The sequence below is a fragment of the Polypterus senegalus genome, chromosome 1 (genome assembly GCF_016835505.1).
Source record: "Polypterus senegalus isolate Bchr_013 chromosome 1, ASM1683550v1, whole genome shotgun sequence".
In the NCBI taxonomy this organism is placed as follows: Eukaryota; Metazoa; Chordata; class Cladistia; order Polypteriformes; family Polypteridae; genus Polypterus; species Polypterus senegalus.
In genome coordinates this window covers 90,627,196-90,699,284 of record NC_053154.1, presented here as the reverse complement: position 1 = coordinate 90,699,284, position 72,089 = coordinate 90,627,196, and the positions used below count along the sequence as shown (strand labels likewise).

Genomic DNA, 72,089 nt, shown 5'->3' with positions numbered 1-72,089 from the left:
TCAAGACCATGAAAACCTGATGTTTGTCACGCTCCTTGAGCACCAGAAGTTTCGGGAATACAAGAAAAATTTCACGCATGCAGCCTTCTCCAGTTTAACACAAGAGCCATGGAGCGGTTTTTGATCTGTCTCGGCTAAAAACAGAACTGACTGCAACGTATGCCATGGATGATTTTGCAGGAAAATCTCCCACTGATCTCCTTGACTTCCTTCATCAGAAAAATCTGAATGAGAGCATGTGGCAGCTGTTCACATTGGTATATTTGCCGGTGACCATTCCCGTGTACACTGCTTCTGTCGAGCGGACATTTTCAGCCCTAAAGCGAATTAAAACTTATGCCAGAAATACGACAGGGCAGGTTTGACTTTCAGCATTAGCTTCGATGGCAATAGAAAGGGACTTTTTGATGGAACTGAAGCACACAGATAATCCGTACGACAGAGTAATTGAACTGTTTTTGAGGAAAGAGAGGAGGATGGATTTTGTTTACAAATAATTTAAAATTTTTGGTGAGTAAAATGTTGCGATTTTCCTAAATAATATTGCAAGTTTATGAGTTATTATTGATGTTTTTTATGTGTGTTTCTACAGCTGACGTCCGAGGTTCAATTCCCGAGAGGGGGTGTAGTGAGTGTGTACGCCTCATGAGCCCAGAATTAGGGCGAAACACGTGCCGCGTACTCTTTCCATTATTTGACAGTAAAACTATTTCAATATATATATATATATATATACCCATATATTATATATACACACACATACATATATATCAGCGCTTCCCGATTCATTTTACCCTCACACCCCCTGTGACGGACGATCCCGATTTCGCACCCCCTTGGTTTGAGAAGAAGTATGAAAAAATATGAGGTTAACGCAGAAAAACAGATCACCAATTGAAGCTTTATGAATAATGGATAATTTATTCACCATCAATAATTGTTTTGGTAAAGCCATACTCAGTGTAATCCTCCTTCCATTATCTAATTTTTTCGCGACTAGCCATGATTAAATGAACGGTAAAAAAGTAAGAGCAAAGCGATGGTGACTTATTGAGGCAGGCAGGCGAGAGCACAATAGCACACGGGCTCGATGTAGTGCGTGTCAAGTCGATCTAAAATGCGCGATCAGGTTCGAAAAAATATATGTTTTCAAGTTCTATTTGGATGTAAGTAGGTTCTATTTAGTCGACAGAAATATCTTTGGTAGGAATGTAAGTTAAATTTAGTCTTTAAATTTCTATGGTGAAGAAAAATGTATGCAATGATGACTAAATTTAACTTACATTCCTACCAAACATATTTCTGTCGACTAAATAAAAATTACTTATATTTAAAATTTAAATAGAACTTGAACAGATACGATAACAACAACAACAATATTTATTTATACAGCACATTTTCATACAAGAAAAAATGTAGCTCAAAGTGCTTTACAAAATGAAGAATAGAAAAATAGACGACACAATAAAAAATAAAAATAAGTCAACATTACCATGCAGCACTAAGTGCATGTAAGAGCGGGAGTCATCCGTTTTAACAAGCAGCATATTGCACTGATACGAAATAGCCTTTCATTTAATTATTTAGGAATGGACAGATAAATTAAGATTTTTTACAAATAATGTTTTTCATTTTTCTTCCTCGATGGATTCTGGCACCCCCAGCAACAGCTGCTCGCACCCCGAAGGGTATATATGTGTGCATATGTATGTGTATATATATGTAGATATACAGTATATATATTGTGACGGACAGCCGGGTCTCATGCCCGGCCGGGACGCCTCTGCTGCATACGTCCCGGGGGAGCCACCATGGACAGTGCAATGCCTCCCCCGGGGCGCCTGGGGGCAGCTTCCCTGGCCGTGGGTTCTTCCTCAGTCTCCCCCGTGGCTCCATGGGACATGGAGTCCACCATAGCCCGGTTGGGAGATGGGGTGGCCGCTAGGGGGTGCTGGGGAGAGCCAGCCGCCAAATTGGACGACTTACCAGCCCCACCCGGAGGTGCAATTAAGACCAGCAGGTCAGGCACCTGGAGCACTTCCGGGTGGGCTATAAAACAGGCCAAGCTCCCTTCATTCTTGGCCAGAATCGGGAGGAAGAGGACGAGGTTGCCTGGGAGGAGTGGTGGTGCCAGAAAGGCTTGTTTATAGTTTGTGTTTTGTGCTTGGGGCTGTGTATTGCCTGTGTGTCACGGGGAAGACGTGCGCCCACGGGGAAAGAAAAGAATAAAGCCTGTGTGTTTTATGCACGTGCCTCTGCGTGGTCTGTGCCGGGTTGGGCGCTATATAGCGCCTTTTACTATATATATATATATCTATACTAATAAAAGGCAAAGCCCTCACTGACTCACTCACTCACTCACTGACTCATCACTAATTCTCCAAGTTCCCATGTGGGTAGAAGGCTGAAATTTGGCAGGCTCATTCCTTACAGCTTACTTACAAAAGTTTCACTTCGAAATTCTACGCATAATGGTCATAACTGGAAGCAATTTTTCTCCATTTACTGTAATGGAGTTGAGCTCGAAAGCCATGGGGGCTTAGTTTCGTGTGACATCATCAAGCCTCACACGTAATCACGTGAACTGACAGTCAACGCAGTGCGTAGAAAACCAGGAAGAGCTCCAAAAAGCGCTGAAGAAAACATGCATTATATAATTGAGAAGGCAGCGAAACAATAAGAAGCGAGCGAGTGACATATACAACCATATTCATGAGTGCTGCTACTTCGGAAACAAAGCACGGTATAAACCTAAAGTTTAAATTAAGTTCATAGAGAGGCTGCCGCTGGCGTTTGTCATGCCCACGGGTAATGCGGCATACAAGTTTAATGAGAGGATGCAGGATATAAACGAGAGTTTTGATCACTTTGTAACTAAGTTAAAATTGCAGCTGAAGGGCTGTGCTTATGCAAATTCCGAGAGACTGTGTTTGTGGGGGATTGACAGTTAAGGCGGGTGGGGGAGTCACGTCATCATCTCCCCTTCCATTCACCTCATTTCGTTCTGAGCTGAGCTCCGCAGCTAACACAAACGCAGTGTTACGGAAGCAACTTTGTGACGCTGCCACCAAATACTCACAGAAAAATCCACAAGTTAATACACACACTGTCTCTACAGTTTCTCCACACTGAATCCTCCAGGCACTACTTACAAAAGGTTACATTGACAATCGTGTTAAGTTATTTTTAAAATGTTTCCTTTTCTTAGCACAAGCACAGCTGAGAAGCTTCGATGCATGTGCTCCATAACGCGTTAAAAAATCACGCATTTAATCACACTTTGCAATACAAGCAAAGGGGAACTTCTGCCAATGCATGATTTCCTGGTACACTGATTACATTGATCAGCGCTTCCCGATTCATTTTACCGTCTTGGTTTGAGAAGAAGTATGAAAAAATATGAGGTTAACACAGAAAAACAGATCATCAGTTGAAGCTTTATGAATAATCAATTCGCCATCAATAATTGTTTTGTTAAAGCCTTACTCAGTGTAATCCTCCTTCCATTTTATAATTTTTCCACCACTAGCCATGATTAAATGAATGGTAAAAAAGTAAGAGCGAAGTGAGGGTGACTTATTCAGGCAGGCAGGCGACAGCTCAATAGCTCGAATTTGGATATAAGTGGGTTCTATTTAGTCGCCAGAAATATCTTTGTTAGGAATGGAAGTTGAATTTAGTCTTTAAATTTCTATCCATCCATCCATTTTCTAACCCGCTGAATCCGAATACAGGGTCACGGGGGTCTGCTGGAGCCAATCCCAGCCAACACTGGGTGCAAGGCAGGAACCAATCCTGGGCAGGGCACATGCATCATTTTCAAAACATTAAACTGTGTTTTTTTAAGTTATTTTTCTGAATACGTTTTTGTTACCTTAGTTCAGTCCAGAGTCGTTTCAATCAATAGATTTTAACTTTCACTTTATATATTCAGGAGTGAATTTATATACTCCGATGTTGACTTTATATAATCAGGAATGACTTTATATATACCGACGCTGACTTTATATATTCAAGTTTTGACTTTATATATTCCAGCACTGACTTTATGTATACCGACGCTGACTTTATATATGCAAGTTTTGACTTTATATATTCCAACAGTGACTTTATATATTCAAGTTTTGACTTTATATATTCGGGAATGACTTTATATATTCAAGTTTTGGCTTTATATATATTCTGATGCCGACTTTAGATATTCACAAAATCAATGTATTTGCCTGTTTGGCACCCCATACTATATGTGTGTGTCTATATATGTACATATATATATATATATATATATATATATATATGACAGCAACACTCATAACAGTGACAAAACAATTACATTGACAATCATGTTACGTTATTATTAAAATGTTTCCTTTTCTTTTTACTTCTCTGCTGCCAAGCGCGGGTATTTTGCTATATATATATATATATATATATATAGATATATATACAGTATATAGATATAGATATATATATATATATAGATATGAGAACAAAACTCATATCAATGACAAAACAATTACATTAACAATCATGTTACGTTATTTTTAAAATTTTTCCTTTTCTTTTTTATAACTTCTTTAACACACTACTTCTCCGCTGTGAAGCGCGGGTATTCTGCTAGTATATATATATATATATATATATATATATATATATATATATGTGGATGTATGTGTGTGTATATATATATAGATATGTATATATATATATGTATATGTATGTGTATATATATGTATATGTATATATGTATATGTGTATATGTATATGTTTATATATGTGTATATATATATATATATATATATATATATATATATATATATATATATGACAGCAACACTCATAACAGTGACAAAACAATTACATTGACAATCATGTTACGTTATTTTCAAAATGTTTCCTTTTCTTTTTCATTACTTCTTTAACACACTACTTCTCCGCAGCGAAGCGCAGGTATTTTGCTAGTCTATACTAATAAAAGGCAAAGCCCTGACTGACTGACTCACTGAGCACTAATTTTCCAACTTCCCGTGTAGGTAGAAGTCTGAAATTTGTCAGGCTCATTCCTTACAGCTTACTTACAAAAGTTAAGCAGGTTTCATTTCGAAATTCTACGTGTAATGGTCATAATGGTCGACAACGTCCGGCATGTTGAACTTTCTTATTTATAGCCCAATCTTCATAAAATTTGGTAGGCGGTTTCCCTGCGCTAACCGAAACTGATGTACGTACTTATTTCAGTGGCATGACGCCATTATCGGCCACCATATTGAACTTTCCAACAGTCTTTGTTACTTATGGGCCCATCTCCAACGCTAACTGAATCCTACTTACGTACATATATACGTCCATAGCCTGCAGCTCGGTCGCCGTGTGAGGCAGTGTTGGGTTCCTCATGCCCACACCTCCCACATTGTTGTCTGTCTGCCTAAATAAGGCCATCCGTTACTCCAGTCTCTTCATTCCCTTCCTTGCTTCGCCATGGGATTCACGTCTCCCTGCTGATAACTGAAGCCTTTTTATTTAATCCGCGAGCTTCTCCACTGTTTTATTGTTTGTTTATTACGATTATAGTTATTGTGTAGGTATTTTAGCCTTACTTTACATTGTTCAGGTACCCATTTCCTTTATCATTCCAACCGTACCCCCATTAACATGTCTATCGAGGTGATCACCATCGATTAAAAAACTGTCACTTACCGAGTGGTTTCCATGCCCGGAGATGGCGCCTGCCTTTTCCATTCTCTGTGTTACATATTGCACAGCCATATCAGGCTCATTCTTGATATCCGGATGAACATTGTGTCTTATGTATTGAATGACTGGGACAGAACGGTACAGGAGATAATTATACTACACAGGAGCACTATAAGAATGAAATGCTTCACCTATGGTTCTGCATGTGAGTTGATGGCTGCCGCTGAATTGTTTGGCCGTTGCTTTCAAGTGCACCGAAATGGCCAAATATTTTACACCTTTGGACAACTGCCAATGCCTCTTAAACATCTTAGATTCACAGGTGACGATTTCAGTAGTGGACACTTTGATGTTTATGAATGTTTAAACTCTCAAAAGGTGGATGCAAAGTTATCGATGAAACCGGTTGTATGCTTACAATGCTTGACAGATGCCGAATGTCACTTCAACACAACAAGTCCTGCAAATACTGTCGTCATTGAAACAAATCATGAAACTCAAACCAATTATGACAGCAGCAATCCAAGCTGTGAGATTTGAAGCAAGATTGCTTTTCAGATGGCCAACTGTACGTTACATGCTCAAGAGTATGCTCAGCACACAGCTTGGTCATATTACAACCAGATGGACGAACGGACAACGTGGTATACAGAGAGATCCTTAACAAATAATTATTGGAATATTTTCATTCCGTTTAAAAAGGTTTACTTTTCTTCTTAATAAAATTTTTAAGGCAGTACTTCACCACTGCGAACCGCGGGTATTGTGCTATCATGTAATAATTATAAGTAGACAACTGAGTTGAGATATTATAAAAGCAAAACTACAAAATCAAACATTATATATATCAGTGTAAAAGCCAATCTTAGAAAGTTAACGTTTTGAGTTAAACTCATATTAATGTTTGCTTAATTTGATTAGAATATACTGTACATTTCCTTCATAGTCATAACTTATGGTATAGTCCTTTCCCCCTATAAGTTAGCAAGAGATAGAACCTTCTTACTGTAACTGAGAAACAGTGTGATAATAAGCTCAGTTGTTGTCTAGAACAGGTCCCAGTAAAGAAGGACTTGATAGACCCATTTTAATTTTAGAAATGGGATAAGCATACAGTTTTCTGACCGTTTTGAAATGGTTCAGAAATGTTAAGTAAATAGTAACGATTTGAGATGTAACAAGATTAAGCTTAGAATTGAACTTTTCTTAACATTAATTTTTCCTTTTTTGCTATTTTACTTTTCCTTTTTTTGTGTGAACTGTTTTACTTTAAAACTTAACTAAACTTTTAAAAAGGCTTTTGTTGAATCCCATTTTTTGAGTTGAAGCTGCAGAACTTTGGTAATTTTGGGAAAACGCAGCTACAATCAGCATGACGCACTGCTACAAGTCACCTGTAGCTCTTTTCTTTCAACTCATAATAAGCTCACAATGTCCAAGCATCTACTTTTGTTTATTAATTTACTGTACTGATTTTTATTCTGCCTAGGTGGTTTCTTCATCATTCCTGTTTAAATAGTGTGTTTCTGCACCAAGTCATGAAATTTTAATATTCAGATGTACAGAGCACATTATTAACATATTTCCGCATTAGTGGGTGTTAGGAATTCATTAAGATCATTTGACTGATTTTATACACATAATTAATTGTTATTTCTTGAAATATTTCATATTGCCATTTTGTTTTTTTTTCCATTAGCTCTGCCATTTTGCAGGTTGTGTGCATTTTTCCTACTTTATTGTTTATTATAATAACCTCCATTGCCAGTTAAGTTATCCTGACAGGTTGTAAAAGCTGGTGACACACATCAGGTAGTCTTCAAAGGAAGACATTGAAATAAATAAGCAAGTGTTTGGAAAAGGAATATTGGGGCTTGGAAGCTCATTCACATATGACTTTGGCTTCTGCATTTTGGTTTTGTGATTTGGCTTAACAATTCTTTATGTACCATCCTTGGTTAAGTCTGACTTTCCTCTTTCTAAAACCTTTAGGACTAGGTAGCACTTCCACAGCTCAAAATAAAATAATTAACAGTTGAACACAGTTTTATGAAAAAAATAATACTGTAAAAGGCTGATAAGTAGTTTTGCATGATTCTTTAATAGACTTATGAAACCAGACACGAATGAGCCCTTCAATAAAAAGATGCCTAGAAATAAAACCCTACAGATACAGTAGCTTGGTGAAAACTGGGCTTGACTGTTTTACTGTACGTGATTTGAAAATATTTATTGAGCAATGACAGATAAACAAGAAATGTATTATGTGCCAAATTAGTACCACCTTTTAAATAACTCTAAAGTAGTACATTTCGGCATAATCTGAAAATCAAATGAACCTATGTGTACGTACCACATTTCTTCACGCAGATGTCAGAATTTGGACTGAACAAAGTGGTTCCATTTGGGCAGAAACATCCTTCTGTCTTCAGTTTGCTAACTTCCGTTGACCTGTAGACAAAATAAACTACTTAAAAGTTGTTTTTATTTTATTTTATTTTTGAATGTCCCTCAAGACTAGACTTTCAGATCTCACCAGTGATGCCTTATGTGATAGTTAAAAATGAATGAGGCTTGTGTTTGCAGTGAATAACTGACCTTTTAATTTTTTGAGACACTTGACAAATTACAAGTGATTTTGTCTTTTCTCTTCCTATATATTAAGACATGTTAGTAAGTAAAAACACACTTATTAGATTCACTCATCAATTTATCAATTTTCTTGCTAACAAATATGAGAATGCATGGGAGACCACACATATAATGGTAGAAATGTATTGAGGTACTATTATAGAACCTACCAACTAGACTAAATATTAAATTTAATTGCAATTACACCATTACTGTTGTTCAAGTGAGAGGAAAAAGATGTGCCATGCTGAGGTATCAGCTGAGACAGAACAGCAAGCCTGGAGAGCAATAGTTCACCCAGTGGAGGTTGGTTTTTGGTGTTTAATAGCAACTTCCACTACTAGACTGCCAAGGGTTCTGGTAATCCACGGCCAAGCCCTATGCCAGACTATTAACAGGCAGCAGATGGAAATAGATGACTTGGACAACGGCACCTACACTGTGAAAGCCACTGTTTTGCTAGTGTGCCATTCAAGAATAGTCTTATTTCTGTAGAAATACAGAAATTGCAGAAAATGACACAATTCCATTCTGTAGCAGTCTGGGCTGCTTGAGCTCAACAACAATCTTGAGGTAATACTGTAGCTACCTCTCAAGGGCTGATATTGTAACAGATGCTGTGAATGGAGCCACACCAATGCTATATAGGGTACCATGTAGGAAAGTGCTGATATCTACTCACTAGTGGTATGTTACCTCCAGTGGTTTTATTTCCCTGAGCTTCATAGATCCTTTTTGATTGGCAAAAAAACCTTCTAGCAACCAACATCACCATTGATGACTTGAGAAAGATGAATAATTTGTCTCCTATCACACTAGCATAAGTACTGGCCTACTGAAGACTGTATTGTAGTGATATTCTTGCTGTGCTGTAGCAGCACTAGAAGTGTCCCAACTTCACTCTGGTTTCATCTAACCTGGTCAGCATCTTTTTAGGTGTGGTATTCTTCTGTAATCATGAACAGACATATAAATATAATGGTTTGGATGTATGATTATTCTGATTTCACTTGTCTGCTGGTTTTCATGGAAATTTAATGACTGCTTCTGAGTGAACCTATTTTTGCCACATATCAAAGACATTTATGGTAAACTAAATGATTACTCCAAACTGTCCTGGGGCCTCATGCATAACGCCGTGCGTTGAATTCGCACTATAACATGACGTAAGCACAAAAGCCGAAATGTGCTTATGCACAGAAAAATCTAGATGCAGGAATCTGTGCGTACTCCAACTTCCACGTTCGTCCGCTACATAAATCTCGGTCAGTGTGAAAAGTAACGCACGTGCACGCGCCTGCTGTCCCGCCCCAATTCCTCCCAGAATTATGTCTCTTTGAATATGCAAATCAATATAAATAGCCCTTATACTCAGCATTCTGTGAAAAGACAATGGGAAAAGCACAGGGGAAAATATAAGAATTTCAGCGAATATCAAGTGGAGGCAAAGGAAAAACATACTATTTGTTGGTTTAAACAGTGGTATAATCAACAAAAGGAAGTTGATCGAATGACATAGCGTGTTGGAGAAACTTGAAAGCTCACATTCACAAATTCGCACAGTGCCTGAAATAAAAAAGAAGTCACATATCAAAGTTGCCTTGAAAAAGGGAGTTTTAGCCCACCGTCTGAGTGTCATATGAAAGTGTATTAGGGTACAGACAAAAAAAAAAAATTGGCACACAATGGGAAAAAAGCACGAACTTTAATCTCGAAATTTCCACTTTAATCACGTAGTTTATTTTGTCATTAAAGTAGAACATCATAAACTTCATCTTAAAATCATTTAATTTACTCATTTCTCAAATCCTATCGTAACTAAAGTAGCTTGTTAAATGCTTTGTTTTGTATTTGATCTTCTATGTGCTCTATGTGTGTGAATCACTACATGCTTCCGTTCTTTCTCTTCCTCCAACAGGACACAGAATCCATTACATTCATGATATTAAAGCTCTCTGAATAATTAAAATGCTGATATGTATACGTGATATAATTTTCAGGATGATTGGAATGAAAGCATGTTATTAAACATGGGAACACAGTGGCGCAGTGATTGTTCATGTCTCACACAAGATGCTGCTGCGCTATTCGCGACCTTCAATAAAATAATTTATTGTAGCAGTACTGCTCTTTCAAATGTACTAACCTTCAATTCCTGTCCTTACTTTTCTTTCCCCAAATACCCAATCACGACACAATCAGCTCTGTAATAGACGTTAAGCCATCTGTAAGCTTACAACGACGATTCTTCAAAACTTTTAAGGAACACTGAAATATGTTCATAGTACGTGTTTAATTATTCTATCCATCTATCTTTCCAAAGTCGCGCCAGCCTCAGCAAATATACAGCGCCAGGCAGGAACAATACGTGAACTTGCTAGCACTGCAGCACTGTGTCCTCACATGTTTAATTATTAACAATACAGATTATTTAAATGAAGTTAAAGTTTTATCTGTATAATATAATCAACATAATTTGCTGCATTTCATCATAAAAATGATATTGTCATCATATGTAAATATGCGCTGTATAAAGTGGCACAGGTTGTGCAATATTATAACTGTAGTTCAAGTTAACAGTGAGGTAATTGTACTTATAAGTACAAACAGTTCTACAAGGAGCAATATATTGAGTGCGTTTATAGTTCTTGGGATGAAACTGTTTCTGAACCGTGAGGTCTGTACAGGAAAGGCTTTGAAACGTTTTGCTGTGGCTGAGGCAGCGCGTGCTTGATGCTGTATACCGATAATTCTCTTTCCGATCAGCTGCCGCTGTGATTCCCCACTCAGATACAGTGATAAAAATACTCTGAGTGGTACAGTGAGAATAATATGGAAAAAGATAATCTGCTGTGGCAACTTTTAAAGGGAGCAGCTGTAAGAAGAAAAAGAAGTTGCAGTGAGAGTAACAACGCTAAAGCAGCTATGGTATTTAGAATAGTTTGGCCATTCCGTGGACCATTACAGTATATTGTTACAGGTTAATTACAATCAGATGCATTAAACTAATAAGCAATATGCGATTAATTTCAGTGTATTTAAAAAAGCCGCATCACTAATGTGGATCTGAAAAAGAAAGATAAACCACACAGCAACAGTTGCACTGCTTTGATGCTGGGTGCCACCAGTCTGCAAAAACGAGAGGAGAACTTGCATACGACAGGGTATAAGGTACCGTGGAAATGTGCATAGCTTTACGCCAAGTTTAGGTTTTATACATCGCGTTTGAACATGGAAACGTTCATATGCAAAATTTCTGTGCGTACACACTTTTTATTCATGAGGCCCCTGATCTGCAAAAGTGTGAGTGCTTCTAAAAGTATGATTTCATAGGTGGTCCCTGTCTTTTGCCTGATGCTGCTGAGATAGATCCCAATTGTGACATTGGATTAAGCAAGTTTATATACGTATGTTACATGTAGACATTCTGCACGTACCATAAATAGTTTCCTTCAAGTAAATTACAAGATTTGAAGAAAAGGCCTATGTGATTTTTTGTTTATTTATTGTTTGCTATTCAGACATTACTCGTTAGGCGTTGCTGCAAAAATGTAAAATATTTAAAAAGGCAAAATTCTATTGACAAAGTAACCTTGCTTTTTCTAAAAAGTGCCAAAAAATCATTCTTGAGACAACACTGTTCAAAATAACAACACTAACCGTTGTGTACAAGTGTCTTGTTCCACTGGTCCACAGGGCTTATATATTTTCGTTTTTGGACAGGTGGATGCTGAAAAGGAAAAAGATATTACATAAGAAATAGCAAAAGTTTACAGGATTATACTGCTGTTGTACCCTGTCTCGTCTTATTTAAAAAAAAAATCTTCATGTTTGTTGAATTTAAAAGCTGTTAACATTATGAAGGATATATTAAGTAATAAAAGAAAATTTGATTGTTAAAAAATACAAATTAAAAGTAATTTACCTGTGAATTTTTAATATATTCTTGCACCTCCAAATACCTTTCCTTTAGATGCTGCGGGTTAAATCAACTTATGACACAAAACACACCACTGGGCGTTTAATCGATTTAGTCCTCAATTTAAATAATTTAACATGTGAGATTACCTACTGTAATTGTATAGTTAAGAGAGTGATGCCACCTCAAAAACATTATGATTTTAGTAAAATATTATACATACGACATCTGTTGTTGGTGAAATTTCTCCAGTACAAACAAACACCCACGCTGGAACACATGGAAGCATAGTTTTGTAGACTGGAACACTCAATATCTGTGTCTGGCATTTGACAGCCATCAAAAATACAAGCGTTATAGTAAGGATCTGGAGACAGTAATTTGTGACAGTCTTCAAACACACTGTAAAGAAAACAGAATGTCATGCGGCCTTCTTTAAAATTATTTGAACTTTCATAGTTGCCCTAACTGTAGTGCTGCTAGTAAAGCAGATGTACAACTTTAAATTCACAGTTAAGATAGAAGGTGTTTTACTAATACTAAAGATTTTACAAATCAGTAGACTTGGATATAACACAAACCACACATAGACTAGAAATGTTACATAATTTTGCATAATTGATTATAAGAGACCTTTTTAGCCACATTATATCAGAGAATTAGCCACATTATAAGTCTTTGATTGATTAGGTAAAAGGTATAATCTAGAAGAGCTAAATATATCAAAGAATAAGATTATAACAGATAACCTATACATATCAAAGATTTCATTTAAAGGGGATATCTAGAGAAGATACCGCAAAATGTGTTAAAAAAGTCATATAACACTGGTATGCCAGAAGATATAGAAATTGTCAAGAAATGAGTTATGAGCATGATAATGTATCTCAAATCATGAGATTAAATCAGAATTAATGAATAATGTGCAGGAAACACTAAGCTAAACCAGAAACCCGGAGCCTAACCAAATAAGATGTACAGGAGTGGGCCGATGGTGTCAACTTGGCTACTGTATGTCAATCATTAAAGGCAGATGACACAGATATCCCAAATTACAGAATGGTATGGAGCAGAATATTGCTAAAAAGAAACAATACAAAGAAAATCTAAATTACAACAGCGTGTTTAGGGTAAGCTAGCATTCTTCATGGTATGCTCTGTTAGCAAAGACTGAAGGACTGAAAGGAGGTTTAAAGTCTAAGTGTGCAAGGAGGTCTGCCCAGGATTCCATATTCTAGGCCACAGGTTCCCACACGTTTGTAAGGCATGGACCCCCATATTATTGTATCACAAGGTCAGGGTCTCCCACTAATGTAAACATAATTCTATGAAGTGGAGCATGATCATGGATCTTGATTAGTGCTAACAGTACAGTAATCACATTGTGTGATTTTGAATAATGGTAGAACTTTTCGATCAAAGCAAATCAAATCCTTAACTAAAGGAGGTGGCTGAAGGATATGTGATGAAATGCCAGGTGATATTTCTAGGCTATAGCTACGTTGATATAACCCTGAACATTATTTTTTAAGTTGTGTTTATTTAAAAGTGATTTAAAACAATTTAAAAAGTTTGAATAATATATGATTTTAAGAATGTCAACCTATCTAGCAGTGCCACAGCACCATGTATGAAATCCATTGATCTAAGGTGTTCAGATGAGACAAGAAATGAATTCTTAGAAAAAGAAAAGTCAAGTGTATGGCACTTAAATCTTTCTGGTCTGCATTTCTTAATTTTTTCCTTAATCAGTACATTGAAAGTGGCATTTGTTTTGTACTTGGCTCCATTTATTGATTCAAAAAATGAAAATTAATTAAATAAATGCGTAGACAGAGAGCTTAACTAAAGAAAGGACAGATGGCACCCTGAGTTGTGAGGTGTAAAAGTTTTAAATAATCAGCAACTTGTAATAATCTAAACAATCCAATGTCTCCATAATAAAACCTTATTTTCTAGATCTATTGTTTGTTTTTCTTGAATAATCTTTTAACCCTAAGATTCAATACAGTACATCTATAGAAGAAAAATGCCCAAAGTACCTGCTTTTGATAATCTGACAGAGGGAGTTGGCAGTGCATGGTACACCAGTGGGTTTCACAGTAGGTTTTGATGGAGGGACAGTTGGTAGCAGCGTTGGAGGGGTGCAATGAGCCTTATTGGGGTCGTTCACAAGCCAGTAATCCGCCATCACCTCACAACTGTCCACAAGCTGTCCACCTGGCAGTAGGCAGTCATCAGCTCTGTTGTTGTTGCAGGTTCCTGAGACACCACAGAATATCAGGTTAATTACTTTTCTATCAAACGATTAGTTGTCTTCCAAAAAGAATAATTTATTTGTAAGGATTATATGAACTCCTCTCTGCTAAACTATTCTATCAAATCCAAAAAATATATATACTCACACAGGACGCCCTCCAAAATGTTTGGGTCAAAGACACTTTTTTCCATGACCATGTAATTTCTACATTTTGTGACTGAAATGCATACAAATACCCTTAAAGTCTGTAATGTGCACTTTGATCACCTCTGAGTTGTTTGATTTACAATTTTAAGCTGTGGAGCAGAGGGGTAAATCAAGGAAAAATATATTTGTGTCCCAAACATTATAAAGGGTGCTGTCTATACCTGTGTGTATCAGGGTTGTGTGGTGTACTGGTACTGAAAAAGTTTTTTTTTTAAATGGTACGTTTCATGCATTTCATTAATTTTGGCACCAGAAATAAATGGAAATTTTCAGTGCAGTTATTTCTCTTTAGCATGACTGAAACTCCAAGGGGAACCACATGCTGTTTGATTTTATCAAAGCAGCAAAGGGCCCAGACCGCTTTTCAAGTTTATTTATTTGTAAACAAGCCAAATCATTTAAAAGGGAGGCTCCTCTTATTAATTTATGGAGTGCGGTACACAAGGGAGGTGTAAAATTGTGCAGCAGGACAGGGAGGCGTGCGTGCATGCAGGTTGGAGGAATGAAATAAAAGAAAATAATAATTTTTAAGCACCTCACTGTCACTTACAAACGTGATTAGAACTCCAAGGGGTAACTCAATTCAGACCCACGAAAAACTCCTCTTTTCAAATTTATATTAATGTAAACCTGCTGAATAGTCCAATGACAAGGATCCTCTTATTGATGTTCGGGGTGCAACGTACAATTAAGATGTCTGATTGTGTGGTGGAGGAGTGAGGAGAGTCTGCATGCGGACTCGTGGAACAAAGCAGCTATGAGACAGAGGGAGTCAGGGGTTAGTCATCCGTTATTTGCTTTGGAATTTGTTTTGGTACCAGTATTGAGGTCCAATCGCTGGTGTTGATACCAAAATCAAAATTTTAATACTGATCCATCACAAGCAAACTGTAAAAGTGGTCTGTTTCCTTAAGCAGCTTATTTATCAAAGATTGCAAAACTAAAACAAAAATAATGTATTATGCAAATTTAAGTTATCAAGAAACAAAAAAAAGACAATACCGCATTGTCCTTGAGTATTGTTTCCAAATTTCTGGTAAGGCAACTTAATTGTAAAGGCCACTCCATTGAAGGTCACTTCTATTTCTGCTTCTGGGATTTCAAGAATGAGGTTGAGACCTGAGCTGTAAACCTTCATTCCAAATCTCTTGAATGGCAGGTGCTCTTCTTTACTGTTCACAAATACCTGACAAAAAAGAAGTAATTGCAAGAATGTAGGGAAGGTCAAACAATGCAAGTCAACCAGTTTGCTCACAGTAACAGGTCTAATCGGAATGAATATTGGTTGTGTAAGTGGTGAACTCATAGAATTTATTTTTGATGAAAACAGGCTATCAAGCTCAACCAACTGTAGCTACTTTAATCAAAATTTACCATATTTTATTATTTGTTGTTCAGGAACCTTTAATTTTCTTCATCTCATTGAGATTAAGTTCACATTACAATATGTAAAACACAATCTATTCAAAAATATAATAATTAGAACATTTGAACATTAAAGGAGATTCAAGATGTGTTAAATCATAATCAATAATTACAGCACCACCCACCAACTAAGACGACTGTGTTTACAAATGTTCCAGTTTAAAATATACTGTCTTTGATACTTTGACTTGCACTCTTCTTTGCTTTGTAAAGCACTTTGTGATATTAAGCAGTATGAATGGTGCTACATAAAGCAAAAAAATTACTGATTGGCCTTGCTTTTACTATTACTACTACTATATATCTGGAGTTAAAGACAGTAAAACAAAATGCTGTTCTCCTTCATTTAGATCTGTCACAATGTAGGGAATGCTGTAAGTTACAGCTTTGAGAACATGAATAGTAACATTAAAATTTAAAATTAAAAACAGCAGTAAAAGCCAAGTAAAGGCAACAACAAATATAAATCACATACTTGAAGGCACCAATGGAAGCTATGGAGATGTGAAAGACTGAAACCAGGAAGCACTTCTTTACACAAATAGTCACAGGAATTTCTGGCAAACTTTGTATTGTTGAAGCAGATGCAACTTTTATTAAGTATCTGGATGACATATTGGGACAACTTAGCTATTTTGAAACCCAGGGAGCCTGAATGACTGAATGGTCTCCTCTCATTTGTGAATGTTGTGTATATTCTTATGTTCTAAAACAATCTGAATGACTTTTACCCATGTCCTAAAAGTTGGAAAAGATTGGATATTGCATTGTTCTCAAGATGCACAGGATGCTCCTTGGTTGAAAGAGCTGAGCTATGAATTGTAAGGTGAAAGAAGTGACAAAAGAAACAGTGATGAAATATAAGGTGCCTCATCTGACTGGACAGAAAACAATACAGGATGCACAGAAGGCAGGTTACTGCAGGCCAAAATACCTAAGGAAGCTGCAGTCTATACAGGCATGTTGCACACTTACCTTCAGTTTTACACGCCCATTTGTTTCCATGTTCTTCAATTCAATGACCTGGGATTCAAAGGATACAATGATGGAGCGTGGGCAAGACACTCGGTCACGAATATCACAATGAACGTTATCAATGTAAATCTTGAAATTGTCATAATTGGGACGAATCTCTTCTACTAGCAGATAGGTGCAGTTCCCTTGATGACTGTAGTATTCTCCATCAAATGTAATGTAATGTGGGTCTCCAAAGCCAGTGCAGTAACCTGAAAGCAGCAGATATTCAATATTATTCTGTTTCATTTAAAAGTATAAAATGAATTATTGATTTTTGTTGTGTAAAACTTTCAACTGCAAAAGAAAAAGCTTGAATGGTTGGCTTTGCCTTAGATGGCAGTGGAACTCAAGGCTTTCTTAAACAACAAGCATGAAGTATGTACAATGGGCTGTCATGGAAGCATGCTCTGTCATCTGTGCCTTATTCCCATCTGTAGACTAGAGTATTCAAAATATGGAGGAGTCTTAGAAATTAATGGATTCATTTATTTCTAAAAGGACTGACTACTGCAATGTTTTATTCACGGACTGTTTCAAATTGTTCTATATGTAGCTTTCAGGTAATTCAAAATGCTGCATCAGGAACACTTACAAGATTTAGAAAGTATAACCACATAACGTTAGTTCCTATGTCTTTACAACAGCTTCCAGTTAAGTTTAGGGCTGATTTTAAAATCCTCCTTCTTACATATAAAACTTTAATGGCCAAGGTTCTGCTTAACTTAACTTATCATTAATTACAAACCAGAGCATATGTTACAATCTGAAGATGATGGTGGCTTGTCTTCTTTAGATTCCAAACATTAGTAAAAGAAATGTGGGATTTCAAAAATGGGACCAGATTTATTAGATGATCTGTCTGCTTGTATAAGAGATTCCCATTCAATTTGAACTTTTAAATTCAGACCATACATTCACTACTTTAGCCTATCATGTTGTGAGTAGAATGGCTGATTAGCTATTCCTTTTACACCTCTCTTTAATGGCCATCTGTTCAAAAATATAACTATTACAATGACTGTGAATAGTTAATGACACCTCTCTATTCTGTTTCTCTTCTTGGAGTCCTGCTTTGAATGTTGCACCCCTTTGAAATCCTTTTAAAAGTTTACTTTGAAACATAATTAATCAATATGTTTGTTAGGTGCAGTTTAGAATTTTTGCCAGCTTAAAATGTAAATCACACATGTGATTTCTCTTATGGTAACATTTGGTAACACTAACTCTGCATTAGTACTACAGGGATTAATAACAGAGCTGTATTTTGACTAAAAACACAAACAAAAGCATCAAGAGAAAGGAGCAGATCTCACTAATAAAATCAAATGGAAGCTAAATCTGGAAAACTAGAAAGCTAAAGCAGAATGCTTAGTCTGTTACTTATTTTTTGTATGGTTTTGCACTCTTTTGTGTTTAGATATAAAGAACCATGCTTATAGAAATACATATTTTTCCCTCTCTAATTTATATCGTTTTTCTTTACAGTGACGTTAGTTTTATAGCAAAAGCCACATGAGAACAAAACAAACAGTATTCTGTCACTCTTATGGAAAGTCTTATTAATGACTTACAGAAATTGACACTAGTAATCAATTCAATAAATAAACACTTCCTAAAAATGAGTAATATTTGTTTAGAATAGACATGCAGGAAAAGATCATATAAACAGAGGACAAGAGAATAGTTTATGATACTCTGTGACTCTGCAGTCAATGATTTGAAAACTAGTTTACCTAATTTTTTATTAGTATTTTCTGTTTTGACAACTTTAATCCAACTTAAGTATCACTGCCTTTAAACAGTAGAAGGTTTAACAGATACTCACAATCACAAACCTCTACTTTGCAGCAGAATTTTTCATCCATTACAGTGTTAGAGGGCCGTCCACTTGCACAAGTGAATTTCTCAGGTGGGGTACAATTATAAGGAATATACTGCAGGGTGTTGTTTTCAAGACACTTTACTGTGGTGCAGTTACAGATCTCAAAAATCTCTCCAGGCTAGTATTTGAAAGAAAAAAACAAAATCTTAGTGAGGAAAGAATGTACTGAAAATTAAGAAAATTGCATTTTGAAAAGCACCAAAAGACTTGTAAAACATTATTGTCATATGAGGGGTATTTAAGAACTGCTTTCTATCTAGCTCAGCTTTCTGTAATTTACAAAAAATGATTGGGTGTAATTTTTGTCTTGAGTTTTGAAACTGTGTCTTAATGCTTAAGTACTGTTAGTTATGCTTCACCTGAACAATTAAAAGCTGTCAATTGCAAAAAAATTATTGTAGTTTCTTACTGTTATATCCGTAATAACTAAATTGTCAGCAAGAATATGAATGGTATTTGGTGCTTTATTGTGTGAATGTACTTTGTTTAAAATGTGTGTCTGACTGCTGCACTTCATTGTAATAAAAATAAAGATAAATTAATGTTTTTGAAATTATGTAGTAAAATTAACTGTAATTGTCTACATCTATGTCATATTTTACATTTGGGTGTTAAATCCATTAAATAATTTACCATTAATTGAAAAAAACAAGAGAGCACAGTCTAGAGAATTGCTTCTGGACTTCAGTGCCCACAGTTGTTTACAGTAACCTGCATTTTACCTAGATACTGTATGTAAGTGAGGCTCTTTGCATGTGTATAACTCTACAGCTCCTTTATTTAGACACAAACAAATTGGAAAAGTATTCAGTTTTAAATTATTAACAGATATATAATCATACATTGTAATATTAGGAAGTTGTGCTGTAGACAATGGGTAATAGAAAGTAATGATGTCCTCGGACTTAATGTTAGTACATTTCTAAAACATATTAAAAGTGATGCAATCAAGCAAACATGAATAACTAATATCACAGAATTACATAAATATTTTAAGCACAAAACTGTTTATTCTACAATAGCACAAGGGACTAAAGATAAGATTATTAAATATCTGGTGGTAATGTAATCACCTGTAATATTTAGAAATCGATCTGAAATTACTATATCTAGCCATAAAAAATTGTAGGCAAAAACAAAAGTTCCCTTTACTTACTACACATAATTGTGGTCTTGTAGTAGAGATTGTTGTTGTAGTTGGAGTTGTGGTAGTTGTTGGCGTTGTTGTTGTAGTGGTGGTTGGAGTTGTTGTAGATTCTGTTGTTGTAGTGGTGGTTGGAGTTGTTGTAGATTCTGTTGTTGTGGTGGTGATTGGAGTTGTTGTAGATTCTGTTGTTGTTGTGGTGGTGGTTGGAGTTGTTGTACTTTCTGTGGTGGTGGTTGGAGTTGTTGTAGATTCTGTTGTTGTGGTGGTGGTTGGAGTTGTTGTACTTTCTGTGGTGGTGGTTGGAGTTGTTGTAGATTCTGTTGTTGTGGTGGTGGTTGGAGTTGTTGTAGATTCTGTTGTTGTGGTGGTGGTTGGAGTTGTTGTGGATTCTGTTGTTGTAGTGGTGGTTGGAGTTGTTGTAGATTCTGTTGTTGTGGTGGTGGTTGGAGTTGTTGTACTTTCTGTGGTTGTGGTGGTGGTAGTTGATGGGGTGGTAGTTGATGGTGTGGGAGTTACTGTGGTGGTTGTTTCACATTGACAGCACCATATTCGGATTTCATAGTTATAACATTTTGGTGGAAACTTTGTCTGATTTTTATTGTGGCATGTCAGTCCTTTATTGTCACATGTGACTGTTTGGCCCAGATCCTCTAGGCTTATGTCAGGGAATGGGACAGATCTGCATTCCACCTTCTCAATTTTTTCACAATTTAGATTTTTAATATTTTGTACTAATTCATATTCTCCTTCATTATTTGGGTAGTGCTCATCAAACCAGTTTGTCCAAGAACAATTTGTAATGCAGGCTGCAAAAGAGACAAACAAAAGTCAGTTACATTTGTGTGCTTCTTAAGATATAACACTGTTTAACATAATCAAATATGTTTCTATCTGATACATCTCAATACACTATACTATATCTCAAAAATTTAAATATGAAGCCACCAAAGCTGTTTTTTCATGTCTAAGAAAATAATTACACAGTAGTGCCTAGATAATAACTCTGGTATGGAAACTGATCTGAACTTATAAAAGTCAATCAGCTTCGGCTGAGGGAAAACTGTGTAATATTCCAGTATGCATAAATTCTGCAGAATATGAAATGTGTTTCTGTTTGCCACATGTTTTGCCATTGTTATTGTTTACATCCCCCCTCGAGCGAACGCGGACATAGCGAGTGACGTAATCCATTCCGCAGTTGCTAATTTACAAACGCAGCACCCAGAGGCGCTTGTGCTAATCGCTGGAGACTTTAACCATGTAACGCTGGACAAAACATTACCTGCCTTCTCCCAGTATGTGGATTTTAACACCCGGTCTATCTATCTATCTATCTATCTATCTATCTATCTATCTATCTATCTATCTATCTATCTATCTATCTATCTATCTATCTATCTATCTATCTATCTATCTATCTAATCAGCTGTCTTCTGCTACTTGAATGCGGAATTGCCATTGGTCACAGTAGGGGAGGAATTGCTTAAATTGCTTTTAGTAGTTTAATGCTTGGCATGTTTAATGTAAGTATGGCAATGGCAATAGACAGACTGTTTAAGTTTCCAGGAGGTTGTAGCTGTAATGTGCTGTTATTTATATCCTTGTCATTAAATATAAAACATTTTTAAGACCTGGGCTGCTGCAACAGAGTTTGTTTCCTTGTACTGAAGTGTGCCTTTTCCGTATATAAAATGTGATATTATACATAACATTGGGCAGTTTGTTTTCCAACAGCTCGAGCGCATCTGTTATAATTTTTAGACTGCAAATCAACATTTTGATAACATGAACTATTATGTAAAAGCTTGCAGCATCTGATAAAATTTCCAGAGCTGCATTGTGAGAGGGATTCAGCATTATGACAGTTTATTCAGTAAGTTCCCACTCCACAGATTTCATTTGAATTAAATCCTCCCTGTTCATTATTATACATATTACTATATACTATATCGCATATTTTACATGAGTTTATTTTTATCTTCAACATTCCATTGAAAAATTTCCACTTTAGGTACAATATTTCACTTAAAAATGCAACAGTAGCACACTTTTTCACAATGCCTTTTTAAAAAGTCAGAGTAACTTTCTCAAAATCATAGTTATTACAGCTCATCAGAAATAGTGTATAGAACACAATGGCGCCAGTGTTTACATTGTCTGCTTTTTGTAAAGTAGTTCATCATCAAGTAATATACATTGCTTATAAAATAGGCAAAATGGAACTTTGCATAGCTTGGTACACGGATATTGGCTTGGCAGGACTTCACTAAATGAAGTTGGCAAACTACATTAAGTGATAACTTGTGCAGCTTTTCAGTTACTGTATATATACAGTATAGGGCCAGTATAAGCAAATAGGTACCGACAGGCCAAGCGGAATGCGGCTTCGGTGGTTGCTGAGGCAAAAACTCGGGTATGGGAGGAGTTTGGGGAGGCCATGGAGAATGACTTTCGGACGGCTTTGAGGAGATTCTGGTCCACTGTCCGGCGTCTCAGTAGGGGGAAGCAGTACAGTGTCAACACCCTATATGGTGGGGATGGTGCACTGCTGACCTCGACTCGGGATGTTGTGGGTCGGTTGGGGGAGTACTTCGAAGACCTTCTCAAACCCAATAACATGCCTTCCAATTAGAAAGCAGACCTTGGGGACTCGGAGGTGGGCTCCCCCATCTCTGGGGCTGAGGTCACCGAGGTGGTCAAAAAACTCCTTGGTGGCACAGCCCTGGGGGTGGATGAGATACACCCGGAGTTCCTCAAGGCTCTGGATGTTGCAGGACTGTCTTGGTTGACACGTCTCTGCAACATCGCATGGACATCGGGGATAGTGCCTCTGGATTGGCAGACCGGGGTGGTGGTCCCCCTCTTTTAAAAGGGGGACCGGAGGGTGTGTTCCAACTACAGAGGATCACACTCCTCAGCCTCCCTGGAAAAGTCTATTTGAGGGTTCTGGAGAGGAGGGTCCGTCAAATAGTCGAACTTCGGATTCAGGAGGAACAGTGTGGTTTTCGTCCGCGGAACAGTGGACCAGCTCTACACCCTTAGCAGAATCCTGGAGGGTGCATGGGAGTTTGCCCAACCAGTCTACATGTGTTTTGTAGACTTGGAAAAGGTGTTTGACCATGTCCCTCGGGGAATCCTTTGGGGGGTGCTCCGGGAGTATGGGGTACCATACTCCCTGATAAGGGCTGTTTGGTCCCTGTACAACTGGTGTCAGAGCTTGGTCCGCATTGCCGGCAGTAAGTCGAGCCCTTTTCCAGTGAGAGTTGGACTCCGCCAGGGCTGCCCTTTGTCACCGATTCTGTTCATAACTTTTATGGACAGAATTTCTATGCGCAGCCAGGGTGTTGAGGGGGTCCGGTTTTGTGGACTCAGGATTGGGTCACTGCTTTTTGCAGATGATGTTGTCCTGTTTGCTTCATCAGGCCGTGATCTTCAGCTCTCTCTGGATCGGTTCGCAGCTGAGTGTGAAGCGGCTGGGATGAGAATCAGCACCTCCAAATCCGAGACCATGGTCCTCAGCCGGAAAGGGGTGGAGTGCCCTCTCAGGTTTGGGGGAGAGATCCTGCCCCAAGTGGAGGAGTTCAAGTATCTAGGGGTCTTGTTCATGAGTGAGGGAAGAATGGAGCGTGAGATCGACATGCGGATCGGTGCGGCATCTGCAGTGATGCGGGCTCTGCATCGGTCTGTCATGGTGAAAAAGGAGCTGAGCTGTAAGGCAAAGCTCTCAATTTACCAGTCGATCTACATTCCTACCCTCACCTATGGTCATGAGCTATGGGTAGTGACCGAAAGAACGAGATCGCGAATACAAGCGGCTGAAATGAGTTTCCTCCGCAGGGTGTCTGGGCTTTCCCTTAAAGATAGGGTGAGAAGATCAGTCATCCGGGGCTCAGAGTAGAGCCGCTGCTCCTCCACATCGAGAGGAGTCAGATGAGGTGGGTCGGGCATCTGATCAGGATGCCTCCTGAACGCTTCCCTGGTGAGGTGTTCCGGGCACGTCCAACCGGGAGGAGGCCCCGGGGAAGACCCAGGACACGCTGGAGGGACTATGTCTCCCGGCTGTCCTGGGAACGCCTTGGGAATCTCCCGGAAGAGCTGGAAGAAGTGGCCGGGGAGAGGGAAGTCTGGACATCTCTGCTCAAGCTGCTGCCCCCGCGACCCGACCTCGGATGGGCAGAAGAGGATGGAAGGATGGATGGATGGGTCAGTATAGCTTTAATAGTATATGAAGACAAACATGTACTTAAAACACCTGATTACCAGTACAATGTGCAATGTAAGAAGGAAAGGAAACGAGAAAGAGGAAACAAGTAAATGTATGTTTAAAAAGCTGGGAGAAGAAGATGTGGGGACAGAGGCAATGCAAATGTCCAGTGCCTAAAGTGTCAAAGTGCTGTTAAAAAGTAATTTAAAAAAACAAAATATCAACTCATATATGTATGTACTGCTGATGCACACTATCAGAGAAATAACAAGGCCCCATATTCTGTACACAGGACGCGCCTGTACTAGTGGCCTACTGTTATTTGCAGGGGTTCATTTCTGAAAATTCTTACTGGCACGCTGACAATTAATACTTTCTTAATAAGTCACTTGAGAAACTGTTCCCAATTCTTTTCAAATATTTTTTATGAAATAACCAGATATTACTGTACATGAAGGTATTAGCATTTAAAGTAAAACCCTCTGTATCACATTACTGAAAAAGCTTTAAAATTCTCCAGTTACTAACAAAGAAAAAAAATTGTAGAGAAGTGCAAACCAAATGGAAAGGAATGAAATAGCACAAGCAGTTAGTTTATGCTTTGGTTACAGCAATATGAGCTTCTCACTAAGTTCAGTACTCATTTCGCAACATGATAACGAGCTTCACAAGAAATTTAGTTGAAGAGTCTGTGTCTCAGACAAAGCTGAGGGTATGTGGAAACCATCCATAGTCTTCATAACTATGTTAACTTAAATATTGCAGTTTAAGAAAACGCTTTCTTGGGCTCTTAACTGGAAACAAAAAATATTTGGTGGTTTATGCTGAAATAAAATTTTAAAAATCATCAAGGTTATTGTTTCTGCTTGAATAGCACCATCTTGAAAAATACTAAACTTGTCTTTTTAGAATTCTGAATACAGGTTTATCTGACCTACAGTCACTTGCAGTTACAACTGCTACAAAATGTAAAATGAATGTCTAATAATGCAATAACTAATACTAAATTATGTGTCAGAAAATAACATTAAACAACTAGGAGTTATGCTTTAAACACTGTTAGTGCAACACTACAACAAAATGTGGTGACTGAATGCAACTTGAATGAAAAAAAAATATTTAAAAAATTTTGTGGAACCATCATAAGATTATATGCAGAATATTTAGTATCTGCCACTATACAGAAATTAAGATCTGATGCTTTAAAAATATTTGATCGAAGTCTACTTACTTGTAGTGGAGGTTGGAGTTGTTGTAGATTCTGTTGCTGTGGTGGTGGTTGGAGTTGTTGTACTTTCTGTAGTTGTGGTTGGAGTTGTTGTAGATTCTGTTGCTGTGGTGGTGGTTGGAGTTGTTGTACTTTCTGTGGTTGTGGTTGGAGTTGTTGTTGATTCTGTTGTTGTGGTGGTGGTTGGAGTTGTTGTACTTTCTGTGGTTGTGGTTGGAGTTGTTGTGGATTCTGTTGTTGTTGTGGTGGTGGTTGGAGTTGTTGTTGATTCTGTTGTTGTGGTGGTAGTTGTTGTAGATTCTGTTGTTGTTGTGGTGGTTGGAGTTGTTGTACTTTCTGTGGTTGTGGTGGTGGTAGTTGATGGTGTGGTAGTTACTGTGGTGGTTGTTCCACATTGACAGCACCATATTCGGATTTCATAGTTATAACATTTTGGTGGGAACTTTGTCTGATTTTTATTGTGGCATGTCAGTCCTTTATTGTCACATGTGACTGTTTGGCCCAGATCCTCTAGGCTTATGTCAGGGAATGGGACAGATCTGCATTCCACCTTCTCAATTTTTTCACAATTTAGACCTTTAATATTTTGTACTAATTCATATTCTCCTTCATTATTTGGGTAGTGCTCATCAAACCAGTTTGTCCAAGCACAATTTGTAATGCAGGCTGCAAAAGAGACAAACAAAAGTCAGTTACATTTGTGTGCTTCTTAAGATATAACACTGTTTAACATAATCAAATATGTTTCTATCTGATACATCTCAATACACTATACTATATCTCAAAAATTTAAATATGAAGCCACCAAAGCTGTTTTTTCATGTCTAAGAAAATAATTACACAGTAGTGCCTAGATAATAACTCTGGTATGGAAACTGATGTGAACTTATAAAAGTCAATCAGCTTTAGTTGAGGGAAAACTGTGTAATATTCCAGTATGCATAAATTCTGTTGAATACGAAATGTGTTTCTGTTTGCCATATGTAATCAGCTGTCTACTGCTACATGAGTGTGGAATTGGTCACAGTAGGGGAGGAATTGCTTAAATTGCTTTTAGCAGTTTAATGCTTGGCTTGTTTAATGAAAGTCTGGCAATGGCAGTAGACAGATTGTTTAAGTTTCCAGGAGGTTGTAGCTGTAATGTGCTATTTATATCCTTGTCACTGAATGTAAAATATTTTGAAGACCTGGGGCCTCATGTATAAACAGTGCGTACGCACAGAAATGTTGCGTATGAACTTTTTCACGTTCAAATCGCGATGTATAAAACCTACACTTGGCGTAAAGCCACGCACTTTTCCACGGTACCTCATATCTTGTCGGACGCAAGTTCTCCGCTCGGTTTTGCAAACTGCCGGCACCCAGCGTCAAAGCAATGGTACTGTTCTTGTGTGATTACTCATTATTTTCATGACGCGGCTTTATAAATACACAGAAACTAACCGTATATTGTTTATTAGTGTAATGCATCTGATTGTAATTAACTCGTAACAATATAATGGTCCAGGGAACAGCCATAGTATTCCAAATACCATAACTGCTTTAGCGTTGTTGCTCTCACTGCACCTTCCTCTTCTTCTTATTTTTCTTCTTCTTCTTTCAGCTCCTCCCGTTAGGAGTTGCCACAGCGGATCATCTTTTTCCATATTACTCTCACTGCAGCACTCGGAGTATTTATATCACTGTATCTGAGTGTGAATCACAGCAGCAGCTGATCGGAAAGAGAATTATCGGTATACAGCTTCAAGGACACGCTGTCTCAGCCACTGCAAAACGTTTTAAAGCCTTTCCTGTACAGACCTCGCGGTTCAGAAACAGTTTAATCCCAAGAACTTTAAATGCACTCAATCAATTGCTCCTTGTAGAACGGTTTGTACTTATAAGTACAATCACCACACTGTAAACTTGCACTACAGTTATAATATCTCACAACCTGAGCCACTTTATAAAGCGCGTATTTACATATGATGACGATATCATTTTAAGGTGAAATGCAGCAAAATATGTTTGTTAAATTATACACATAAAACTTTAACTTCATTTAAATAATCTATATTCTTCACTGGGAGTGTCGTGAAGGATAGAATAATTAAACATGTACTACGAAGATATTTCAATGTTCTTTAAACGCTTTGAAGAATCGGCGCTAAGCTTACAGATGGCTTAACGTCTACTACAGAGCTGATTGTGTGGCGATCGGTTACTAGGGAGAAAGAAAAGCACTGACTGCAGTGACGGCTACGCCAATATATATTGAATATAAAACAGAAAGAGAAAATAACAACACAGCTAAAAACGCAGCGACAAATTTCGGCAAAAGATAAATGCTTGTGTCATGAGCACGAGGCTGCTATGCAGTGTCGCAACGGACGTGGCCATCCACCGTGCATAAGCTACCTTACTGACATTGGCGGCGAAGGAGCCACCGATTCTTCCTCTGCCCAGTGCCACCACAAGCCTAGAGCCGCCCTGAGTACTGCTGCAATAAATTATTTCATCGAAGTGAAACACATGTTTAATAACGTGCTTTAACTCCTATCATCATGAAAATGATATCACGTATACATCTCAGTATTTTAGTTATTCAGAGAGCTGTAATATCACGAATGTAATGGACTCTGTGTCCAGTTGGAGGAAGAGAGCCGGTTTAAGAAGCAAGTAGTGATTCACACACATAGAGCACATACGAGTAGAAGATCAAATACAAAACAAAGCATTTAACGTGCTACTTTAATTACGATGTGATTTGAGAAACTGGTTAATTAAACGATTTTAAGATGAAGTTTATAATGTTCTACTAAATGACAAAATAAACTACGTGATTAAAGTGGAAATGTCGAGATTGAAGTTGACATTTTGTGCTTTTTCCCCACCGTGTGCCTTTTTTCTCTGTACCCTAATAAACTTTCATATGACACTCAGACAGTGGGCTTACAACTCTTCTTTTCACGGCAACTTTGATATGTGACTTCTTTTTTATTTCCGGCACTGTGCGATTTTGTGAATGTGAGCTTTCAAGTTTCTCCAACACGCTATGTCACTCGATCAACTTCCTTTTGTTGATTATACCACGGCTTATTTGAACAAATAGTATGTTTTTTCCTTTGCCTCCACTTGGTATTCACTGAAATTCTTATATTTTCCCCGTGCTTTTGCCATTGTCTTTTCACAGAAGGCTGCGCTTAAGGGCGATTTATATTGATTTGCATATTCAAATAGGCGTAATTCTGGGAGGATTTGGGGCATTACATAATGTGTGTGCACGAGCGTTAGTTTTCACGCTGATCGGGATTTATGTAGCTGAAGAACGTGGAAGTTGGAATACGCACAGATTCCTGCATCTGGATTTTTCTATGCATAAGCACATTTCGGCTTTTGTGCTTACGCCATGTTATAGTGCGAGTTCTACGCACGGCGTTATACATGAGGCCCCTGGGCTGCTGCAACAGACTTTGTATCCTTGTACTGAGGTGTCCCTTTTCCTTATTTAAAATGTGTTACTATACATAATATTGGGAAGTTTGTTTTCCAACAGCTTGAGCGCTTCTGTTATAATTTTTAGACTGCAAATCAACATTTTGATAAAAAGAACTATTATGTAAAAGCTTGCAGCCTCTGATAAAATTTCCAGAGTTGCATTGTAAGAGGGCTTCAGCATTATGACAGTTTCTTCAGTAAGTTCCCACTCCACAGATTTCATTTGAATTAAATCCTCCCTGTTCATTATTACACATATTACTATAAACTATATTGCATATTTTACATGACTTTTTTTATCTTCAACATTCCATTGAAAAATTCCCATTTTAGGTATGTTATTTCACTTAAAAATGCTACAGTAGCACACTTTTTCACAATGCCTTTTTAAAAAGTCAGAGTAACTTTCTCAAAATCATAGTTATTACAGCTCATCAGAAATAGTGTATAGAACACAATGGCGCCAGTCTTTTCATTAAGTCTGTTTTTTGTAAAGTAGTTCATCATGAAGTAATTTACATTGCTTATAAAATAGACAAAAGGGAACTTTGCATAGCTTGGTACACTGATATTGTCTTGGCAGGACTTCACTAAATGAAGTTGGCAAACTACACTAAGTGATAACTTGTGCAGCTTGTCAGTTACATATACAGTATAGGGTCAGTATGGCTCTAATAGTATATGAAGACAGACATGTACTTAAAACACCTGATTGCCAGTGCAATATGCAATGTAAGAAGGAAACAAGAAAGTGGAAACAAATAAAAGTATGTTTAAAAAGCTGAGAGACGAAGATAAGGGGACAGAGGCACTGCAAACGTCCAGTGCATAAAGAGGCAAAGTGCTATTAAAAAGTGATTTAAAAAACAAAATATGGACTCATATATGTATGTATGTATAGGGTGATCCAGATCTAATTATCCAATTTTCATTACACTATAACTTATTAAGTTTATTACATAGAAAATCACCTGAAAAATCGACAAGTGTGCGAACTGACGACATGGAGAATCGTCTTTGCAATGAACTGGAATCGTCCCTGCATAAATCAAAGTTATCCAGACCATCTGGATCGCATTAATTTGATCTGGACCTCACTGTGTGTATGTATGTTTGTACTGCTGATGCACACTATCAGAGAAATAACAAGGCACCATATTCTGTACACAGGATGCACCTGTACTAGTGGCCTCCTGTTATTTGCAGGGGTTCATTTCAGAAAGTTCTTACTGGCACACTGAACGCTTTCTTAATAAGCCTCTTGAGAAGCTGCTTCCAATTCTTTTTAAATATTTTTTATGAAATAACCTGATATTACTGTACATGAAGCTATTAGCATTTAAAGACAACCCTCTGCATCACTTTACTAAAAAAGCTTTAAAATTCTCCAGTTACTAACAAAGAAAAAAATTGTAGAGAGGTGCAAACCAAATAGAAAGGTAAGAAACAGCACAAGCAGTTAGTTTATATTTTAGTTACAGCAATATGAGCTTCTCACTAAGTTCAGTACTCATTTCACAAAATGATAAAGAGCTTTGCAAGAAATTTAGTGGAAGAGTCTGTGTCTCAGACAAAGCTGAGGGTATGTGGAAACCATCCATAGTCTTCATAACTATGTTAACTTAAATATTGCAGTTTAAGAAAATGCTTTCTTGGTGCTCTTAAATGTAAACAAAAATATTTGGTGGTTTATGTAGAAATAAAATTTTAAAAATCTTCAAGGTTATTATTTCTGCTTTAATAGCACCAACTTGAAAACTGCTAAACTTGTCCTTTAGAATACTGATTACAAGCTTGTTTGACCTAGAGCCGCTGGCAATTACAACTGATACAAAATGTAAAATGAAGGTCTAATAATGCAATAATTAATACTAAATTATATGCCAGATCTGATGTTTTAAAATATTTGATCGAAGTCTACTTACTTGTAGTGGTGGTTGGAGTTGTTGTAGATTCTGGGGTTGTGGTGGTGGTTGGAGTTGTTGTAGATTCTGTTGTGGTGGTGGTGGTAGTTGTCGATGTTGTTGTGGAGGCACATGCTGCAAAGAAATAAAGGAAAAAACATCAATAATAGAAGCGTCAAACCATCTTTACTTTTGTTAATGCAGTAATAATAGCTGCACATATAGACTTCTACGTAGAGGTTAATGCTTGTACAGTATCATTTCACATCTACAGTTCTGATAAAGTTCTTTTAATAATTACTGTATGAAAATTACCCAAATGAATTTTGCTAAACTAAAAAAGCTGATAGTCCTATTGGTTATTTTCAAATAAATTTTATGGCTGTAGAATCCTGGCATTGGATGGTGTGACAGAAACAAGCAAGTAAACAACACAAGAACTGACACAACAAAAGAAAATCGTTGGTTCAGCAAACTCAACACAGAGGCAATTGTACAACAGCAAACATATCAAAATGTCCATGAAAAGAAAATCTACCGTTCCTTATGTCACATAAACCACATGTCAATTCATCTAGTCGTATGCTCACAATGTCCCAAACACATTTATCTTTATATGTATCACTATATTTTACACAGATATGTTTGTATGGTTACATATACGGTTGATTTTTTTCTGTTACTATTTATTTTTGTAAATCTGCTTGTTGTGAGAAGCACAGCATATAAGCTGAAAATTAATTTAATTATGTAAGCTCAATTTAACATGATAATAAATTGCACTGTAGGTATATGTAACGCTGTAGTTTGCAGTCTGAGAAATTTGTTGCATAATTTTTTTATTAATTACAACTTTTGATAATTTGCAGCAATTCACCCACAACATACATAATCTTCCTCTAAAATAAATAAAAATAATACTTACTTTCATTTCTGATGCACGTTTTATTGTCATATGATGTGCAAATACTAGAAAAGAAACAGATTTATGTGTCAGCAGGATTCCAGTAATAATGAACACAACAGAGTACACTAGGAAAATGTTTCTTATTGAGAGAAAAAGGGAAGTGTCTTCACAAAGGAGAAATGGATTCCTAATAAATGATCTGACTTTAAAAACTGTTAATGAAGTTGAGTTTAATTGGGGATGGTTTCATGGAGTAAGATATTTAAATTGCTTTGATAATGTTACATTATGTGGATGTAGGATTATAGGAAGAAAGGGTTCCAAGGAGGTGCTAAGATGTTCAGCACATTTTTATCTCTATGAAAAGTCCAGGTCAGCCTCCACAGTGGCATCTCAGAAGGGACTATCCGCCTGGTTCAAGGCAGGGAACCCTATCAAAAAATAATTTTGTGGACGGCTATGTGGTATAGCGGATCCACAGCTCACTGAGCAAAGACCATTCATTTTTAAATAAATAATCCCCGCTCTCGCAGCGTGCATATCGAGAGGGCGTTGGGCCATGATGAGCCGCGGGACGCTCGGGGTGTGGGCGTTTCTCACCGAGTGCACAGGTGAGGAACTGCCCACATCCGTGATTGCTCCCGTGGCTAATAGGTTACAGCTGTCATGGTCCCTCTTCATTTAAAAGAAGCGCGAGTCGGTCGGGAGAGGAAGGGAAAGAAAAAGGGGGAGGAAAGAAAAAGGGGAGGAGAAAAAGGAAGAAAAGAAAGAGAGAAGGAAATGGAGGTTGGAAGCAGGAAGGAGAGAGAACGCAAGCAATGCGGTGCAGGAGGAGGCGAGCGACTGCTCGCAGGCAGCTGAAGGCCGCCTGGGTGTTTGGCCAACACCCGGGAGAAGTGGTTCTGGTCGCCCCCGCAGAAGATTGTTTTGTAGGGCGGGAGTGACTGGGAAGGCGCAGGACTCTCCGCGGGAGTTAGCAGGAGTTGGGACTTGGGATGCGGTGTCCCTAACGTGAGAACCTTGGCCGTTAAGGGATTCCCAAGTCGCTGTCCGGAGGAGCCGACCGGAGCCAAGGACCGGTGAGGCAACTGACAGCAGCAGGAGTAGTAGTAGTAGGAAGAAGGTCAGCTGCAGAGAGCATCTTACCTGTTGCTAAGCCCAAACAGGATAAGCAGGTGAGACGCATACAGAAAAGAAGCACCATAGTTGTTGTTGTTTTAAGACTGCTTCCTGATCATTTTACCTCTCGTTTTAAAGGATTGTTTTTCTTATTGATTTTAACCTCCACGTTTTTATTTTATGGATTATTTATTGGAGCACTTTGGAACTGCACTTTATTATGAACATTTTGTTTTGTTGATTGTTTCTTTAAATAAAAGCACTGTTGCACTTTTTCAACCATCCCCTTGCTCAGATGCTCAATTTATTGCCTCCACTGACTAGCTCAATCAGTAACATTACCGACGGTGTTGGGTTGAAGGGCTCCCGAACAGCAATGAGTGTGGAGCCAGAACCCACATCGTCACAGGCCTGGCACAGCAGGTGCACCCACACATGTGCCGCGGGTTTGTTGTGCCCACAGCCCTGGGAAAGAGAGTTGCCCGACTGACTGCTACCCCTGCGGTCGAAATGTGCTCACCTGGTGCAGAGGAACATCGATGGACTTACCGGAGTGCAGCGGTCTCCTATGAGCGTGCTGCCGCTGAAGGCGCCCAGGACAGTGCGGTGTTGAGAGAGGCCATGCCGAAGAAGCTGCCTTGGACAGACGGTACTCTGGAGGTAAGTTCCCTGCTTGCCAGTGGCCGGCCTTGGGGGGCCGAGCGCGTTTTGTGTTTTGCAGGCAGGGGCTGCCCAGGTCTGGGTCGGTGGCAGACACACACTGATCTGCGGGACTTTACTGATGCAGCAGCAGGAGCTGCAGAGAGGGAGATGCTGCGACTCAGAAAGCCGGCTCATCACCGCACCAGGGGAAGGAGAGACAAGATGGCCGCAGACCAGAAGTTCTGCCCCGAGACAGGCACAGGAATGGATGGTGTGTCTTGCGTGCCCGCCAATGACTTCAGAGAGGTGGGACCAAGGAATGTCCATCTCGGGAGAGACTCGATTGGGCCGGAGGAAGAGGCCCACAGGAATGGCAAGAGTTGGGAGTGTAGTAGGACGGAGCTCTGGAGGAGAGAAGGAGGTGGCCTGAAGAGAAAGGCTTTGAGTTGTGGCCAGGACTTTGGGGACTTTGGAGTTTGTGTGCACTGTAAATGATGGATAATAAACGTGTTGTGGGTGATGTCAACGTGTCCGTCTGTCTGTGTCCAGGCCAGCCTCCACAGCAGGCATTATATTATTCTTAACAAGCTATCGAATAATGTTTCTAAAGTTATTGTTTATTTATTGTTGAAGAAAATGGCACTGTAAGCTCATAGGTTTTCTTGTGACAGAGAATATCACAGTGGTGACAACACCGATCCATATTTTGAGAACGAACATTCCACATCAACAGAAGAGATCGGTAACGCAATGTAAACTTTAGCAAGAGCTGCTAAACGAAGCAGTCTGTCCTCTAAGGCACGCCAAAAAGCAATGATATCAGCTGGAATTACTTCACGAGATGCTCTGTCCAGATAAGCTTGACATTCATCTGCTGCAGCCATCATTGTTGGCACTGATAGTGCATGATCAGCAAATTGTTCGATAATAGTGGTAGTTGTCGTGGATCAAATATTCTCACAGATCTGAATAGGTCTATTGCCGGCTGTTTGGTTCCCACAAAATATACTTCAAGTTTAGTAGCAGCATTGTGCTTTGCATCTTCACTGCTGCTGGTTGCAATTGGAAATCCGGACGATTTCCAGCAAGACAGTAAGTCAGTCACTTTGTTGTAGACATCGACAGCCATGAATGACTGTGCCTCAAAAGAAGTCAGAGTGTTTATAATTGGCTGGCGGTGAACAGATACAAATTCAAGTTCAGCTCTCAGTTCGTTAAGTTTATCAGTACTTTGCATCAACTCCAACAGCTTCTTTAACTAGACTGTAGCTCCACTGTGTTTGATTTCAGTAGCAACGAACGAGATATAGTAATCATACTAATATCAATATGCCTCAAATGGTGAGATTTCATTCAGATTTAGTATTTTCCGCGGCAGTTAGGTTAATTCGGCTGCGTGGTGTTTTACCGCTGCAAAACCCTAAATTCCGCAGGCCGCGGTAAATCGTGTGCCCTAATTCATGTGATTTAGATTAAGATAAAGATGTTTAAAAACTGAGAGTAACTCAACGGTATTTAATAGTCAGCGCTAGTATCCTAGAATTTAAATTAATGAACGTTATTTCTAATGGAAAAGTTACCCAATAAAAATTGTCATGAAGCTTTGAACACAAAGATTGTTAGAAAGACGGGGACTACACAGCTAGAGCTAGAGTTCAAATTGATTTTCTCACCATTCCTGACATGGTTCATCAGTGGGAACTTTGTCACCAGGGTTATAGTGGGTGCCGTTAATTACACAGCCACACTTCTCATAAGGTACGCAGGTATTATTTTTCTCATGGAAGATTGGTCTGTCTGGAGGACACTGAGGGAAGCAACCTGGAGCAAACACAAGAGAATAACAATAACTTGCAAATTATATAATATCCCTTATTCAAAATCTTAACAGATCTTAATGTAACTCAAATACCCTATTTATCACACATTTTGGTGTGTTTCAGACCGCATTAACATAATATTCAAATTACATATTTCACTAGAGAACAACAATGTTGCTCTTTCATCAATGGCCAAACGTTTTTATATTAATGATAGTTAAAAGTTATGCACTGGCAATAGGTTCCTACTTAACTACACATTTTTTGGTTATTTCACTTACTTTTGTGCCAATTGTGTCCTGTACATGACCTGTAAATTTCAAAGTTATTTTACTATGGGTGGAACCTATAAAGTTACTCATCAGTTAGTTAGCCTACAAAACTAGATAATAACAATGTACCGTTAAAAAAAATGATATGTCTGATCATACACTTTGTTAGCTCAAACATGAAATGTCAAGTAGCATAAATAATGTACTACCTTCCAAATGTGGGAATGTAGAGTTGCAGATGCCATTTGGATTTTCACAGGTTTTATAGCAGCCAGTATGGCACGGACTATAGTGCCACTCACAAGCATTTGTGTGATTTTGAGTTTCACAGCAGACAGCTGAAATAAAAAAGATCCACAGGATATCAAAAGATATTAAAATAAAAATGTTTGCATTTTTTATTCTTGTACAATTTAACAAAGAAAGCATGCATGAAAAAGGTTAGTTACACTTTATTTCATGTTCAATGTGTATGTGTTTCATTCATTAACTTGGAAGACTACACTCAGTAACTGAATTAAGGATTATCAGTCTGAGTTAATATAAGAAATTATTTGAGTCTGAACTGTTTAATGTTATAGAAAGAGGTTGAAAGATAGAGGACTTTTAAAATATAATGTTAGAAGTCTCTTACGGCAGAGGTCTTCATTTCTCCAGTTGATGCACATGTTAACATGATTGCAGGCTGCAGCATAAGCAGCAATGGCTGTGCAGAGGCACTCACAGTCTCCTCCAGCATCACAGGCGCAGGAATCATGAACACACGCCTCATAGTAAGGAACGGGGTCCACCTATGGAGGATGAGAAATGACTGTTAGTGATGGGTTTTGGATGATTGAGGAGACCCTGACTTCAAACTGTTTTGTAAAAGAAAAAAAATGCAATTAAATACTAATTATTCACGATCTTGGAAAGAAAACGTCATTCATCTGTTTACTTCAAATAATTAACAGATGTTTTCCCTTTGTTTCATTTATCCTTGTAAAATCATTAATTAAAGTATCTGATCTTTTCTTTGATAAGCTCCAAATGCAATAAAACATAGTGCCTTGAATTGAGCCAGAAAATGAATGAAATGTGTTCCCATTGGATGAAAAGAATTATGCATTCTAGCAAACACAAAAATTAAAAGAAGCAAATGTAGGCATACAGATGAACGTAGACAGCATGAGAAATTGTAAACAAAGGGAAAACTTAGCGCATAAGGAGAAAGCTATAAAATATATGGGAAAAATAAATCTTTTTACCCCACCAAACAACCTGTTCTCTTAAAGTACTTATCTAGTATTATGTTATTAAGAAGAGGCAAATCAATTTATAACTTCGTTCAATGTGACCTTCAATGTATCTTGCAATGTTATTTATGTTATGGAGAGTAAGGCACCCCATGCCCTCTTCTATAATATAAAAGGGAATTAATCAATATTCCACTGTGTTCAGAAAATAATACATAGTAAAAGCTTTGATGGTCAACACCTTTGAAATATGTCAAATATGACAGTATTAATATTTTGGATGAGTTAAGAAAACAGTGTTTATGTGCTGAGATGTATGCTTACTCTAACAGTAATGGACAGGAAGCATGAAAGCAGTACCGCTCAACTACAGAACCACATCTCTATACATGCTTATACCTGTATTTATATCACTGGCCCACCTGGGTAACTGATGTACTGGCAAAGACAATGTCTATGCCTATATTGTTACCATCTGATGTGCTCCATGAAACTCAAAATACACCCAGAGATTTACTTGAAAAGCTGGCCACATGACTGCAGATATGGTCTAGTAACAAAAAACAACCTACTTGCAATTCAATAAGCAGGCTTCATAGCCTGCTTAGGTCAATAATAAAACAGTCTAAAAAGATATCAAAATTGAGTGAAGAGGAGAACCATGCAAACCCCTGGCTGTAAATAACAAAACAATACTCCTTAAACTTTAAAGGCACAATTAACATGTTTTCTTTTATTTTAAAAAAAGGTCAAAAAAGAGAGAAAACTAAATTAAAAAGGACAAGCCTAAAAGGCAAACCCAAGCAAATAAAATGAACTGCATAATCTAGAGATGTAAATCCTGAAAACAAAGAAAGAATCCAAAAATCATAAAATCAGCAAGAGAACACACAAAGAATTGAAGAATCCAGAAATCAAAATTCAACAGAATGAATGAGCAGAAGTTCTCCCTAACAACACAGTAGCAATCTTGTGGTCGGCAGACCTCTTAAGTAGCACTAGGGATGATCTCTTAGCCATTAAATCAAGTGGCCCTGTCCCCTTAGGCTTAATATGCAGTGAATAGAGTTTATTACATAAGGTACAAATAGATATATTATTAACATAATACAAAAATATGAAATATTCAATACACAAAACAGAACAAAGCATGCATGACACAATTTAACTCAATATTAGACAAAATGAATAAATAAAAAGCAAAGACAAATAAGCCAATGATGGGAATCTGGTTATTTCCTTACATGATATTGCTTTATTACCATTGTCAACATGGGCCTAAACGTGGGTTTCCCATTCCTTGCATACTTTCCAGAGTACCAGCACTTTAGCTTGCTCAGTTACACTTGCATCAGTGAAGCCAGAGTTTCCATGATCTGACTCTTTAAATATTATGGTTATGTTTGATAATTAGATCATAGGCCACAATGAAATTAGAGAATAGATGATCACAATAGAGTAAAATTTGCATAAAGATGCAAAATAATGTCTATTTTTCCAATGCTCATAGTACTTATCATTTGAGATATATACTTACCATGCAGTGACAAGCCTTGAACACATCACCCAAAATGATTTTACATTGCATTTGTGCCCAGTTCTTTCGGTGAGCAGAGACGGAACAGGGGTCTACATCAACATCAACATTAGGACAGGAACTGGAAACCTTCCAGCTGTTCCCAAATTCCATAGGGCTCACCACAATGAGCTGATTTCTGGTAGTAAAGTCATTTTTCGTGTTATCATCAAAGTTTCCACATAAACCACAGACTTGTCCCTGCAAATAAGATTGAAAAAGAAATATTCTGGATCAACAATTTTAATCCTCAAGTGGAAAAGAAACACAGTTACATTAGATGTGCACTCTTTAGTGGTAGTGGTAGTTAGCTCCAGGAGACTATGTTCAAATCCCAATCCATACTGTCTATATGGCATTTAAATATTCTTGTGGGTTTTCTCTAGTATTTGAGTTTACTTCCACATTCCTAAAATGAGTGGTCAATTGGATTTTATGTATTTGTATTGAATAGTGTGAAAAAATATATAAAAATCTTATGCACACCAAAAGAAGTCTTCCTTGACCAACAAAGTTTTGTGACCTGCTGTGCCAAAACTATATTCCTCAACAGCTGGAAGTAAATAGTAATTATTTTTAAACAGCAAATGGTAAAAAGAAAACATCAAATAACTCTTCACCAAAACCACCTTATTGTCTTGAAATTTTGTTCTGGGCCATCATGTTGTCAAAAAGAAAAATGGATTCACTGTTTATATGGAGAACAGCTTGCTGACCCTGCAGTACAGAACATTCGGAGAGTATAATTTCCTTTCCTTTTTTTAAAGTTTCTACAGTAGTGTTACATCAATAAAGTTGTACCCTTTTGAATTGTACTCAGAATATACAAACCTCCAGCGCGTTTCTAAGGATTACTAAAAATGTATTATGTTTTTATAAAAATTTTCAAAGTAAAGTCCAAGTGTTTTTTTTTGTATGAATTATGAAAAGGATTAAAATGCTAATTTAAGTACAGTCAAAAAAGACAAGTGATGATCTTTAAAAAATTAAATCTAAGTCCACATATTTAACTAATGAAGACATCATCAATGAAGTAGATGTGTAGGAATCAGTCTTGATTTTATGCAGCTGTCACACACATGCACTTGGAAGACAACTTCAGGACACATCCACTGGTAATTCTACTTCAAGCCACTGAGTGTCATGTATCTAACTGTATCTAAGATTGAAGCCGAAAGACCTATGATGTGACTTCTGTAGCCTCAAAACCTGCTCTATTGTCATCTGGAGGCAGTCGGTTGAAGACTCACATCTGAAACATACTGTAAATGTGTGCCAATCGCTCCCAACTCTTTGCAGTCTCTCTTATTGTCTGATTTCTATACGCATTCTATTCTATCACAGAAACCCCTGGGCTTGAAAAATGGAATTGTCGCACATTTAATAGGATGTTAGGTAAAGGTAGCCTTACCTTGTAATCTGGGGCTAGAGTGATGTAAACAGTGGTCCGTCTGTCCCATAAAAGAGTAAGTCCAATGTCAGTTTCAACAGCATAGTATATACCAATCCTGTGGACCTTAAAATTTACTTTTTGTTGTTTTTCAAGTGGCTGAAGCTGAACTTTTCCATCACCCAGTTTAAGTTCAGTTTCCTACAGTGGCAAGAAAAAGACGAATAAAAATATTGTGTCTTTCAGACTTTGTTTCATATGTTTTAGGTCCACAAAACAAAACTTCAATCATTTCCACAGCATTACAAATATTTTTTTAATTTTTTTATACTCAAGACTCTTTTCACAAATTCGGATTTATTTTTCTGCAGTATGTTGAGGTTGTAATATCATTGCTTACTTTAAAGCAGTTATCCATTTTCGAATGTTCTTTGGCTATGAAAAACTCATGCAACATATATTAAAAAAGGACCATTTTTTTAATGTGAAATTCTGAACAAGCATACTTTAAATGATTTTAGCATTAGTATGCAAACATTACATTTCGAATATTAGAAAAATGCCACAAATCAATAACCTGTATTGTTTAATACCTAAGACAATAAGCAGAATATACCTTGCAGTGTCTGTGAAGTGACATTTTTCTTAAGTGAACAAAAACAAAGAAATTACAGACTTACCCCAAGATAAACTTTGATAGATTTTGAGCAAGTCACACCTGTTGTTCCACACGGCACGTTTTCAGTGATGACACTGAAGGTGCTATTCTTGGATGGATCTTTACAGTTGTCCTAGGTGGAAAAAATTAAAATAGGGTTGGACTCATTGACTTTGCTGAGGTCCTCACTTACTAGCATCATCCAAACGCTCAGACTTTATGCATAAATTTACTGCTCAGATTGTCTCAATGATTCAACAGATAGCTTTTTCAACTTTTGGTTCAGTGCAATATTGATTTATTTTTTCATACTATTCGACTTTCCACTACTTTCATATTTATAAGTTATAAGAATGAATAAGAATAAGAATTATTATTAATAATAATTATTATTATTAACTATAATTATTAATACGAATAACGAATAAGATTTATACCTGGTGGCATGGATTGTGGACTATCTTACAGACAGACTTCATTATGTGCGTCTTGGAAACTGCAGGTCTGACATTGTGGTCAGCAACACAGGAGCGCCGCAGGGGACTGTTCTTTCTCCGGTCCTGTTCAGCCTATATACATCGGACTTCCAATACAACTCGGAGTCCTGCCACGTGCAAAAGTTCTCTGATGACACTGCTATCATGGGCTGCATCAGTAGTGGGCAGGAGGAGGAGTATAGGAAGCTAATCAAGGACTTTGTTAAATGGTGCAACTCAACCCACTTACACCTGAACACCAGCAAAACCAAAGAGCTGGTGTGGATTTTAGGAGGTCCAGGCCCCTCAAGGACCTTGTGATCATCACAGGTGACTGTGTGCAGAGTGTGCAGACCTATAAATATCTGGGAATGTAGCTGGATGAAAGGCTGGCATCTTTCAACATATGCAATAAGATGCTGCAGATGTTCTATCAGATGGTTGTGGCGAGCGCCATCTTCTACGCGGTTGTGTGCTGGGGAGGCAGCATAAAGAAGAGGGATGCCTCACGCCTGGACTAACTGGTGAGGAAGGCAAGCTCTGTTGTAGACACGGAGCTGGACAGTTTGACATCTGTGGCAGAGTGACGGGCGCTGAGCAGGCTCCTGTTAATAATGGGGAATCCACTGCATCCACAGTATCATCTCCAGACAGAGGAGCAGCTTCAGCGACAGACTGCTGTCACTGTATTGCTCCATTGACAGACTGAGGAGATCGTTCCTCCCCCACACTATGCAACTCTTCAATTCCACCCGGGGGGTTTAAATGTTAACATTATACAAAGTTATTGTCTGTTATACCTGCATTTTTATCACTCTTTAATTTAATATTGTTTTTTATCAGTATGCTGCTGCTGGAGTATGTGAATTTCCCCTTGGGATTAATAAAGTATCTATCTATCTATCTATCTATCTATCTATCTATCTATCTATCTATCTATCTATCTATCTATCTATCTATCTATCTATCTATCTATCTATAATTACAGTTTTAAAACAGCACACCTCTAACGTGCCAATAACTCTTGACTATATATAATTAAAAACTACAAATGTAAGTTGATGGTAAAATATATAAAATCATGTATAAAAAAGTAAAAATACTATTTAAAAATAGTATATCATAGTGCTGGTGACACCATTGGACATGTAGGTAAGAATTTCAGTTTATTCTGTAAAGGTCACAATATTATTATTACTACTACTAATACCAGTATCATCAGTAAATATAATGTACAACAAATAACCTTTAAACAGTGTTACCTCTGTTGCGATGTATTCACAGTCTCCTTCAAATTCATAACGCAGGCCATCATAAGTAAGGTAGTGTCCTCCTCCATAAATGGTACAAGTTCCGGGGCACTTTTTATTTGTACATTGCCAAGTACCACTCTGACAGACGCTGCAAAAGACCAAGAATGGTGTCATGCTTACTCTTTGTTTGTGGCAGCTCATGTATAAATGCATAGCTGTTCTGCTCCATAACCAGTCTTAAAAATAGGCCATTTCTTTAGTTCCTCTCCTAACTTCAGTGCTGATCAAAGTACTTGGCTTCCTAACAAAAATATTAACTTACATGTGGCCAGGCCAAAAATTAATTGGTCTAGTGTTTAAAAAGTTCAGGTATGTTAGTGTAGCTTCCTTTAACTGTAGCAAAACTGCCTTTTGCTAGATGCAAGCTTCCTTTAATTGTAGATTCTGGATAGACAGAAATCTGCTTATATTATATTCGTTATTATATGTTTCAGAGTATTGGCTTTGTCTCAACCGACTGAGCGCCGCACCCATTACATTATTTGACTACACTGGTCACCTCTCATCTTAATATCTCTCCCGTTGGTTTATTGAGTTTTAAATTCCAGAAGCCTTGCATCAACCCATCAGACACTTTAGATATTTGATAGTTTATTTGCTCTTGACTATTTTTCTCAGTCATGTATACAGTAATGTTTACAATGAATTTTTTCTCTCTTGTATTCTAGGTCAGGTATAGTGCTTGTATTTAGTCAGTTCTGTAACAACCTTGCTGTGTTCTATACCAGCTCTTGCTATTCACTCCTACAGTACATACAATAACTTATTTATCATTCTAGTATATTATGTGTGACTATTTTTACTGTGCTTAGTCTTATTGGAGTTACCTTGTATTGCACTTTATTTTTGTGTACTTTAATTTGTATTATTTTGTAATTTGTAATTTTTTTTGTGATGGAGCACTCTGTGAAAGTTCCTATATAAAATTATATCAACTTGATTTATTGATTTTAAGTGTGACGTGCACTGCTATGACACTTTTCATTGAGGTAATTGAGATCACTGGATATATGAACACAGTCCATTAGCATCTACATCTGTGTTTGCATCTCAGCCCAGTTTTCCATTGCTGAAAACAAGTAAATTTTATACTAATTAAGGTTACAGTTATATGATTATTTAATTATTATTATAAAGATATTTTATCAGGAAACGCCAACAACTAGTTACCAAAATGCCATCCAATTAAAAGACTTAACATTTTCAATCCTGCTTAATCCTGTTCAGAATTTGTGGTGGGCTGGATCCTGCCCTGGCATACTAGGTGAAAGACAGGAAACGTCTCAAGACAGAGCATTAGTCCATCAAAAGGTTCAAACACACACATGTACTCACACTCATCAATCATGCCCATATACAAAATCACAAAATCACTCTCACATGGATGTGATGACAGAGGACATGCAGGTGATGGGTGTAACAGAACAAGATGCAGAGGACAGAAAGACATAGAAGAAGATGATCCACAGTGACAACCGCTAACAGGAGCAGCTGAAAGAAGAAGAAGAACTCGCTAAATTAAAATGTGAAACATCTTTGGGGATGTAGAAAGAAAACAGGAGTACCCATGGAAAAAACACACAATCATCAGGAAAACATGTAAACTCATCACAGACAATGACCAGACATAGGATTTACATTCAGGATGTGATCCATAAGGTGGCAGGACTACCTACTACGACACAATACAGCCATCCAGGTTATTACTAATAGGTAGTTATGATATACAGTATATTGCATTTCAAAATGGAATCAAAAACATTTTTGATTGCACATTTAAGAGAAGTGTGATTTATGGTCATTTGGCAAGGCTTTCTGAATATGACCGAATAAAAGTGATCCTAATTTATGATCATAATAACTAACACTGATTAAAGTATTTCTCAATTCTTAGTAGTTTTGTACATCGCCTTCTGCCAGTTGGTGAGATATCTACAAAATGAAAGAGAAAACACTCACCATGTGTTGCACTTGACCTTGATGTGTGCTCCATTGAAGTAATATGCTCCATTGTGAATACAGGGACATTGAAATTCCTTAACGCAGTTGCCTCTGCCATCATCAATCATTCCTGAAGGGCACACACAACCTGACTGGCACTCCACAGCATACTGTATGAGATAAAATAAGCATATTTTCACAAAATGCCCTTGAGAGCTCTTGCTCACATATCAAAGTTGAAGTGCAAGAACCATCTTTGTGCATGCACGTCACTCATAGCACTCAATGTAATATATATAATCATTATTAAATCTAGCTGCAAAGTATCCAGGATTTTGATTGACTCTATGGGAGATGCCCACATACACATGTGAAACACAGACTTACACAGATTCCATCTTTGTTATGACAGGTCCTCCTGCACTCCACTCCAGATGTACCGACCTTAGCATTACTGCAGTTAACATAGACCATTGGAGCAGTACAGAGAGATTCTGGGAAAGATTAGAAATATATCATAAGACATTTAATTTTGATTTTGATCTGATATACTTTGTTAATCCCCAAAGGGTAATTGCCTTTTCATATGAACTTCAGGGTCAGAGCACAGGGTCAGGTATTGTATATCACACCTGGAGCAATTTTCAGGATAAGACATGTCATTGAATTGGGGTTATAGGAGTGAAAATGAAAAGATGAACATTAACAGCAAACCAGTTCACTGTCAGTTATTACAAGAGCAGTGCTGGTCTCAAGAATTTTTAAAGGTGTAAAGAAGTGACGTCATTCCAATTACAGGAAGTCTCACATAATGAGTAGCTGTTTAAGAAGTATGAAGATAGTCAATGCCTGGATTTTATTGAAGGTTGGACTGATCGATTTAATACTAACGATAGTCACTAGAGGGCAGTACCATGAACTGGCTCCAATAATATGCACTTTTCATCCATATTACTGTGAAGCCCAGTTGGAGATTCAAATGTCAGAGTAACAGCGGGGCTAAATTATAAATAAATTGTTTGTGTAGGTTCTAATCCAGGGACATCAAACTCCGATCCTTTTCGTTTCAACCACTTTCTGAATTGTACAATCACACCCTGCTGCTAATGGGACATGCATCTCTAGCTTTAATTTTAATTAGTTTGACTTTTATGATTTAGAACCCTTCAGTGTTTCTCTATTTCTTAAATAATAATGAGATGTACATCAAGCTACCTGATAAACTGCAAACATAATCCTGTTTCTACCTCTGTGTCCATCACACAATATCTCTTTCAATACAGTAATATATTTGAAAATAAAAAGTGAATGCCTAGTCCACAATACATGTGGATGGTGCCATCAGAAAATAGGAACTAATCATTTTCAAAACATTTAGCGGGGCTGAATTAGAGCACTAAGGTAGGTAGTCATAGAATTAAATAATGAGCTTTATTAACAACTTCTAATTAAGAAATTGGTAGGAGCAAGAGTGATGACCCCTCTGGGAGACAAGTATGTGAATTCCAATTTGACTTGCCATCTGCTGGCTTGCTGGTATCTCATTATTGTTAGATTTCTGATTAAGAAATAACAAAAACAACAGGAAAGGGTTTGGATCATTAAACAGCCCGCTAATTAAATTATGGCAAAAGATGGCTGTTGCATTAACTGCATGAATTGCTTACTAATATGGAAAACCTACAACCTCTGAGGTCTTCTTGGATATTTTAATCAGGTAGCATGTCATTTAATCAGATGGTGTCAACATGTTATAACTACTGTATTTGCAATGGCACAGTGGCAATGTGAAAGTATCTATAGATGCAAAGGATGTTGCACATAATGTAAAAAGTAAGTAATAAATATAAAATAGACACAGAATACAAAACCAAATATTAAAAATATTTTGAAAGAATGAAAACAAATGTAATATACAGAGGATACTGAAAAACATTACTTAGACAGAAAAGCCTGGACAGGAATAATAAGGCAATTTTTTCTTATTTGAATATCTTATTTGTGTATATCGTCTTCTTAATTCATCTTAAGTTTGTGCACAACAAGCTTTAAAATAAAGTTAATGCACTGTTATCTATTGATTTAGTGGCACTGTGAATACTATTACCATTTGAATTATACAAGTGATCAGTATTGCCACTATTATGTTCCCTATGTGACTAAAATGAACAGATTGGGACAAAGCTTAGTGCCACATTACATGTTTAAGAATTCCTGCTGGCATGGGGTCTCCAAAAACTGCTTGACTGAACCTTCTTTGTATGGCACAGCTTGGGTGTAGTAAATGTCATGGAATTCACGAATGTGTTGTTAACAAGCAAGCAAACAAAGGAAATAATTATCACTCATTCTTTAGTCTACAGTATGTCTTCCTCACACATTCTGATAGTGGAGGGGCAATAGTTCAGAATAATAGAAAAATAACTTGCATGTCTTATTTTAACTGAACATAGTCATGAATTTGTGTTGTTTATTTGCAGTTTTTTAAATTATTAATTGGAGCCAATTGGAGTAATAACCCAAGTGAGCCCTGTTACCAATGTAGAAAGACAGAAGGGAATGCAGGGGACAGTTATTCTGTATTTACCTTCTATCATGCGTGCTGAAACTTGGCAATGCAACCTCCCATTTGCACAGATGCTGGAAAGAAATAAACAATGTTATTAGTATGTGTAATGTTTCAGTACCAAAAGACACTTACTTTTTCTAATGCTGATTTGTGGGAAATGTGTGTACATTTTGCTATTACTGATGTCATCTTTTAATTATACAATAGGGTCTCTTTCAAAAATAAGGTTGAACCTTCAATTACCAAAGCATCTCTCTTTTTAGAGTTGAGAGCTGATTTCTTGGGCGGTGTAATGTTATTTAAATTGCTGATTAAGTGGCTTTGACGCTCAGCCAGCTCAAAAGTCTTTTAGCTTTGCCATCTGGTATCTCTAAGAGAAATCTCAGAATCTTAATGAGTCTACTGGCACTACTATGGATGGGACTGTGCCACAGCAGCAGTGATCTGTGGGACCAGATTTGCTATAAATTTTCAGACCAACTTTAGGGTAGCAGTGTCCTGATTCATTTCTTGGCTGGTCAGAGAGGTGCTTCATGAAGTTACCCCTAACTTAACATTGAACTCTTCTTGCAGAAATCTGTCAAATGGATGTCTAGAAGTATATGACACCACACGTCAGTGAAGACATATTTCTTATTTTTTATTATTTTTGGATTCCTTAATATGATTTGCTCAGTGTCAAAACAGAAAGCCGATAAGAGCATTTACAGCTAAAAAAGTGTGGTTTATAGTATAAAACCTGAACCACCAGGTTGTAGTGTAAGATTGAAGGCCAATCCTTTTGACTCACCATCTTTCATCTTGTATCATTATAGACTTTCCAGGTTTAACCCAGTCTCCTTTATGGTAGCATGGGCACTTTGCCTTGGGCACACAGCTCCCTTGGTCATTCTGGTAAAAACCTTCTGGGCAGGAGCATCCATCCACGGGTTTGAAATTCATTGTGCAGGCCTGACTACCCATGCTGAGGGAGCGGCAGGTCTGTTGGCAGCTTTTTATGCCATAGGAGAAGATTTGTGTAGCAGGACAGCTTTCAGCATACTTAACTGTTTGCAAGGGAAAGGAAAACAAATTATGAGAAGAATAAACTGAGGAATTAGCAGTAGGTACTTAGAAATGTTACTTGGTCAATGAACTATTTGTTTCAGGCAGAGCCAACTAAATTTTAACCTGTTATTCTTCCTACAGTTCCCATTTTGGCCCTGTCTTTTACCAGTCTAGGAGAAGTTGAATGTCAAAATGACTCCCAATACTGGACACTTTTGGTCAAGGTAACAATAAACTTGTCATTCAAGCTCCTGATTAGGATGATATACTGGACATTTCTACGCAATCCAAGAAACACACCAACCTTCCATGCAAAACCTTCTACAGGTGAAATGGGGATATTGAGGAAGGTGGCGGTCAATGAACCTGTGTTAGTGTTGCAGGCTTAAAGATGAAAATGCTGAATTTGCCAGACTTCATTGATATAACTTATATATAATATATAATATATATATATATATATATTATTATATAATCCTAGCCAAACCATCAGCTCTTGGTTAGGTGCCGGGATGGACACATTGTCTTTCTACTATTATTAGACGTCAATCATAATCTTACCACAGTCTTTTCTGTGATACTATATGTATAGCATATAACTCTTGCCAATTTACAGATAAGGAGAACTTGTCAGAGTTCTTTCTTCTCTTCAGCCCTGGAGCCCTAACCATCCCTGGTTTGAAGAACAGTTGTGACCAATGTTAAGGGTCTCCTCAAACCAAAAAAAAATTCCCTTTGCACAGTCTTCATATTTACCGACTTTACCAGCATGTTCGTGGCGATGGAAAACAGGATCAACACAGCACAGACATTGACAATTTTTTCTTTAATCTGAGTCCTCCTGGCAATCTTATCTCAGAGGTGACTCTTAGACTGAAGCTACTGTAGTAGTCTAAAGATAAATCTGATGTATTCCAAAGGGCATTTCAACTCTTGTATTATTGAGCAGTTATGCATTTATAAGGTTGAGCCATGTTAAAACTACAGCTCTCTTGTTCTAGCCCTCCTATCAGGTATAAGGCCATACCGGTTTGTCCTAGTCAACCTGGTTCCCTTGGGATCACACCCTTACATTCCAAGGCATTATTCATAATCCATAGAAATAGCGATAGAGCTTTTACTCACCACAGACATTCTTTCTCCACCCTTCCAAAGTGATGCCCTTATCCATACAGGCCCTCACATATGAGGACAGTGCTGCACACAAGCAGTCTTCACTCTTCTCACAGTTGCAGGTGGAGTATTTGCATTTCTAACCAAAAATAAATGAATACATTGTAGCATTCTTAGAGTAAATGATTGCACAAGGAATGAAAAATAAACCTCTGTTTAGTCCAATTCCAGGTGTCTATCCCAACAGCACTACATGAAGGGCTAATAATTGATTTACTGCTGGTCTGTCATAGGGCACACTAATGTTGGGTCAAATTAGAGAAGACAATTAACTTAACCTAATCTTTGAAATGTTTATCAGAAAACACATACTGCCATGGAAGAACGTGGAACTGCAAGGCATCAGGCTACACTCTTGAAAATAATGGCTCCTTAATAGCAATTTATGGGTCTTTATTGGGTTGTGTAGTTCCTTATAGAACTATTTCTTGACAAAGCTTAATTTCTTTCTGGGAAGGATTATTTGTATATGAAGTTGGTTCTTTATGTGCTGAAAAAAACTGAAACCTTTAACATATGGTGGGCTGCCTAGCAGTAAGTAAGACGACTAAACAATTAAGAACATCTGAACTTAGTTTGCGTGATTGTATGCAGCAAGAGTCCTTTAAAAATCAAGATATATTGGTATTTCACAAATTTATTACCATCTAGTCATTGTTATTTTCTGTATGGACCTGTTATGGATCTAAATAAATAAAGGTTCATTCTGGAACCTTCATGCGGATGGGTCTTTTCAGAACCAAAAACAGTTCTCATCTTGCACCTTTATTTTTAAGAGTGTACTTATGGCTTAAGTAATTGTACAATAAATTCTATGTTGAAAATATTTATACCTCCTTTTTACATACATATTTTAACCTAATCAGTGCCCTCTCACATTCAAAAAAGAACGAACAACAGACTATACACACAAACATGGGACTAGTAAGTACCCAGTTCACAAATTCAGTTCAGCCAAGATGGTAAACTGGAATTGATTGTGTGGTAAGCTACAATGTTATTCCTAATGCCCACTTCTATATTGTACTCTTCTACATTATAATTTGCTACTCTTGTTATTTATTACAGATTTAGTACTCCTCCTTCTTCATGGCAACTTTCAAATTTTATTTAAAAAAGTTAAAGAATGCTGGGCAGAATCACACAAGGAGTTAAATTTCGTGACCGAACAAACAACCTTAAGCTTTACAAACAGACAGTCTACTGTATGGATGGCATTGATTGTTCAGGTCTCACTGTACAGTATTTTTACTCCAAGGTTGCTGTATGATATATAAAATAAATACATAAATTTTTTTTACTTAAAATCTTTAGAAATTGAAACTGGAAATAGTGTTGATTAGTAAAGTTCACCAAAGCGTTTCTCAGAGGAGATGTGCTCTGTTTATTGGTGATTTTCATTAGGTTTTCAGGAATACATTGTGAAGTAAGTTTAACTGGAGCCAGCTGGTGACAACACTATACACAATTCCAAAAATATGATCAAGAAATGTGTGTTATAGCCTAAAGTGTTGAAGGAACCAAAAAAACTATGTGGTGCAAAGTATCTGATTGTCATTTTTAGGTAACAGAAACAGTTTCATCCATACCTTATAGTATTCTTGAGGGTTAACCATAGCATGACATTTAGAAAAGTCTCCTTTTTCATCTCGAAGTGCAGAGCACCAGTGTTCAGCATATTGTTCTAGAAGGGTACAAGAAGTTGTTATTAATATTGTTGTAGACATTGTCCTTATTTGTATTGATTATATAATTGATTACCTAGAAATTATATCATTCTCAAACCTGCATAGTTCATTACATCATCTCAAGAAGCTAAAGTTTATCCCAGAAGCATCTGGTGTCAGATAAGAACTACTGCTGGCTGGACACCAGTCCATTGCTGGGGCAAATTTAGTGTCATCATTTTATCTAATAAGCTTGTGCTTGGAATGTAGAACCGAAACTGAAGTACTCAGGAAAGACCCATGCAGCCATGCAGAGGTTCTCAAAAATCTTATACCATTAATTATTTTATTAATTAAATATGTTATACTGTTTAATGAATCAAATTGTGACCAGGAAAGGATTCCAACTCAGTCACCTCAAGCAGTGAAACAGCAATGGCACTATGCCACCTGTTATATTAGAGATTATGTTGCTTTCTTGGTTATATGGGTATCAAAATTATATAGAAGTTGCTACGTTTGGGCTCGCCTTCACAATGTCCCCATAAATAAAAATAATCTACATTTTTCTAATCACACTTTGTTGTTGATCTGGTTTAATTTTCTAGTTTTACATTTTCTGTTAATTTTCTTTATCTGCTTTTGTTCTAATTAGATTAGATGAACATTATTAATCCAAAATGGAAATTCAGATTAAATAAATAAACACAAAGTTGAAATTTCTGTTCATAATATTTATATATTGTACAAACTGTTTTTGTAGCTTGATTATAGTTTGCTGTTACTGAAATAGCTTTGTCATTAAATACACCAAAATTTCTTTTTATGATTATTTTCTTAATAATAATGATGGAAACATTTTGTGCTCTGGCCCATATATTTTATGGCCAACTTCTTATAGCAGAGGACCACCTTGTCTAAGATTCTGATTGATTTAAAAATGTCCTTACCATTCTCCACACTGATGGCACATGGATCTTCTAAGTGGTCCTTCTGGTCTGGGCAGCTGCTCTGGGCTTTCCATGTGTTGGCAAAGGAGGCAGCTGTGCCCTCTACTATTCCTTGGAATGTCTTGAAATCGTCAGCCTGGGCATCATTGTAGTTTCCACAAAGACCTGTAGTGACACATTCATTCTGGGTGTCAGTTTCTTTGATGCAACTGAAGCATCCAACTGTCCATTAAATTTTAACTCCACATAAAAATGTGGAGCGGCATGTAAGCTGGATTGGGTGCAGTTCTAGACGTAGCCATGCATAGAGTACCATTAATACTTAATGACTCACACAAGTAAGTTTAAAGCTACATAATTTATTGCTGAACTTTAGATGAGGACTTCATATTTCATTACAGTTCAGTGGTTCATCTGTCTACTGAAAAAAATATTTGTAAAGTGACATAAATGAGTCTATTCCAGCAGGCATTACATCAGAAACATGCAGTCCATGCAAAATATAATGGTTGTAATAGAAGGCAAGTATGGGCTGTCAACTCGGCTGGGATGGTTCAAGGACTCTTGTCATCTGGGAGGCCAAACAACTGCTGGGGACTGGTACAAAGGCAAGACGTTCCTTGACTCAACCAGAAGATGTGCAGACTGTGCCAGTGAAGCCATGCACATGCTGACATCATGGAGGGACTCTATAAAACACCCTTACCTGGCTGGAAGGGCAGTATAACGGATAGACAAGGAAAAGCAACTTGCCAAGACAATTTTCTCCCCCATCACGATAGGAGGTAGCATCCCTGGGCTTCAGTACCTGTTTTGATGTCCACAGAGCATGCTGGGTTCATAGTCCCATGGGACAGCCATGTTGGGTTCTGTGGGTGCTGACAGGGGATGGTGCGGGGATTTGCCACCCTACCTTGTGAGATTTCTGCATAACATTGAATTGTTTCTAACAGACCATGTCCAAGCAATAGAAATATTGAGTCCTGGATAAAATGAGTTGTTCTGTTTCACCTCAGAGTGTCAAAGTCTGGAAGTAGTGGCCAAAACACTTGCTTAATGGAAGAGGAGTTGGGCAGAGAAGGAGGAAGATCTCTGTTGCTGTGCTGTGCTTTTTGGGAGAATTCTAGTAAAGATCATGGATAGAATAAAATCATTATATTTCAACCCATGACTGTTCTTGTGTCAGTTATGTTCAGGGTTTGGAGTTGCTGCTAAGCTCACTGAGTCTAGGCTAGTGTCTTTATTTATTTTTAAAGGTATTATTTGCTATGTTATGGGCATATACATGCATCTGCAATGGTAAAGGCCATACAAACAAAACCCATCCATTATCCAACCCGCTATATCCTAACTACAGAGTCAAGGGGGTCTGCTGGAGCCAATCCCAGCCAACACAGGGCACAAGGCAGGTAACAAACCCAAGGCTGGGCACCAGCCCAACGCAGGGCACACACACACACACACACACCAAGCACACACTAATCTGCATGTCTTTGGACTGTGGGAGGAAACTGGAGTACCTGGAGGAAACCCACGCAGACATGGGGAGAACATGCAAACTCCATGCAGGGAGGACCCGGGAAGCAAACCAGGGTCTCCTAACTAAGAGGCAGCATCGCTACCCCAAGACCAACCATTATTTCCATTTTTGTTAGCATGTGAATAGCCTTTACCTATTTTTCACTTTTCCATCGCATTCACAATATTGGAAGAGGAGTTTGGGTAATTGGACATCCTGAACAAACAATACTTTTAGGTTTGAATTTCTTTAAAACACTGAAAAAATACTTTTGGTCAAATTTTGTTAATTTATCCAGTTTATTACACAAAAATGTATTAACTGTTTTATTTTACTTAAAAACACTGTTTTTTAGAAGTATTGCCATCACATCCTGCCACATTCACAAATCCCTCACATACCTTCCATCTTATTTTTGTTGGACTGATCCAATGCAATGTAAATTTGCATTATGGGAACCAGTTGTAGTTGAATCTGAAGGCCAGTCTCTGTCTGGATCATGATGTGAAAAGACGAAGGCTTGAAGATCTTAATGTTGGCTGATTTAAAAAGTAAGGCAAGAGAGATTTTAAAGAAAGAATGAAAATATAGTTTCATATCAGACATTCAAGTGCAACTGTGTCATCTCTTTTTTACCTGTTACGTAGGGTAAGTGGATTTCAGCATTATTCTGAAAAACTCGCCCGTCTGCTTTAAAAGACAATGCCTGCAATTAGAAATCAGTAATTGAATACTTTGAAGACCTTAGATTGTTTTGTTATTTTCCAACAGAAAAAAAGATGTTATTTTGTGCCACTGTAGGCTGTATGGATGGTATGACAATAAAGCAACTTGACTCAACTTACAATGTCAGTAACATGAAAATTTAAAGGTATCGATTTCTAAATTTTTCTTCAAATGCCACCCAGTGGGAGAAAGATGTAATTAAAACTGCATCCAACTTAAAATTGTAGTGGCAGGTGTGTTGTACCAGCATCACCAATGTGCCATATCAAAAACTGTCATCTTTGTATCTATCCACTTATTTTTAATGGAGCAGTACAGTTATATCCAAATAAGAAAACCATTTTAAATAAGTTTTTCTGTCTTTGTAATAAAATGTATAAATGTATAAAAATAAAATTATATTTTAAAACATATTATTCAAATTGCCATTCTGAATTAACTTGATTAACAGAGAGATAAAAAAAGCCTTTTCATTACACAAAAGGCAGTCTAATGTGACCTCTTGATGTTTGCACAGATCCTTCACTTACGTTGTTCCTGTTGTTATCTGGCAGAAGTACCATAGTTTTCATACAAGCATCCAGCTGCTGAGTGCCACATGGAATTAGTTCTACTAAAACAGTGAAGCCCTTGTCTCCAGGAATCTAAGGGAGTGCATGGAAAAGAGAGAGTGAGAGGCACTGCATTACATCCACAGAACATGTCTGTTATTGAAATTCAGCTCTCAGTCCTCGTAAGATGTTGCAGAAATTGTAACACCAAGAGGATCATGTCAGCTGCTCATAAGTTGTCCCCACACTTCACACCCATGCCCAACTCTAAGTGAGATAACTTTTGTAGACACTACATGGCAGAATGAGTATCAATAATAAGGAGAGTTAAAACCCAAAAACAGTATGTTTTAAGTAATACATGGTATCAGTTTTAAGAAAGAAAGAAAGAAAGAAAGAAAGAAAGAAAGAAAGAAAGAAAGAAAGAAAGAAAGAGTTTTTTCAACTCTTCTCATTGTTGTTGAACAAGGGGTTACAAATTGAAAACGTCATTGCGGTGTGAGGCAGCCAGCATGCTTCAACCCCATTCCTTTAAAAAGCAGTTACAGATAAAATGGTAGCTCTTAAAGAGATCTAGGTTATTTTATTTTGTCATTCCGTGGCTTAAATATAAAGTTTAATTATTATTAATTATTTAACTCTTTATCCAGTCTGAAGCCTCAAAGGTGTTGTGGGATATCACTGTCAGCTACAGACAAATTGAACGCCACAACAGTATAACAGTAACAACAAGTTCAGGCCACAGTTTCTCACTGTTCACCTTTGCCACTTTAATTGTGTATATTTTAATTGTAAATATGCAAAGTCTATTTTAATGTATTTTTGCCTTCTATTAATTGTACCATATTAAAAGTATATATGTAGACAATCTCTGTTGTGTCACGGTAAATTTTATAGAACCTACAATACTACTTGAGATGATAGAAGGATGGTATCAGAGAACATTGTCAAGCTGACAGGTAGCGGCCCTAAATTTCTAGGTAAGCCATGTTTATTAAGTTGGTACTGTTATGCACAAACATTATAGTCAGCACATGGTTTCTGACAAGCAAAAATGAATTATTTTAAGGAAATGGACAACCAGGAAGGTACTATGGAGATCTGAAAGTCTAAGGGTTACTGTGGCTCCAGGGTGCAAGGATACTATAAGCTTCTAGGCGGAGATCTTTCCTGATGTCTAAAGAAGTCAAAGTCAAAGAAGGGCCATTGCTTACTTAAGAACTGACCTTGTGAGTGGGTTTAAGGAATGCTCCACTTTAAAATGATATATTTTAAAATGTTATGTAACCCATATAGTTTGTAGTGGTGTCTGAAAAAAAATATTTCATGTTTTCGTGGATAAAGGGGATAGCAAAGTTTTGAATAAAACAGGCCCCAATAGAGAGCACTGCTTGAAAACAGCAAAAATTATCACAAATTCCATTTTTTTTCCTTGTGTTGCATAATCCACATGTCAGGTCATCCAGTCATATGCTCACAACATGCAGAACACATGCATTTTTTGCCAAATATTGTTAAATAACTCTGAAAAATGAAAGTAGTCCACAAACAGGAATCCCATTTATGTAGGGTGGCAGTTTTGAATTGAAGGAAGCTTTAAATAACTGTTTCAGTATAGTTACTTACACAAAACTGGCATGAGATTCAAAAATTATTACTATGCTGTGAAATATTTCTAAATAATGCACATTTTGAGTGAACCTTAAAATACAATTTCCATGAAGTGCCTCTTTTGATGAGCTGATTCCATTACCCATACCCACTATTCTGAGGCGGAGACCCAGAGTGTATTCTACATTACCTTTGTCAAGATGTAGTAGCAGTTGCCATGGAAAATGTAGGACTTTCCATCAAAGGTGGTGATGTGGGTTCCACCTTCCACAGAGCAGGTTGCAGAACATGGCAGGTTCTTACACATCCATTTGCCGGCGTTACACAGGCTGGTGGTACATAAGCAATAGACTCTCAGTGTTTAAGACATTTACACAAAAGTGCTCACTCCACATAACCTCAACCTGAGTTTATAAGTCATGCTTAATGGCTCATCTTCTAAGGCAAGCATATCATCACGTTTGCCTCAGGCTTTGTTTGAAACATGTTTTGAATTCCGGTCTGTCATTAAGGCTTTTTCATATTTCAACTTTCATTTTAAGTTAGTTTTACTCTTTGGTGGTATTTTGACCAACAATGCACTTAATACTTCACACATATTTGGAAACATATAAATGATCTACTTTAGAAGAATGTAAAAGGGTCCAGCATTCTGAGTATGAAATGTTATTTGTCACATTTTCTGAAGCCTCATTGATTCAAGCAAATTGGAAAGAAAATGTTACAAATGCTCACCATTCCTCACACTCCTGCTTGACGATCTCTCCTGGGTTGAACTGTGTGTCATGTAGTGAGCATTTGCACTCTGTGGCTGGTATGCAACCAGTATTTGAAAGATCATCCACAACCATTCCTAAAACATACAAATACAGATAAATTGAGCACTTGAAAGTCATTCAAAAGTCAACATCGGCCATTTTGGATGCATACAAGAACAACAGCAAAATGGAAGCATGGTGACATTACCTTTTCTGTTGGCATTTTAATCCAAAAAATGTATTAATATTTCAATCTGTATTTTGTTTTTATATTTTGAGTCGCAAACAAAAATCCTTTGCAAATCAATATTTAAAAAAAAATTAACTGACTGATGGCTGGGACCATGAACTAGTGAATAACGCCCCCAGCAGAGTCTAGCTGCGGACCTTTAGAACTCCAATCCATTGAGGAGTTTGTCGCGTTATATTACTTATCAGTGATAGCACCTAGCTACACTATGGTTAAGATTAAGGTTGGAGGAGGGTTATCTGACTCAAGTCGACTGAACCAAGCGACAAAAACCTGCAATCCAATTGGCTGTCCAGCAGAGCTACTAAAGGTCTGCAACTGGACCCATCACCAATAAGGAGCTGGATTTAAACGTACAGGTCTTATGGCTCAATTCTAAAGTTTCTGTTTTCTGTGTCCATGAACAGGGCCAGTGTGTGGAATGATGTCATCTGAGGCAAAGTGCATTTTTTTCACTCACCAACCCCAACCCGCACATCCCCACACAATCCCAACACATACCCCAAGAGTTATCCTTGTTAGGTATGAGACGACACTCTCAATTCACATATATTACAAATTCCTGTACAGGCTTCATGGTACAATGTATTCTCTGAACAATGAACAAAAGTAAATAAATATTTTTTCTTTTGGAGAAAAATACTGTATAAATATAAAACAACAGAAGAAGATTAGCTTTAAGACAATAAAAGGCATTAAAAACAATTGAAATGTTTAATATGATACTCGTACCACATGCTTAGTATGCTCAGTACTGCAAGCTAAAAGTTGAGGTGCACACTTAATGAGACTTTCAGCTTTTCAACAATGTGCCCCATTTCCACTTCATTGTAAATAAATGTAAATTATGAGATAATACATTTCTAATTGTTGCCATGTTAAATACTGTAATTATATAGCACATTAAATACTTCAGAACTACAATTATGCATGGTCTTCAGATTTTGTGAGATATTTTTGCTGTGAAATTTACAGTATGGAGGTGAAAAGATCAAAATCATGTGACTAAAACAGAGTCGAGCTGAGGAGCATTCTATCGATTGAAGTCAACAGAGTGCAACTGCACCCCATACTGCTGAAGCTACGAAGGACAAAGAATTGTGAGAAATAGAGGGTGAAGCCCTGCTTCATGACCCATGCTGTTTTAATGTTGAGAACTTGAAAATGAAAATACACAGTGCAAAATGAAGATTCAATGAGCAGCAGGAGGTGCCAGTGCATATTTGCATTTTACTTTCCATTTTTGCAGCTTCATTGCTGTTCAGGCTGAAAATACAATTGCAAATGCTGTTATCTCATTTTTTGTTTTATTTTTGTAGCATTCTTGCATGTAGACTTAGATTTTGCAGAAAATACCTTTCATACATTATGTGACCACAAACAAGTTACATAATCCACATTTGCTCCAATCCTAGAATAAATGAATGATGATGTCAAGAACTGCACTGTACCCTTTCTTTATAATGTGTCTTGGGTTGTTATGATTTGTTCAGGGTTTTGTTTGTTGTTGCTCATGCATTTTGTTTTGTTTTTTTTTTTCTTAAGATGTTGTGTTTGAGTTTTAATTTTGCTTGTTATTTTTCAATTTTTACCATCTTCTTGTAGTTAACCTATTAGTTTATTTATGTTCCCCTTATCTCCTGTGAATTATATCATTAAATATTTGATTGGTTTTACATGAAGGAGAGGTGAGACCTCTAATTAGAATGTATGCTCCACTTGCTTTGATTAGCATTGCTGAAGTACTCTGGACTGTATCTGGTTCTTCCAGCCACTAGATCAATGCAGTGCAATTAGTTAATTCTAATTGTGCACTTCTGTTCCTGTTTATGCCTTTTGCTTTTTATTTTTATTTCTTGAATGGTCTCCTTGATACAGACAATTTTCAATTATGTTTATGAAATTGTTGTGAGAGTTTCCTAGATTTGACATTCCAACTAAAAATGCTAATCTGCACAAACAGCACACACACTTCCACCAGAGAAAGATTCATCTAATATTGCAAAATTATGCAAGTCTTCCATGATAATCATAGTCTGAAATGAAATGTCAACCTAAACCATTACAGTACCCCTACCAGTCTTCCTTGTTGACACCTGACATGTGGTTTTTTCATCATATCATTTTCCTCCCATCAGAGAAAATGAGCAAATGAACACTTATAACTTAGGAAAAAAGGGAAAAACTGTTGAGTGGTTTTTGTTCCTCAGCCTACTAAACCCACATTGCCTTGTTATTCATCTAATTGGATTAGAACTTAATAGGAAGATCTGCCATACTCCATTCTTGACAAAGAATGACATGTTATGCATTTTGATGTCTTTGGTTTAAGACGGCTTTGCATAAAGTTTGTCAGCCTCTGTTGGTACTCTTCTTTAGTAGTCTGCTTCCAATCACTAGACCACTGTTGGCTTTATATTTTCTAGAAGGTACCCAAATCTCAATACACCCATAACACTGTTCTAGCTATTCTGGATACACTCATGTTAGCCAATGACTTCTGATATTCAAAGTATTTTAAATCTTCAGTTTTTGCCAATTTTCCCCTGCTGTTGTACACACGTGATCTATTAGTTTGTGTTTAAGCAGCACTGCACATATAAGAACTCAATTAAATGGGAAGGGTTTGTTTACCTAAAAAAAGCCAACTCAGTACACCCATCCATCTATCCAACCATCAAGAATCAAAACTGTTTAGTCCAGATCAGGGAGGTGGGCCATTTAGATCAAACTGAGTATTATTCTTTAGTACCAACATTCTTGGAAGAATTTTGAATCATAATGTTTCATTATTGACCCCAACGTTTTCCTTTTATTTTACATGGCACATATATATTTAAAGAGCTAGAGGGTAATAACTATGATAGTGATTGAGCTGGGCCAGCAGCCATACGGAAGACTCCATTCATAGCACAGAATTTAAATGAATACCTGGGGGGCAAAAGCAGCCATCCATAGCATGTTCTTCACACAGTTTGCTGGCATCCTGATTAGAACAGGTATCCAAACATGGAGAACGGCTCTCTTCGTAAATCATGTTGAATGGACATTTCTTGGCTAAAACAAAAATACCAATGAAAGTGAGAAAAGAAAAACACTCTACAACTTCCTTGAAGCAACATTTACAAATTGTGGGCATTGAAAGAGCTACAGTTAGTTAACAAACATGTTTACATATAATAGACTAAAGCTGAATTATAATAAACTAGCAAACTGCGCTTGCGAAAATTTTGTAATAATAAAAGCGTTAATGAAATGATGATGAGGGCGAGAAGAATATCACACTTTGCAGTAAGAAAGGAGATTATTTTGATAAGTAGTGACTTCTGAGAGGACTCAATATTAGAATAGTCACATGATTAGTATGAGATATTACTATAGTCACTTATAACAGCATGAATATTTACAATACAAAGTGTAACATGAACAGGTTAACAGAACACATTGGATAAGACGGGAAATGCAAGGCACATGTAAGTCAGTAGGTGTGAAGTGTGGCCATCAGGTAATGTAGTATACCAACATCTATAATAATTGTCGAAAATAATCCTCTGTGTGTAACCCGCAATTACATGTATGTTTAACCCAGGTTTCGATGTAACTCTGGAAAATGTTGTGTACAACTGGCCTTGGGTAAATACAGGGCCAGCAAATAAACTCATATGGTATTAAATGTTTGTTGTTATGACTTGATGCTAAACGAATGGCGAATTGCCTATGCAGCAATATAAAGGGAATATCTTGTTTTGAGTTGTCAGTGTTATGGAATCCCTGAAGTTTTTCCATCGTAATATTTCTTGTTGTCTGACAGTTTGCCACTGCTCTTCAGAAAGGTTGTGTGTTTAATTTGTTTTTCGATCACTGTCTAGGTGCAAGACTTGTTCCTACTGATCTTCGAATAATGTTACTCTGTGGTTTGTCATATGTTGTCTTTGTTGTTCTAAGGCATCTTGCCTGTACTGGTTGGTCTGGTGTGATGTAGATGTTTCTGCTTCTGTGCATTGGTGTGAGTATGTAGGCCGGCGATACTGTTTCCGCTGGTTGCAGCTAGGATGTATGTGCCTTTTCATTTTATTGTTATTGAGAAACTTACGTTGAAGTGAGGTGTAAAATGGTAGTGTCATAATGCAGTTTAAGTGAGTAACAAAGGTGGGAGGCTTACTTTGAAGTGAAGGAAAGAGGAGGTGTAGTTTTGGTGAGTAACAATGTATGCACCGAATAAACAGTCAAATACAACAGTCGATAATTGGTCACATTGAAAAATTGAAGACTGAAAATAAGCCTAAGACCAAAACTCTGACAGGAACATGGATTCCTCCCTGTTGTTGTGGAGGTATACTGTATACAGGTAGTACTTGTGGCGACCGTTGTTTATTTTAAGCATGGACAAACAGAAGCAAAATAATATAAGGATGTTATATTATGATGAAAGAATAAGAATAGGAGAGTGATTACTTAAGTGTGAAGAAGTGAAATTCAGCTTCAAATGACTGCAATTGACTATGCAGGTAAGCTACACCGACGAGTGAGTGGTTGGGAGTGGAGAGATGAATTGGGTGGAAGCGTTGCATTAAGACATGTGACTGTTAAACGCTTATCCCCTTGTGCTTAGCCCAAAGTATCTAGAGGCTTAGAAAACATAATGATACTAATGCTATTGATGTTGGCCTTAGAAATAGGCTACATAGGTTTAGAGGAAAGAAGAGCATCTCTAAGGAAAAACAATGCCATTTGAGAGTACTGTTTCTCCTTTGAAAAAGGGAATCTGAAAGACCCTGATGGAGAGAAGGGGGAACACAGTGTGTGAATAATGAAAGCTTGCGCATTTCAAATATGCATCACTTTAATTAAAGAAATATGTTAGTGCTGCAAATTTTTTCCTTGTCCTTGACTCAAAGGATATGATCACCCTCAACAAGAACTATATGAGTTTGGAGGAAGGTGGTGACTGATAATGCAACAATGATTTGAGTTTAGCATTAAGGTCCTTATTTGCGAAACAAGGCTTGAAGTTCTAGCATCTACCATTATGCCCAAAAATTTCAGAAGACACTTACGACAGAAGCTGTCACTCCTCCAGTTCCCAGGTTTGCCGCCAGCATGGGAGCACTGCCTTGATAATTCAGAAAGTGTGCCACAGAGGCAGAAATCACTTGCAGAGTTTGGACAGTTGCAAATGTCCTTCATGCAAGCCTGAATGAAGACTTCTTTATCCACGCGACTTAAGCAATTTTCCCAGGCACTCTCACTCAGTAAGATTTCGCACTTGTCCCTCTATGGAAACAGAAATTGCACACTCATAAAACCTGGAAACTAGCTCCAAATGCCTCATTTTATTTTCTTAAATATATAAAAATTTGGATGCTTACATGCATGCTGCAGTCCACCACAGTATCCTCTTCAACTGGATCTTCACAGTTTTCATTGGGTTTGTAAATTCTCTGCCGATTTCCAAACTGGATTGGGGTGAAAGATTCATCTAGAGAGAAACGGCATGTTAATGGTCAGTCTGAGGTACTGTCCAGAAGATTGGGGTTAGGGGCATAGCACAGATATATAAAGTAATAATATTTTGTAACTTCACTGATTCTTTTCTCCCTGTTTTAAATATAAATTTCAGATATTATTATGCTGAATCTGTTTCTGTAGATATTATATTTAAAAAAATGTGCTGACCACTGTGCTCAGTAAATATCTTACTTATAGAAATGAAATCCCAAGCATTTCTCCTGCAGATCATTCTGCCTTACCATACTATCAAAATAATTCATAAGGACGACTGTGTCCAGCACTCACCTTTTGAAATAAACTCATTGTACACTTGAATTCCATTGTAATCGCCACACAAGCCACAAGTTCGATTTTGGAATTGAGTGTCCAGTTCCACCTAGGGGATGATAACAAAATGTAATGATTCTGGTGTTACTTTGCATGGTTAGGAAAAAGCAACCAATTATTATCTGCTGTCATTCTTATCTTTTTCTGTAAGTGAACTGCTGTTTTTTATTTACGAAAGTTGCAAGCTGAAGAAGTAAAACAGCTCTTTAATGCTGATTCTTTATTAGTGTAGCAATCAGATCCCTAAGTACCTACAGACAAGGTAAGGCTAGCTGCCTTGAGTGCTCAGTGCTGTGGGCTGAGAGCATAAGCATCAACAGATGGGGTAGCACTAAATACCTGCAGTGAAAGCCACTGTTCCAGAAAGGAATGGATGACCTTTACAAATCCTTCTATATAATTGTTGGTTGGGCAATACCATGAGACATCTTAAGTAGTTGTGCTATGACCACAGTAGATTCAAAGATCTAGTGGTATGGGGTAGTAATGACAGCCTGAGGCAGTGGGCCACCATGAGGATAAAAGAAACTAGTCGAGGCAACACTACATGAATTGTGGAGAATCTGTGGAGTAGGGAGCTAGAAGAGTCTACAGTGCAAAGAGGAGATCAAGGGGATCAAAGGAGTGAAAATGAGATCATCGCACATGCACATTAGGTGTGCAGTCACTTGAGTTTTTCTATACTTCTTTTTTTGGAAGCATTCTTCAAGGCCTAACATGGGAGGAAAGTTTATTTCGGCAGGACAGGGTTGAATATTTGCAATGGTTCGCTTAATCAATAAACATGCCTATAAAACAGGATTTAACTACTAATGGCATTGTCTTCTTGATGCTGACTGCATTATTGTCTTTTGAAAGTTAGAAAAGTTAGTAAATGACAAGGTTTGCAAGAACTGTAGCAGCAGCACAACAAAATTATTCAGTTATAATTAATTCAAAACAAACAGAATAAGTATTAAAAATGTATTTTACCATAAGTGCATCTTCGCCATTCCACATGAAAATGAGCCCCATCTTAGCGAAAAGCTTGGTGTAGCTGTGGCTTCTTTCTAGTAAAAGTCTAGGTCCATAAAATGCATTGGAGACTCTAAAAATGAAAAATAATTCAGGTCAGTTCAGCTAAATCTTGGAGTAGAGGTTCCAGTGTTTACACAAATGCACTATAGTATATTAACTGTAAATGTTTATATACATAAATATTCAAAATTTTGTTTAGCAAAAATAACATGTAACAATATTAAGGTCATTATGATGGAGGTATAACCCGCTAAAAAAAAATTAGAGGAACATAGTAACAGTGTTTGGCTGAGTGAATATGTGAACATTGTCAAGCATACATGTTGGAAGAGCACATTCTGGACTCATCATAGATGTGCCATACCAGTCCGGGATGAGAGGGGTCACTGTCACCAACTGTGTCATCTCCCGTTCTCTCCACATTTTAGAGAAAGCACCGCATAAGGGCAATTGATTCTGCCCATTCAGGTCGGAGCGCTATAAAACCAGGGCTCCCTGGAGAGGTGGAGTCTATTACTGGACCAAGCTGGCTGGATGATGGAGCTCCCTGCTAACTAAGACACATGGCAGAAGATGGCCAAATCTTGTCTATGTAGGTTGCCTTCCTTTCATTTAATGTACACTGTTTTCATTGCACCATTTAGTGCTGTTTCTGTTTTCATTTTGTTGGAACTAAACAGGTCGACCTGGCTGGTGGTCCAACTTTTCACATATCTGGGCTGTGTCCTTAACCCGACTTGATGACAACATATTAACAAAGATTGCGTTGATTTTTCTTTGAGCCTTCCACAGTTTCCTACTTAAAATACACTTGCCACACAGCCCCAACACAGACAGAACTCACAAGCTGAACTGTACATTAAGGCTGCTGAATGTTTATTATTTTATCTTAAAAAAACAGTTAAAAACAATACTATAATAAAAAAAAGAAATAATGGAGGAAACTGGACATGCCCACATTGAAAACGTGCCGCTCTCAATTAAGATTGGTTTCACCATGCTGCTCCCAGAGGCAATCAAGAAGTGCTCATTTATGGTTATTATACTAAGGGTTGTTAACTTTCTTTTTAGCAAACTTTTTCCCAATGTTTTGAGGTACTCTGTGTGTTTTACATCATTTCACAGAAGAAAAATAGTCGTGCCTAGAGAAGGAGCAACAACCATTAAATTGAAGCTTATTTATAGTGATTATCTTTGTATACCCTAATTAAAGGAAACAAATGTAGGAGGATAGCAATGGGGTATGATAAGCAAATTATTGAAAGTTCTCCAGAGAGGGTGGAGAGGGGAGGAACATATTGTAATAAATCTTGTAAATAGGAGGAGATCGTTTAGGGTTAGCTAATAACTAAATTCTTGCAATATTTCATTTCCTTATATTTTTTTAAATTTTATTTGTGGCAAACACAGTAATAAACAAGACACCTGTGCAAAAGATTTCATCCAACATACGTAAAGATAGTAAAGTCTACTCCACCAGAGTGGAAGGCAGGAATTTTAAACACTAGACAATAGTGAGCACCAGGGTTTAGCTCCTTCCTTTAAACAAAAGTGCAGGCTCAGGGGTGCAGGAAGTCCTGTCGCCTCTAGTGGGCTCTCTAGGAGGATGGTCTCAGGGCTCTCAGAGCATATTTGTGATACCAAAAAGTATCAAAAACATGGAATATAATGCCAGATCTTTTTCATTTGGGGTTGAGAGGTGAGTCAGGTCAAGAGCACAAATGAAATGAGAAAGAAAAGCCATCATTAAGAGATAGAAAAGAAAATAACAGAGGGGCTTGTTTAATAAATGTGTCACAATGTGTGGTATATGGGCAAACTGACCAACTACCCCACAAACAGTGAGGGCTGGGGGCATATACTAAGAAAACCTAAGAGATATTAGGTGTTTTTTGTCTTATTACTATTGTCTGTTTGTTAATCTGTTAATTAATATGAATTTGATTTGCCCATATTAATATATATAAAAAAATAAATAACAGAAAGTGGGAACAACTTGGCAAATCGTGCTCTTTTTGTTGTGTTCTGATTTTCACTATTGATTTTATATATATACTAGCTGATTATCCAGTGGCTTTGCTCACTGAGTGCAAGGGAAAAAAATAAAATGTAGTATTTATAAAATAAGTTATTAAGTAGTAAAACATTTTGATAAAAGAATTTGAAGAACATATAAGAAGCATATAAATTACTAAACAGTAAAACATTTCCATAAGAGAATTTGAATGATATATAAGAAGTGTATAAATTATTAAACTGTAAAATATTAACATTTAAGAAGTAAAGATACATTGAGTACTACAGTGGTTTTGGGTAAACTACCTGCCTGACAACTTTGCACTACATGCCTGTGATTTAAGAGAAAAAGTATTCCTCAGAAATGTGGACACTGCCCTTAACGGAAACAATTCCCAAGTCCAATACTTTACATGAAGAGGTCGGTACATCTTCTTAGATGTAAACCCTCCATCTGAAAAGAATTCGTCACAAAAGCAACCTTGAATGTTGCGGGGTTTTAGTGACCCGAACTCACTATAAGGGACAGTTAGTAGCCGTGCACCACAATTTACCAAGAGAGTCACGCTTCGATGGCGCCAATTACACTAATTCACAAAGATTTCCACTGTCCAAGGAGCCAATGGGGCACTTGAAGTATCACAAAGAATGCGAGAAGAGAGGACGCTGCCCGAAACTACTAAGCTGTCGGACCGGAGAAGCAGCCCTACATTCCGCACCTCCCAGCGTCCACTTTGTTGTCACGACCCCTCGCCGCTGAAGTCAGTCTCGTCTTCACATTGTTTACAGTTTGGCGAAGTTAAAAAGTAGAAAGACACAAAGCTGTTTTCTTCATCTCTTCTACTATCAAGTACTGGCAGTTAACAAAAAGTTAGAATGTGGAAGTTTGGACGAATAAATAAAACTTCTCTGTCAGAAGGCACCTGGCGGTGGACAGCTCAGCGCTGGAGTCCAGAGAGGAGGGCTGGGAGAGGGGGCGACGTGGGGTGCATTTCTATGGGATAGATTGGCACGTTTATGTTTACTTCTTTTCAATATCAGTAAAATAACTCTCACACAAATAATAACAATTCGTAAAGACGATATAAAATGGCGTCCACAAACAAAGTGATTAGTTCCTGTATTATAATATGTTCTGTGGTCATACGTAATTTCCATTTCACGTGGTCATATGTAATTTTTGTTTCAAACGCAAAAAGAATTTTAGATATATAGATACACTTTAATAGGCTATGAAGAAATCTAAGTCATGTAAAAAAATGTAAATCCAATATAGGACTTCAGACCAGGAATGTAGCCATAGAATGAAGAGCAGAGTTTCTTACATTGAGGCAAGAAAAGAAATCCCTGATTTCTGCCTTAAGTAGATAGTAGACAGTTGCATGGTTTTAAGTCAGTGTTCATTGTATGTGCTTTATGGTGTGTTTGATAACTAGATGGGCTCTTGACGCCATAAATTTGTTGTGACAATGTACAGAAAGGCAAGATACCAACAGGATTTGTGCCCTGTTGCCGTTTATGTCAAGGCACTTGCCTAGATGCTTACCTTTTAACAGAATTTCCAGGTTAAAACATAAAGTAATACTAAAGATTGCTGAGGAGTTGGGGTATGATAGGGGTACTATGGCCTCGTAAACTGCACAGTTTCTAATGAAGCAAAAATTATTTTGGGAGACACCAAGAGAGTCAAAGAGGGTTTAAACATTTCCCTCCCTTAGAAGAACAGCCTCTGGTACAAGAAAAATGTTCAGAGAGTGTGACAGGGGTACAAAACAGAGTAAGCATGCAAGTTGCTTTCTTGGTCAGAATGAATATTAAGATTCTTGTATTGTTAGGCTCACTTGGGTACTATTGCTGTATTGTACTCTGTGTACACTGTACTTTTGTTTTAAGTGTGTCTTTCAATTGTTTTTATTTTGCCATTTATTTTTATCCTAGGTAAAAACTATAACATTTGTAAATACAGAACAAACTTTTAAACTTGAAAACAGATCTCAAACAGCACCACATAATGGTTCATGTTAGAGTGCACATTGCACACTATTTATTATTAAATGCTGACAGAAGAACACTGAAGCAAGAATCCTGTATCTGTCTTAGTCCTGTGCTCATTCATTGTCTGTGCCCTTTTTGTGAACCGTTTTATTTTCAGCCCACCTCACAAAGCTTTGCACATCAACTTAAACTGGAAACTCTAAATTGGCACTAGTGAGAGTGTGGAAAGGTTTTTTCAAGTGTGCAAGTGTGTGTGCGTGTGTGTATGTGTCCTGTCAAGGTCTGTATCCTGGTCTGTATCATGCTTTGTCCCCAGGAATGCCAGAATAGGAGACCCTGAATTGGATCAAGTGGATCAAGTGGGTATGAGAATGTTTGTATGAGATTTTTTGCATACTGTGTTGAAAACATAACTGTGGTTTGCCTCTTATTAGGGATTAAATATTTTTGAATCTCAGAGTTTAATTTTTTTTAATTCTTCTGTATGTACAAGTTGGCACATAACTGAGAAAGACCCCATGATAAACACTAAGAATTAATTGTACAAATAAGTGTGGAAACTGAGGGTCTGCTGGAGGCTGATACTCTCTGCACGTGTGCCGATCTGGAAATTAGACAGGCAGTTTCACCAGTACAAGTGTAAAAGAGATGAGACTTAGTATGCTATGCTCCCTTGTGACATTATGGAGTAGGGAAAACGCTCAGGACAAGGACATTCTATGCAGGAAGAGAGTGAGGCTAATAAGAGCTAGACTGGGCGTCTTGTCCAACATATCGCCACACAAGACCTCTACCTAAAGAACTTGGTGCTACTGCATATGGCACTTGAGGTAAAGCAAAGCAGAAAAAAACATAAAATATTGAAGACACATATATATGAATCATTTGCCTGTTCAATACAATTATTAGCTGCCTGTGTGCAGATTTCAAATTGATTCTCACTGACTGCACAAAGTTGTTTCTGTATTATTTAGATTTCACTTTTATAACAAAACCACTTTTATAAAAGTATGGAGGTAATGAAGCAACTTTTAATTTCTCTTACTTTTCCCCTTTCAGACAAGATGTTTAAATGACTTACTTTTCCCCATTGACAACAGCAGTGTCCTTAGTCAAGAAGATGACATAATCTTTGATGGTTATCACCACAGATTCAATGAGAAGTTTGCCCTCTGTATCTGCCCGCTGGATGTGAACAGAAAACTCGGGAAGCGAGTTGTGACAGTCAGAGGCAAAGTTGTAGTCACAGGTACTAGTAAACTGGTAGACATCTCCATCAAAGGTCTTAAAATGGCTGTTTCCCCAGGTGCTACAGATTCTGTTGTTGTGGTTGGGAGCTCTTGCTGCAGTGCGAGAAACAAGACATATAAATATTTATTTAAATAATACAGGTATGGGTAAATCATTAAATGCATACTTTAGCATTTTAGTTTCTATATTCTATAGATTTAATTAAATTAAAACTGTCATGCATTGCAACAAGGGTCTCATTACACGCTTCAGCACTGAATGTGGCCCATTTAGCTTGCAGAACCTCTGCCAGAAGTGCCATAAATGAGATTCATGTGCCCTCCTGTTGTTGTCACTTACCTGGTTTCAGAGACACTCTCAAAGAACATGCCACTGAGAGACTTACAATCCATACTGCTAATTCTTTCATCCCCATGGTAAAGCAGAATGGGGTGTGCAGAGCACAGCAATGGATTTCTCCTCCCTGACCACGACTAAAGCAACAGACTCTTTTTATATGTGCAGGGAGAACGGTTATCTTTTTATGATAGGGAGGGTCTTTGACAGAGAGCAGCCTTTTCTTGAGAAATTGCAAGCATACTTCCTGATCTTGAGAGCATAGAAAATTCAGGTCTTCTCTATAATCTTGCAAATTTAAAAGCAGGATTGCATTGTTATTCATTGTGATCGTATTCCTTTTATCATAATAAAACATTTGCATTATTTTTTATAGTTTCTCTGAATATTTTGACTTACTGTATAGGTAAGATTTAAAACAAATAAGAGTTTAAATGTCAAACAGAACAATCCAAGGTAAGTGTAACTGATACAGTCCACCCTATATTCTATTCTAGAAATGATTAATCTAATTATATAGACACCTTTTTCCAAGTGTTCACTGCATTTTTACAGATTTATTATATTATTATCATTATTATCCATCCATGCATCTATTCATTCATTCATTTGTTTTGCCAACGCTGGTAGGCTTGCTTCACTTATGGTCCTTGTGAGTTGAAACTATATCAGTATCAGCGAATAAAGTTGTCATGAATGATTCTCTCATGCATCATACCACTACAATATAGTAACAGCATACTTAACATTAGTATGTATTAATTGTTGGATTTTGTGCAATTCGTTAGTAGAAAGCACTTTAAGCACGGGAATGGTGCTATATACTGTAAGTAAAACATATTATTATCATTGTTATTTGAATTCCTTTAAACTATAGATAAGCAACATTAAAATTAATATGTTTATGTTCCTTTGTACATTCAACAAATTTGTGACCCCAAACTGAACCTTATAAGAGGTCAGGTCAGGTTGGAGAGCATGCACTGGTACAACGTGTTTCCATGGCCACCATATGACAAAACAGCTCGGGATCCTGGTTGGCAACCTTCCAGGCAGACATGCAGTCCAGTCCCACCCCCCAGAAATTACCATCTATCTGCCAGGTGTTACGTTGCATCCCCTTGGCCTGGTCCAGCTGCTTGGGTGCTCAATAATGAGGATGTATAAATGGTGCATACACACAAAAATGTTGTGTACGCCTGTTTCCACGCTCACGACGAATTTTATAAAAACTAAACTAGCCATGAATGTTCTCACGTCAGCATTACCCTATGTGTACGCATGTTTCCACTTCGTTTTGCAAACTGGTGGTACCTAGCATCAAAGCAGTGTTTCCTGTGTGGTTTCCCTTTCTTTTTTTGATTCACCTCCCTGACGGGGCTTTATCAAATACACTGAAATTAACTACATATCGTTTATAAATTTAAGGCATCTGATTGTAATGAACTTGTAACAATATAATGGTCCATAGAATTGCCAAACTATTCCAAACACCATACCTGTTTAAACGTTATTATTCTCAGTGCACCACTTGGAGTATTTTAACCCACTGTATATGAGTGTGTACAGCAGCTGATTGGAAAGCTTTACAGCAAGTTGTGTCGAGAACACAGGGGGTTATCGGGATATAACTTCTACCCTGAAGAACATTTATAGCACATGCTGCTCAACCATGCGCACAATGTATTTGAACTTCTCCCAAGCAGCAAACGCTACAGAGCCTTTCCTGCACAAACCTGAAGGCTCAGAAACAGTTTCATCCCAAGAGGTATAAGCACACTCAATCTGTCCATCAAATGCTCCCGGTTGAACTGTTTGTACTTAGAATTACAATTATCTCACTGTAAACTTGCACTACAACTGTAATATTGCACAGCCTGAGCCACTTTATGAACCATTTGCACTATCTACACTATATGTACATGTACAGTATATTGTACGTGTGCTTTCATTTTGTATATTTTTCATTTCTTTATTATCATATAATTATTATTTTTGTTTGTTTTTTAATCATTTTATAGGAGTTTAATGGAGGATTTGCATATTGAATCTCATTATATCATATAATAACAAATAAAGAATTTCAATTCAGTTCAATAGAAGAAAGCATGTATTTAGAGATGATAACGACTTCCTTTAAGTCGATTTAGATTTCCAAGAGTTTTCTTCTTGGAGCTCTTGATATCATTTTTAAGATGAAATGCATTAAAGTACGTATATTACATTATACAGATACATTTTTTACTTTTAAATAATGTATGCTGTTAATAATTAAACATGTGGGCACGGTTCCTCTTTGGTAGCAATGAGCTGGCGCCCTGTGCAGGGATTATTCCTGCCTCACACTGTACACTTGCTGGGACTGGGTGGATAGATGGATAGAATAATTAAACATATACTACAAAGATATTTCAAAGTTCCTTAAAAGTTTTGAAGAATCAGTGTTCTAAGCTTACAGATGGTTTGATATT

The 72,089-nt window shown here is 37.4% G+C and overlaps 1 protein-coding gene across 1 annotated transcript; it reads right to left on the bottom strand.

The window, feature by feature from the left end:
• Positions 1-11,856: 11,856 nt before the first annotated feature.
• On the bottom strand, positions 11,857-69,697 carry muc2.1 (mucin 2.1). Its single transcript, XM_039748952.1, has 37 exons — positions 69,622-69,697; positions 69,113-69,374; positions 63,976-64,090; positions 62,962-63,052; positions 62,535-62,644; positions 62,223-62,439; positions 60,097-60,222; positions 56,893-57,010; positions 56,348-56,486; positions 54,526-54,639; positions 53,906-53,975; positions 53,671-53,808; positions 51,751-51,915; positions 50,723-50,817; positions 49,086-49,212; positions 47,704-47,959; positions 46,932-46,984; positions 44,732-44,838; positions 44,363-44,514; positions 42,353-42,491; positions 40,637-40,747; positions 39,978-40,157; positions 38,528-38,767; positions 36,390-36,546; positions 35,337-35,484; positions 31,921-31,964; positions 31,017-31,130; positions 26,010-26,280; positions 25,618-25,970; positions 20,192-20,988; positions 18,979-19,153; positions 17,106-17,362; positions 15,714-15,897; positions 14,287-14,506; positions 12,468-12,646; positions 11,986-12,055; positions 11,857-11,866 (listed from the first exon to the last, which is right to left on the bottom strand). Exons 1-37 carry the CDS (start codon positions 69,695-69,697, stop codon positions 11,857-11,859), a joined length of 6,180 nt encoding a protein of 2,059 aa, XP_039604886.1.
• Between the last annotated feature and the right edge of the window lie 2,392 nt (positions 69,698-72,089).

Excerpts from the sequence above, each read along its gene's own strand:
- muc2.1 (XM_039748952.1), bottom strand. The coding sequence starts at position 69,697 with ATGGGGATGAAAGAATTAGCAGTATGGATTGTAAGTCTCTCAGTGGCA. Across the intron at positions 20,989-25,617 it reads AACTCCAACCTCCACTACAA|CCTGCATTACAAATTGTTCT; the intron begins GTAAGTAGACTT and ends TCTCTTTTGCAG. Across the intron at positions 12,647-14,286 it reads TGTCAGATTATCAAAAGCAG|TGTGTTTGAAGACTGTCACA; the intron begins GTACTTTGGGCA and ends TTTTCTTTACAG.